The following is a 72,089-nucleotide window of genomic DNA, read 5'->3' on the forward strand; positions in this document are numbered from 1 at the left end:
TCAACACGGGACGCCCAGACGGTACCTGACAAAGTGTGTAAAGAGCACAGGTTCTGGAAGGACCAGCATGCGTCCGAGAACCAGCTGTGCAGTGCACAGGCTGTGTGATGGTCACAGAGACTCTGCCCCATCATCTCTTTGCCTGTGAAGCAGGAATAGAACACTCTTTACAGTGTTGTCATGACGAGTGAATGTGTGAGTTCATGGCCAGAGCAATGTATGTTAATACATGTTTACAAATAACATAAAATACAAGGACTGGAAGCCAACACCCACTGTGCTAAGATGCAAATGCTAACAGTAGCTGGAGAGTGTCTGTCAGGGGCTGGGAGGGGGCGAGGAGTGACTGCTTGGTGGGTGCAGGGGTTCCTTTGGGTGAAGAGAATGCCCTGGAGCTAGACAGAGGTCGTAAAAAAATGTGAGTGTACTAAATGCCACTGACTTGTTCACGACAAAATGGATAATAGCTAATCTTATGTGAATTTTACTCCAGTGGAAGGAAAGAAAGAAGGAAGGGAGGGAGGGGAGGAAGGAAGGAAGGAAGGAAGGAAGGAAGGAAGGAAGGAAGGAAGGAAGGAAGGAAGGAAGGAAGGGAGGAAAAAGAAAAGTAAGGAGCTAATGGTAGGGTAGCTATTGGGCCTAAATGGACCAAGAAATGCTGAGCTTATGAAAAGACCCCAACACTTAAGATTAACCCTAAGCTGACCTAAGGGTCAAAGCCTGTGGTCCAGCCACTGTTGGGTGGTCCTTGGCCTTTGCCGGTCAATGGCTGGAGGGAGTCTTGCCAGGTCAAGCCAGTGCTTCTCCGCTGCAGCCCTGTAGGGTCCCCTCAGAACCCTGAAATACTCCATCTAAGGAACGCCATTCACAGCCCTGTTCTCTCTGCTTTGGGCAGGACTCAGGAGCAGGACACATAGGTCCTGGGGCTCCTCCCTCAGAGGGGGAAGAACAGGATTCCTACGGGTTCTTTCCTCTGGGAGCATCTTCTTCCTGGTCTCATCAAGTGACGCGGAGCTCCATCTTGTGCCCTCAGAAAACAGGAAGAGCTGTCACCCATCTGGCGCAGAAGCAATGGAGGCCCCGCCCCCTGAGCCTGCCACCAGATCCTGGTGTGTCAGGAGGGACAGAGAGCTCCCAGGTCCTTGTGTAGGGCCCCGATCCAACAGTGGCATTCCTCAGATGGAGTATTTCAGGGTTCTGAGGGGACCCTACAGGGCTGCAGCAGAGAAGCACTGGCTTGGCCTGGCAAGACTCCCTCTAGCCATTGACTGGCAAAGGCCAAGGGCCACCTAATAGTGGCTGGACCACAGGCTTTGACCCTTAGGTCAGCTTAGGGTTAATCTTAAGTATTGGGGTCTTTTCATAAGCTCAGCATTTCTTGGTCCATTTAGGCCCAATAGCTACCCTACCATTAGCTCCTTACTTTTCTTTTTCCTTCCTTCCTTCCTTCCTTCTTTCCTTCCTTCCTTCCTTCCTTGCTCCCTTCCTTCCTTCCTTCCCTCCCTTTCTTCCTTCTTTCTTTCCTTCCACTGGAGTAAAATTCACATAAGATTAGCTTGCTGACCCTTCTCTGTAGCAGAACGGAGTCGTAAATTAGCCTCCTTTCCTCCTCTCCCCCTGCCCTTCTTCTGAGCGCTTTCCCTCTCTCCTTATTTTCTTTTTATTCCAGGAAGATCTCAGCCCATGGAAAGGAGGAATAAAGCTCAACGACGAGAAAATCACTTACCCATCCCAGAATGCATCCTTTCCGGGCTCGTGTCATATCGGTGGTCACCTCTACTGGAAATCACGTTAGGAAACCCCTTTCCTATGTATTCTCTTCCTAACATATCTCAAGACTGTGAGACCCCACCTGTCCCGATGCCTGCACCCAGATGAGTTCAGAGCCACCCTCCTCAGTAGCCTGAGGCAGCATTGTGATTACTGTGTCCCACTGTGTCACAAATAACTATTTTTGTATAGCTCCTCCCCTCCAAACCAGTTAATGACTACTCTGCATTTATATTCATGTTCTAAGCTGAGCATGTTGGTGACTGCTGTGTTTGTTAAATCAGTGAATGTGCTAACGACAGGACCACCTACATCTGAACAGGATTTCAAAAAGAGACTGTCTCTGGGCTATGGAGGTGCCCGCTCGTTCACTCCTAGCTTGGTCCAGCTATGGGGGCAGCCGTGCCCGACCTGGCATGGCTGCAGGATGGTCACCGAACAGGCGATTCTGTGGAGTCGGCTGAAAGGCACGTTGCTGAGGGCTCAGCGGCCGGCTCACGGCTGTAGAGGGCCCGGGCAGGCTCTCTCACTGCTGGTGGCCTGTCAGAGGTGACACTGTGGTAAGCGTTAGCAGGACACACAGGGACAGAAAAATTAACTTGAAGAATCTAACCAGGTGATTGTTTCAGGTCAGTCAACAGCCAAGACGTTGGGAGCGAGGGAGATCAAGAGAGAAATCGACTGTGACTCACACGATCACCTCCCTCCAAGATGTGTCTTCTTAGCCAATTGTGCAACCACACAAAGTTTCTAGAAAGTGATTTATCCTAAGCAGCAAAGCCACCAGGGTGATAGGGCATCTAAAACAAAGCCACACAGCATGATACTTGAGAGAGCTGATGTGTTTGGGAGGAGAAGACACCCAGGAAAGAACAGCGGCCAACTACAAACCTCTGCCAAAAAAACTTGGAATAAATATTGAACCCCAAAGATCATGGGAGCGAATGTCTCCTGGCCGACTAAGCTCTATGTTCAGCAGAGGTGATCAAAGAGAGGCCAAAGGACATCCACCTTAGAAGGGAGTTCTGCTTTATGGGACATTGAACTCCAGCTAGAAGATCATTTTTAATTCTTAACAAGAAAGTTTATAGCCTCAGTCTTCACCAGAAGTAAAAGGCTAGAACCAAACGCAGCTTTTCAGATGATGGAGACTGCTCCTTTCTGAAGGTGAGTCTCGGGGAAGCCACGGGTCGGAAGGGAGTCCCCACGGCCCTAAAGGCACTCCTTGATGAATGTGGGTGTCTGCCCCTACTTTCATTAAAAGTCCGTTAAGGTTTGGAAACCCCTCAAACATGCCAGTTGGGTTAAGACTGTCTCTCCTCCACCTCCAAATTTCTACTGAGCCATCACTCAAATGGACATCCCACCCCAGCTGCCCACTTAGCTCTCTGGGAAAAATTCCCTGGCTCGGCTAAAATGTCACACAGACCGCACCCCATGGAAGATGTTCTCACTTTCGGGGGGAACAATCATCTCTAAGGAAAGTAATGCTGTTCCTAGGAAATCTATAAACTCAAAACAGGGACACAGAATGAGTGGTTGCCAATAACTTTAACTTCATTTATCTATATTTGGCAGAAATTGGGCCGCAGCTGGAGAGGAGATGCTCAGTTCAATAACTGCAGGGACGTGAGCTTCGAAACAGTAATTACTGGCTGCACTGCCTTGTGGAAGATCTCACTCTTATTTATTGTACTTAAAGCCATGCTCTCGCTCTGCACAGGGCAGACAGCACTGTCTGCTCAAGTGACGGCCACTCACAAGGGAACCTCCGCCTCCCGCTGGTCCACAGAGGTGCCGTCAGACCTCACACGTGGCTGCGGGAGCACAGCGAGGAGGTAGCCCTGGCCGCCAAATGTAGCTCTCTTTCTGTCCATAACTGGAAGAAACTATTCTTGTGTTATACTCAGACTTGGCTTATCACATCCTGTGTACAACTCTGACGATGCCTCTTTTTTTTTTATCAGTGGAGATATTGATAATTATAACTGGCAGCCTGAGGATGAGGGCTATAAATAGCTCATCAGCTGCCACAGGAAAGTGGGGGGGGGGGGTTGGTAGGGGGAGGCTGAAGGATTTGGTGGCAATCTGCACCCCTGAGAGGGGCTGACGGAGGAAGATGGATCCTTGTGGCCACTGCCCACCAGCCAACTTTTGTTTCCTGTGGCGGGCGATGAATTTTCACAGAACCATAGAAATCAGAAATGATGAAAACCCAGTGGGCCATGTAGTACAGCTCTCTGCACTGTGGAGTGGCTCCTCTAACCAGAAGGACTAACCCTGTCCTCATGAAAGGCTCTGGTAGGATAGTCACTGATGGCTTCCCCATGGAAGATGACCTTAAGTGGACTCCAGAGGTAAAGGAGTTGAAAAATTATTAAAAATTTAACTCGGTGCAACAATAGCCTTTTATATGTTTATAAAACATGGTGAGATGGAATGTCAGCAATTTATAGAGCCTCATACCAATTCCACCAGGAATGTTCAAACTCAGTTCAGTGGAAACTTGGAATAGAAAGAAAGAAAGAAAGAAAGAAAGAAAGAAAGAAAGAAAGAAAGAAAGAAAGAAAGAAAGAAAGAAAGAAAGGAGGAAAGAAGGAAGGAAGGAAGGAAGGAAGGAAGGAAGGAAGGAAAGAAAGAAAGAAAAAAAGAAAGAAAGAAAGAAAGAAAGAAAGGAAAGGAAAGAAAGAAAGAAAGAAAGAAAGAAAGAAAGAAAGAAAGAAAGAAAGAAAGAGCTGGTCAAGAAGTTATCAAAGTTATGTTTTAATCTTGTTCTAAAAGTACTTCCCAAAGTTCAGCTCCTTGGGATTAACCGCATCGTGTGTGTGTGTGTGTGTGTGTGTGAACGTCATTCCATTTTCCCTGTGTAACAACAACATAGCTCATTGTTTGACTCACTAACTAAATTAACTTCTATTTTTTGAAGCAAATTTTCTGTCTGCTTTTGCTTTCTGCAACTCTACCTGCAAATGTTTGCCTGTGCTCCCCCGCCCCGCACCCCTATCAGCACTGCTAGGAAAGACATCTGGCCTTGTGTTGACTCTGTTTTGAACACAAATTCAATGCTTTCTCTTCTTGGGTAGAAAGTTTCCTTCCCCAAGTCTCTAGCCTACAACCTATTCTAATCTTTCTTGCTAATAGGAGGTGATATGATTCCCAAGAGTGGATACGGTTTTAGAAGTGCTGAATTTTTAGGGGTGGTATTCACAATCACCTCTTTGATGATTCGGATGGGTTCTGCATCCCATTTTGCAAAGCTTCGCATGGGGACTTAGTTCTCACAAGCTATGTGGCCGTCCAAAAACCATTCTGGTCAGGGCTGCGCACCATCGTCCTTTCTCGGTTGGGCAGAAACTGTGGTGTGTTCTGCTGATGGTGGGCTGGTGCTTTGGGGTGGCCTTGGTAACATGCCCTCAATCCAGAAAACTGAGAAGCCCTGTCGGCTGCTTCTAAGGGATTATGTGAAAGGTGCTGCGTCATTCATCTTCCGAAGGGATTTGCCAACCGAAATCCATTTGTCCCAACGTGATTTCCAGCTGGGAGATTGTATGTAGCCCACATGCAGGCTGGCCTCTGAACTGGTGGGTGTGAGGATGAAGTGCTTTTCTGCTTTCCTTCCCCCGCAGAGCATGTGGGCCTCATGCAGAATTCGGGAGCGTGCCCTCGCAACCAACATGCTCTTGTTTATCTCCCACCGTGCTGGCAGGCGACTAGCACTTCCGGGCTCTTTCCATGGAGTTTCCTCACCCTTGATTTCCAGGATGGAAACATGACTTACTCGCCTATTAATGACAAACTATTGCAGGACTGCCAAACAGTGTAGGACAAGCAGAACTGGACCCTGGCTGAGGTTTGTGGAGTCGCTGCACTAACGCCACAAAGACAAGAGCCTGAAATTGGGCTATGTGTCCACTGCCACCGATGGTTATTTCGCTCTTTTCCTCCCCTCCACTTGCTTCTTGTGTTGATGCTATGTTGACAGTTGGCTTTGAGTTTCACAAAGACAAGAGACGTGGCTGATTCCTCTTCCAGCATCTCTGACGTTCTGGAAAACGCAACTAGCCAGCAACTAGCACTGTTCTGGAAAACGCCCATGGCATACTTGAAGGTGATTTTGCCTGGACCCAGCTGAGCACTCACCATTGATCTTTTGGGTTGTGGGAGTGAGCAAAGCAGCCCACTCTGCCAGGGGCAGATGGGCGCCTAGCATCCATCGGAACTGAACCTACGACCTTCATCTCATTAGCACCACTCTCTGAACAACAGAGAAGACCAGCCAGACCAATGAACAGACCACAGCTGAAAACACGTGCAAACCCAGGGAATTCGCAGTATTGTTATGTTTCTTAGACTCTAAAGAGTTGGATGATCATTATCTGAAAAGCTATACTACTTGGCTATTGGGGGCAAATCACTGAACACAACAAGGTCTCAGTATCTTCACTCTGTAATGATCACGTTCTTGTCCACAATCATTAAACATTGATTGATCAACTTGGACAAGCTGCAAAGCAGAGGTCGGCAGTTTCATTCATTTCTATAAACATATATGCCATGCAAAACACCAGGCTGGTGTGTGAGGGTCTCTGAGACCAGGGCAGTGATTTTGTCTCCGGAGAACTGGGAGTCCCTCTCTGGATGATATCATAAAATTATCTTAAAATTCAGTAGAAGATGTGGGCCAGGGTAAAAGTCTTTTTTTACACAATTAGGTCAATATTTTCTCACAACAACATGAGTCATGCATGTTTGCGATGAGTTTGTCACATAGGAGCTTTGCTGAGATGGGACAAGTCTCACTTCTATCATCTAACTTACTCCTCTTCCCTGCTCCCAGGACACAGAGACCTTCTGCAGGATGCCAGGCGTGTGGCTGCGTCCTCTGTGCCCAACAGGGGCCTCACGCGGGCTCTGTCCTCTTTCCGGAAGCTTCCTGCCTCTGCTTCGCCCAGAAGTACTGTGGGCCCACAGAGCCTCCACTGCCTTCCTGGCCTCCCGTCTGCTCTGGTCCTTCTCTGCTCTGCGCCCCCATCGCCCGGGCACTGACCTCCGCTCCAGCAAGGTCATGCCGTTGAAACAGATTTTCAGGTGAAAGTTCCCCCCTTAGCCTCTGCGTTTCCCAAGGACAGGAGCTGCCTTTCCAACGCAGCTGAGCCTGTGCCAACCTTGCTGCAGATGGGCACATATACCAGGTAGGAAAATGTTCGCCATGTGCCTGACCCATGGCCAAGAACTACGGATTTCTCTGCAGCTTTGCCTTGCCTTTTATAACCCCACAACTGAATAAGGGTCAACTTCCCTGTGCCAAAACCAGTCTCACATTTGGGAGGCTGACATAACCTTAGACTCATCCCTTCTGACAACACTAGAAGGACCTAAATAAAGAGACAAGGTGTCCGACAGTGATATGCACGCAGCCAGCCCACTGTGAACACTCTTGCTGGTCTCTGTCTCTCTCCTCCGTGTATTACAACTGTCATGTGCATGCCTGTTGCTCCCATTGGAAGATCCTCTTTCCGAGGACAAGGCTGTGCCTTCCTCAGCCCCCTGTTCCACCCCACACTGACATCTCTCAGAGTGCAGACCACATTAGTTAGAACCGGGTTTAGCATAATTGCTAACATGTCAACTGCTTACTCCGTGCCAAGTCTCACTCTGTAAGCCTCACACGTAATAACTCTCTCAGTTCTCAAAACAACCCAGGGAGATGTGCAGTAGTGTAGTAACCAGGCTTCTCCAGAGAAACAGAACTAACAAGGTCCATATATTTATCATATAAATGATTATATACATACATCAGATACAAAGAGAGAGGTATTGCAAGGCATTGGCTCATGCCATTCTGCAGGGGTAGGAGGGGCAAATTAAAAATCTGCAGCATGGGCCAGTAGACTGGAGACCCAGGGAGGAACTGATGTGGCCTGTTGAGTCCAAAGGCAGTCTGCTGGCAGAATTTCCTTTCCCTCGGGGACTTTCATCTTTTCTATTCAGGCCTTCAACTGATTGGATGAGGCCCACCCCCATGATGGAGTATAATCTGCTTTACTCCTCATAAACTCTATGGATGTAAATGATCACCCCACCTAGAAAACACATTTACAGCAACATCCAGACTGATGTTTGACCAGATATCCAGGTCATGCAGCCTAACCAAGGTAATGCATGCAGTTAACCACCACAGGAAGTTACTGTGTGACTCTCATTGTACAGAAGAGGACTCAGGTGCAGCTTGTTTATGTAACCAACCCTAAGTCACGTGGGGATACGTAGCACAGTTCAGCTCAGAACTGGATAGCTGTCCCAAGGAATTGTGCTCTTAAGCCCTGAGTGAGGCCCCCTTCCTGTGAATCACACCATGGTACCCAGTCTCATGCAGTGAGGCTATAGAAGGGGAACAGCTGGAACAAGCATCCTCTTTTTCCTATTGCCAGAGGGGGGATGCCACGAGATAAATGTAGCAGTGAGCAATTCATACACAATTTAATTCCAGACACGGAATCCAAGAAAATGACTACAGAATTTGGTCACATGATTACAGCTCCAGCCTCAACCTGAACTAATTCACGGGTTCTGTGTGCACGACAGGAAGGTACCGGCCCCCGGAGGCTCCTGGCGCATCTACTTGTCTTTGTTTTGGCTTTAGGTTTCCCTGGGGACATGGATGACGGATTTCCCAAGTTCACCCTCTATAACTGCTTCCTGCTGCACAGGACCAACGCCTGCCTTTATCCCAAGTCTCCAAAATAGTGTCAAGTGGTTGTAACCGTGAAGAGCACTGGCTCAGTATTCAAAGAACCCGGGGTTCGCATCCCGCCTCTGTTGCTTATTACTTAAATAGTCTTGGACAAGCTATTAATCTCTCCAAGTTCAAGTGAGTGTTAGCCATTATTCTGAGGAATGATGAATGCTTTATCGTTGATATTCCCTCACTAAAATTCTTTTTGATAGAAAAACTAATACTAATAATACTGTCTAACCAAAGCAATCTCCTCATGAAGACCTTCCACAAGCCTCCATGGGCTGCGAATGACTCTCAGGTTTGACCTGGGGCTGGGAACCTGTCTCACTGGGCTTCCCTTGCTCTTGCCACTGCTGACTTTTGGCAGCTGACCTAACCCCAGGCCACCAGCCTAGACAAAATGACCCTTACATCCTCTGTCCATGCAACGGTCTTCCACCTGCTGGAGTTCGTTTTTTACCACGCGGAAGCGTCACCCCGGCTGGCGCCGCCTCCACCGCCTTCCATGGCACGGGAACCCTGCAGAGTGGGACCACGGCGGCCCACCCACCCCCACGCCTGTTCCAGGGAGAAAACGTCATGAATGATCCCCCACGCGGCACTGGCGCTGCTCAGCCTTCTGCAGGCGATTAAGGGACTCTGCCGTCTTGGCTCTGACATCACTCCGAATGTATGAGTCCTGGCCCGGACCTTAATGTCTTTCAGCCCTCAGACGTTCTCGGTTTTTGCCTGGGCTCCAGTCCCTCCACTTAACAGAAAACAGACCCGGGCCAGATGAAAGCAATTTCCCCACGTGGCCCCTTTGGTTCATTATCCCGTCTCTGCGTACAGACCTTACCTCTCACCTCCAACGACCGCGAGACGTGGAGAATCTAGCCACGTGCACAGACCTCCCAGGAAATGATGTCCATTCCCCTGATTTTGCAGGAGGAGGGGGCCTCCCCATCTCTGCCCCACACTGTGCAGATGCAGGACAGGACTGGGGGAGCCCCAGCAAGGGACGGGTGTAGGCTATTAAATGTGTCTGCGTTGCCGGGGGTCAGACACCCTGGACATCCAACAGATTAAAGTTGGGTACCTACGACGTTGTCAGAAAATGGGTGAGTGCTGGGTGTACAGCTGCGAACAGGACACCTTGAGCTGTCCCCCATGGGTCGTCCATTTTGGGGGTGTAGGCAGTACCTGTACTTGCACCTGTGGCACATGAACTGAGGAGAAGGGCATGGTGGGAGAGAACGTAAGAGAGGGGGCTGGACGCGGTCAGTAAGGGCTGCCCTCGAAAGGGAGATTTTAGTTGGAATCTGAAACATGAGTAGGTTGGGCAGAAAAAACTGCAGTGGACGCACATTGTACTCTGGGAACTAATGGGAGTACGTGTGGCCAGAGTGCACCAGGCGAGGAGATAAACATGTGCACGGGGTGGGCAGAAACCAGAACTCACCGGGCCTTGTAGACTGTGTGAATGATTTTTAAAATTTTCCTCCTAGGCCAGGAAGCCACTGATGGTTTAAGGAAGAGGGAGAGGAAGTCAGATTTATTTTCTTTTTTTTTTTTTTTTTTCATTTTTCTGAAGCTGGAAACGGGAAGAGACAGTCAGACAGACTCCCGCATGCGCCCGACCGGGATCCACCCGGCACGCCCACCAGGGGCGATGCTCTGCCTACCAGGGTGCGATGCTCTGCCCATCCTGGGCATCGCCATATTGTGACCAGAGCCACTCTAACGCCTGGGGCAGAGGCCAAGGAGCCATCCCCAGCACCCGGGCCATCTCCGCTCCAATGGAGCCTTGGCTGCGAGAGGGGAAGAGAGAGACAGAGAGGAAAGCGCGGCGGAGGGGTGGAGAAGCAAATGGGTGCTTCTTCTGTGTGCCCTGGCCGGGAATCGAACCCTGGTCCTCTGCTCGCTAGGCCAACGCTCTACCGCTGAGCCAACCGGCCAGGGCCAGATTTATTTTCTAAAAGACGACCTTGTCCACAAAGAGAACGAAATAGTGGAAGGGAAGAGCGTGGATGCAATTCCAACAGAAATGTGTGCACTGATGAGCAGGCAGCTGATTCCTAGTAGCCAACAGGCGACGAGAACCCCAGGTCCATCAACCTGTGGATGGACAAACAAAGCGGGACGGACATCCCTCCCCAAACCCGTACAATAAACTGTCATTCAGGAGCCAGAATGAAGTGTGGACACAGGCTATGACGCAGGTGGGTCTGGATATCATCATGTCCGGCGGAAGAAGCCAGACCCAAAAGGCCACACGTTATGTGATTCCTCTTCCATGAAACACCCAGAACAGACACACCCACAGAGACAGAGAACCATCATCATCGTGGGCCAGGGAGAGGCAGGAGAGGGGAGTGGCTCCCTAACAGGTAGGTATGGGTCTTCCATTTGGGGTAACGAGAAATTGTGGAGTTGGACAATGACAGTGGTTGTAGACACTGAAAGCTCTTAACACCACCACCTTCTGCGCTCCTCCAGTGGTTGCTCAACTCTCCCCAAGACAACACCATCAACACCAGCCATGGGGAGGCGGGGTGGATCTGTTCCCTCACTTTCATGGCTCCATCTCACCCCCGCCCTTGGACATCCAGCGTAGTTATGGCGGTGTTGTCGACATTGTTATGACAACAGCCTCCTAGTGAATACAGCACTTGAACATTGACAGACCATGCTCACGTCTGTTGCTGCTGCTTCTGCTTGGCGGTCCTTCACGTGGGTGTCCTTCACTCCCTCATCCAGATGAGCTGATTGGGTGTGGAGAGGTTCATTCGCTTGCTTCAGATCTTGCCATGAGCAAACATCTCACCAGGAATCAAAATGCAAGACTTTGGCCCACAAGGGTGGTCTTCTTTGCACAAGATTACTGGCTCCATCCTAGAAAAACAGATCACTGCATCTCTGCTCCATAACCACCCCAATAAATAACCTGAAGATTCTGTCTCCCTTCCATCAGAGGGACAAAGTAAGTAGCCCAAATTATTCTTACAAACACACACACATACAACTGTGCTTTTCACTGACAAATCACTCAGCATGTGACTGTATGCTCCACTGGGTATTTAGCTGGGAAGCATCACAGGTATTTCCCATTTATTTCCTTTGCAAGTTCTCCAAGCTAGAAGGAAGCTCCTTGAGTTCATAAGAGATCAGATGTGTTTGTGTGTGTGTGTGGGGAGGGGTGTCTGAGTGTATATTCTGGTCCCTTTAATCCCCCAAACATCTGTCCTGTTGATAAACACAAGTCTGTGATTCATGCGTGTTCAAGTGAAAGTCAAAGTAATATGAATTCACATAAATTGCACAGATGAAACTTGCATGGGCCGTGTAACACTTTGGAGAGAGTCCAATATCCTCAATCCAGAATGAATGAATGTAAGCAAGCCACCATCCTCAGGAAGTGCTGTGAGTCACTCAGGAAGATGTCGCCCTCCACCCCAGACAACACTCAGTTCATCTGAGACCAGTCCTACCAGGAGCAAGGCAGTTGAACCATTCCCCAAGACCCCCATATCTTGTCTCTAGGGACCTGGCTCTCCTGGACAGGCCTGCTCTACCCCTGCCACTGTGACAGAGGGTTGTCTCAACAGGGGCCACAGTCGGAGAGCGGGGAGGACAAAGGTGCGTGAACAGAAAGACAGCGAGGACAGGCGTGATTGAGAGAAAGCAATCTGAAGACCCCACATGCGGACAAGCTCAGGCCAGGGCGTGTCTGCAGAGAGGAGCCCCAGAGCACGCGGGGAAGCTCTTCCTGTTCTGCGGCAGGTGGGGCTCTCCAGGCCAAGGTCACACCACTGACCTCTGTGGGGAGAAGAGCAGATGGACATGGTTGGGGATGTCCACTCTGTTCCATTAATAATGACCTGCATGGCATTGAGTCAGTCATTTGGGTTCTGTGACTCAGTTCTCTCACCTGCATAGTGGAAATAAAGGGTCCCCTGTGCATCTTATAGAGGCTAAATAAGAAGAGACACGAGTGTTTAGACTGTTAATTGAATAAGGACATGGGTGTGGCTGGAAGAGGTGTGCTTTATCAGGTGGGAGTCATGGTAATTACAGTGTTTGAACACTTTTCTGCATGCGCGGCTTATGGGAAGAGCTCTCACACATATTATCCACTTGGTTCTTTACGTAATCACTCTGTGAGAAAGGAATGATTATTATTTCTCTTTCAGAGGCAAAAGATGACTGACAGAGAAATTCAATAGCACACCAAGTGCCACAGCTAAAGAGTCCTGGGTAGGCAGTTCCAGCAGAGGCAGCGGCACTGAAGTCACGTGGTTAACCATATACTAGTAGGGCGGAAGAGGAAGATGTAAGCCTCACAGGTGTCCTGTCCGGCCCCCACGACAACCCTCTCGGGTAAGGATTGTCATAGCTCATGTCACAGATGAGAGCATGGATGGAAGGAAAGGTTGATGAACTTGCGTTCAAGGCATGGAGGAGGAAAAGACAGTGGGTATTGGGGAAACCACATGTGGTTTGCTTTGCCTGTTTGGAAAATGGCACAGGGGGACAGACAAGAAAATGGACCTTCGAGCCAGACTTGCTGGGTTCAAATCCTGGTTTGTCCCTTACATGCTGTGCAGCCTCAGGCACATGTCACTTCACTATCCTACGCCTCAGTCTCCTCGTCTGAACCACAGGGACAGCCACAACACCAGCCTCAGAAGTTGTCACAGGGGTGGGATAACCTTACATGGGCGGGGTGCCTGGTCCTCCGTGTGTGCCTTGTGCGACCCCTATAGCTCATCAGAAAAGCAGAGGGGGTCCTGGCCGGTTGGCTCAGTGGTAGAGCATCGGCCTGGCGTGCGGAAGTCCCGGGTTCGATTCCCGGCCAGGGCACACAGGAGAGGCGCCCATCTGCTTCTCCACCCCTCCCCCTCTCCTTCCTCTCTGTCTCTCTCTTCCCCTCCCGCAGCCGAAGCTCCATTGGAGCAAAAGATGGCCCGGGCGCTGGGGATGGCTCCTTGGCCTCTGCCCCAGGCGACACAGTGACACCCCGGATGGGCAGAGCATCGCCCCCTGGTGGGCATGCAGGGTGGATCCCGGTCGGGCGCATGCGAGAGTCTGTCTGACTGCCTCCCCGTTTCCAGCTTCAGAAAAATACAAAAAAAAAAGAAAGAAAGAAAGAAGAAAAGCGGAGGTTCGGGGCCACGGCCAGCCCTGCATCAGAGCCTGACCCCAGCTGACTCACCAGCACATGGACTGATGATGAGAAAAGCCTCGAGTGATACAGGGTAAGGGCTATGTCAGTATCTCTAACGATGTCTTTAGTATCACTATAGCTAATAACTCAGGGCAGAGCGGGTCCCCGCTGGCACAGGGGCTGGCACAGGTGGGCAAGGAGCCTGGTGTAGTTACGTCGGGGTAAATGACAAAGGTGAGCAGCCAGGGGATGAGGTGCTGCTGTCCTAAAGAGAACAGAGGGATGGCAGAGGCCCTGAAGGCCTGGCAGTGGGGACACGGTCAACATTTTCTTTTAGAATCCCCTTCCCAAGGAAGCCAACCCAACCAATGACCAAGCATGACATCAGAAGTACTGCGATATAGTCTGGCTGCAGACCAAATGCAGGGCCCAGGGCATCCTTGGGCCTTCACCTGGGTATGGGGACAGAGCCTTTGCACAGTCCTGTGTCCCGAGTGTGGCTCGATGAGGGACCTCACGCAAATGCAGATTCTCCTCTTGATTCCTTCCCAGGAGCATCTCAGGACCTGAAATTCAACAAACGAGACAATTCATGTCACAGTGGGCTATACGCTGGAAAGCACCTTACAAACCCGAGGACTTCTCACTGGAAAAGCTGTCACCTTCTAAACGGGAAAAGCATCAGACCCACCGTAAGGAAACCTGGGCCCTGGACTTGGAACTCGTCCCAAGAAGCATCTGTGAGATTCTGAGATTCAATAAAACCGGGGGGACGGAGAGGAGAGTTGTGGCTAGGAAGAGTCCAAAAGTTCATTTTCTTAGAAAACAGCCCCAGGTTATTCCCATGGGAACAAATGATTTAGAGCAGTGTATCTCAAACTGGGGTTTGCAACAGACTCTCCTGGTGGGTTGTTCAGAGAGAGTGGGCCTCACCCTTCAAGGTGCTGACTCCGTAGATCTGAGTGGGGCCGACTGCCAAAGCACCGCCCACAGAGTGTCTCACACAGCAGAAATTCACTGTCCTGGTTCTAGAAGACAGAGTCCAGGATCCAGGTGTCGGCAGGGTTAGCGCCTTCTGACGCTGTGTGGCCTCCCTTCTGACCACTGCAGGAATTGTTCCCTGGCTTCTAGAAGCATCACCCTCATCTTTATCTTCATCGTCACCGTTCTCCCTGCATGCGCGTGTGTCCAAATTCCCCTTTATAAGGACCCCATCCACATTGGATTAGCGGCTCGCCCTACTCTGGTATGACTTCCTCTTAACTAATTACAACTGTAATGACCCTATTTCTAAATAAGCTCCCATTCTGAGGACCTAGGGCATAGCACCACAACATGTGACTTTTGTAGGGACACGATTCAACCCCTAAGAACCCTCCTCACGCTACACATACCTCCAAGCCCCCAGAACGCATTGAAGCCAGAGAGATCACTGGGGCCACAAACAGTCCACAGCACACAACGTCCTTCCTTCTGGCCCTACTCCGCTCCCTCTGAATCTATATTCTCTGCCCTTGTATCTTCCTTCCTGGACACTCAGGTACGTTCTCTGGACAGAAAGCCCCGGGCCTGGGCAGCAGGCCTTCTGAGAGTCTCGGTCTGTCCACGCCCACATGGTGAAGGCAGTGTTCACCAACGCAGTGGCACTGTGTCCTTCCAAGGACCCCAGCGATCCCCAGAGAGCAGCCACCTCCCCCGATGCATCTACTGAGAGCTGGAGATGCGTGGTTGCCATGGCTCATATTCCCGGCTTAACTGACACCACCACCAACCGAACCACGGCCTCTGGAGGGCCACGCACTGCATTCATTGGATCCCGTTGCATCAGGCCATGGCATCAAGCCACACGGTTTCTCCTGCTTATAGAAAGAAGAAAAGAACGGGGGAAGGAAAGAAGAGAGAGAGAGAGAAGGCAGTCATCAACACAGCGCTCTGTTGACACATGAGACGTGGCAGCTCCCAGGTGAAATCCTTCTCGACGGACCGGAATGTTGTCCCAGCTCCGGCCCCATAGGGAGAGGTGTGATGTCAAGTGAGAAATCTTCATTTCAGTGGCACAGCCACGTGGAATGGGAGCGAGGAATCCAAACTAGCCGCATCCCGAAGACAAACTGCTCGCCTGTTTCCCATGCTGTCAGCGAGCACTCAGAACCGGAACCGGAGCTGGCTCTGTAAGTGTCCCATCTCCCGCCCGGCCTCCGCCCTGGGAACTTAGGGGGGTTCCTCCTGGAGAAAACAATACAGACTGCATCAGGGGTGGGACAAAACCCTTGGGTTTCTAGCTCAGGTTTCAATTTTCCATCCTGACAATGTTTTGTTTGGTTTTCCTTTAAGCTGGAAATGCACCAGTTTTGTTCTCTGGGATCCTGTTGGGCCATTCTCTTTCCTTTCTCACTTACCTCACCACCAATCTTGGGATGTGCTAATATCAGGCTGTGTCTCTGGGCAAGCAATGTTATTCATCATAACAAAGAAAATGCAAAAAGAAAAAAGAAAGAGGCAGGGTATTTTGGGTTTGTTTTCATTTTCTTTTGGGGGCATTCCAGTGTTTAATAGTAAAACTATTCTGGTTTTAGCATTTAGATGGGGAATTTTAAGACTTCAAACCCTGAGTGTGAATGTCCTGGACCTGCATGGACAAGTGCCAAGGTGAAGAAGATCCCCTGGATGGAGTAGTGTCACCTTCGAAGTCCTCCTCCCCCTCTAAAGGAGCCCTTCCCTGCACATGCGAATAACAAAGCCTCTCCTGAAGCCTCTTCACTTCCTGCCTCAGGGTAACCTGCCCTTCCTCTCTTCCCAGCATCTCTCCTTACCCTCTGTCTGCTTCCTTATGCACCCCTTCTCCCCCACCCGCTGCCCTCAAGGTCAGAAAACCTCTCCTCCCTAGTGGGGCCACTGCTGCTCCCGCTGCGGATTCTGCATCAGGCTACGTCCCTGAAACCACGTTGACTTCATCCTAAGACAGTTCACAACATTACAATGCTCTCCCCTTCCCCAAAGGCGGAGTCTCCCAATTTGCAGTGCACAGACCACAGCCGCTGCTGTTGGGTGCCTCCATCTCTCTCCGGTTCACCACAGGCCTCACCACTCCCTATCGCCCCCTGACACTTGACTGCTTGCTTCTTAGACTAAGATAGCTTCCAGGTCCTGAAGGCCTGGGTGCCCATGTGCGGGTCCCTCCTGCCTGCTGCATGCAGCACACTTGAACTCGTCTGTCTGGACAGTGGGCCGTGCTGCACCTGACCCGTTCTCTTCCAGCAAGATGACTCCCCAAGGCTGGGCTTCCCATGCCCCCACTTCAGACCCGGAAGCACATTCCTGGGCGTCCCCTCTCAGGGGCTACTTCCCACCTCCCTTTCCCTCTCTCAGCTCAATCACACTCCAACTTCAGCCAAGTCCCCGTTCCCTTTGTGACTCCCATACCCATTTGGTCCACGTGGCCGTGGCAGCCCACATCCTGCTGCCTGGGAAAGGCTGGGCCAGCCTTGCTCGGTGGGAAGCTTCCTATTGGCAGGCTGCAGTGGCTGTCCTGCTCGGTGCCCACCACTGAACACACGGTCAGCATGGTACCAGGGAGTGTTTCCACGTGGCCCATCTGAGCAGTGAAGCAACAGAGGCGACATACTCTGTTCCAAAGCTGCCTCCCAGCACACACACAATTGCTGTTCCCCATTGGGTCCAGGACTCTGCGTTCCATGGTGGGCGCTCTCAGTCCAGGGGCCACCAGAAGTTTTCCCTAGACACCACCCAAGCAAGGGCTGGGAAACGAATGGGTCACTGATTCCCCAGGACCCCCTAGGCAGGTGCATCTGTGGCACCAGGTCAGGGTAAAGTCCAAGAGGACACAGTACTCTTCCTTCCAAATTCAACCCACCCCAACCGAGGCTCCACTCCAGCAGGCTCTGTTCCATTCCCCAAACGCCCTCACCCTAACCCTCCTTCGCCCAAACCTCATGACCCCTCCCACCACATGCTTTTCACTGGAATGCCCTTACTGCACCTGACAAGACCCAGTTCAACCGCCCGCCTCCTCCAAGAAGCCTTCCGCAGAGCCCCCTCACCCTCATCCTTCCAGCCCCTGGAGGCCTTCGGACCTGTCGGTCTTTGCTGCTGGCCCCTCTGATCGCTGCAGCTGAGAGTCCCCACTTCCTTCCTAAGGATTCCCCTGTCCTCCAGAGCCACCAACCCCTTCGCCCCTGAGTTTCTCACGTACCCAACCTGAGTATTCGGTGGGGATCCGAAATCAATATGGGAACCTGCTGGGTCCCTGAAATCATCCACCCCTCTGACGTAAACAGTCACCAGTTGAACATTGCTGAGCACCAGATCTAAAGACAGGAGGTGTTTGCAAAATGCTAATTATTCTTTTTCTCTTTGATTGCAGGAAATAGACACTCTCATGTGATGGCTTCCCAAGTATTTTATAATCGTAATAAAATATTTCCAGCCAAAGTACGTAGATATGTCCATGTGTTTGAGTCTCTGAGATCAATCTTCGTTGGCGGTTGGTGCCGGGAAAGCCAGGGGACCTGACTGTGGACACTCCGGGCTTCTCCTGTGAGTTCCCTGGTGAACTCGGCGGGCGGCCGAGCCCCTACAGGAGGCAGAGGCATGGCTCTGGTTGCGTTTTGGACATCCTCCCTCTCCATCCAAAAGTCTACATATGGGCCTGGAGCATCACAGTTCCGGTCCCCATCCAACAGGCTGGTTGCCCCACAATACGCCATCAGGTGGGCGCTGTCCACAACATGGAGAGCAGGGACTGTGGGCGGGGCAGGAGACAGTCAATGATTGAGCCAAGTCCACTTCAGCCACCCAGGAGGGGTTCCCAGAATGGTGGGAAGACCCCCTGCTGGGCCTGCTACCCCTCATCTCTATGCCTGGAGAGTCCAGCTGGCCTTTCCTCACCTGGTCTGACATGGGAGACACGTCTGTCTGAGCTCGCTCTTGAACTGGGTTCCACAGACAATGCGGTCCCGTGTTCTAACTCATCCCTTTCTTCTTACTCACATGTTACCATGTTGTATTACTGAGCATATGTGCATGCACGCACATGCACACACACATGCACAGACACAACTCTATCATCTCCATCTCAGCAGAAATGCTCTTTTAAGGACTAAATACAGGCTTGACCCATTTCAACCCTTAAGATAGTTATTTCAAGGGAAATTGATGTAGAGCTGTTATTATCTAAGTAACTTCAAAAAATAATGTTGACTCCACCAGAAAGACAAATAGTCCAATCAAAAAATGGGCAAAAGAAATAAATAGACACTTCTCCAAAGAGGACATACAGATGGCCAATAGGCATATGAAAAAATGCTCAACATCACTAATCATTAGAGAAATGCAAATTAAAACCACAATGAGATATCATCTCACACTGGTCAGAACGGCGCTCATCAACAAAACAACACAGAATAAGTGCTGGCGAGGATGTGGAGAAAGGGGAACCCTCCTGCACTGCTGGTTGGAATGCAGACTGGTACAGCCACTGTGGAAAACAGTATGGAGATTCCTCAAAAAATTGAAAATCAAACTGCCTTTTGACCCAGCCATACCACTTTTAGGAATATACCCCAAGGACACCATAGAACGGTTCCAGAAGGAGAAAAGCAGCATTGTTCACAATAGTGAAGATCTGGAAACAGCCCAAGTGTCCATCAGAGGACGAGTAGATTAAAAAGCTTTGGTACATATATACTATGGAATACTACTCAGCCATAAGAAATGATGACATCGGATCATTTACAATAACATGGATGGACCTTGATAACATTATACGGAGTGAAATAAGTAAATCAGAAAAAACTAAGAACTATATGAACCCATACATAGATGGGACATAAAAATGAGACTTAGAGACATGGACAAGAATGTGATGGTAACAAAGGGAGGGGTGGAGGGGTGAGGAGGGGGCGAGGAAGGAGAGGGAGGGGGTAGGGGAAGGGGAGGGGCACAAAGAAAACCAGATAGAATGTGACAAAAGACAATTTGACTTTGGGTGAGGGGTATGCAGCATAATCAAATGTCAAAATAATCTGGAGATGTTTTCTCAGAACATATGTACCCTGATTTATCAATGTCACTGCATTAAAATTAATAAAAATAAGATAATAATAATAATAATAATGTTGACTCATCAGGCCAGGTTTTATCCAAACCCATTTAATTGACTTTGATTTCTTAAAAACTTATTTATATATGTGCTACTTCCAAAAACAACGTGTCGCAATGGAATGCGAGTGTAACACCTGCACAGTAACATCAACTTGTCACTTTCCATCAACTGGGTTGCTGTGGGTAATTTTGTCAACCTACCTGTCATAGACAATTCTCTATTATCCATTCATATAGGTGCCATGGCCAATGTTTTACTTTCTAGATCCTCACTCTGGGCATTTTCAATATCTACTCTGTGTAGACTAAAGAATTTAATTAATTGTTTTATTTAAAGTTAAAATTTAAGGTAATATTCAGTTTACATTACCTATTATCTATAAGTCATTGCCTACATTACCTAAAAGGCATGATTTATAATGCATTATAAAGGTGAATTATTACTACCTGGCAGGTATTGTTTAATAAGCTACTTCTTCGGTCAAATTTTCATGCTGGGGAAGGCAATGAGCCCAGAGCCAGGTTCTGTGTGATCCCAGCCCTCCTGCCTTGACCCTGTGCTCTTTCTCAGTAGTGGGCATCAGGATGAAGTGGGCATTGGGACCTACCTAGTGGTTCCGGATGTTGTGCCAGCACAACAGTCCCTTCCAGGCATTCCCCTTGGTCTCTATTCCTGTGCATTCCTGCGCATTCATTGAGAGGCACAGGAGACAGTGAGCATGCTGAGAAAGGTGGGCGGCAGGCTTTGCTGTTTAAGGGACCCTCCCAGCTTGTGCCTGGAAGTGCCCACTCTTAGGCTTTCTGTGTTCACCCCGGGGAGGCCAGGGGCTACTTCACTAGGTCCTGTGGCTGCGTTGGGCTGTCAGGCAGGTAGCTAGGCGCTCGCATTCACCCTCCCGTCCTTCTCCACCTGGGTAATGGACAATGCAAGGATACTCACTGAGTGCCTTCAATAAATAAATAAATAAATAAATAAATAAATAAAATAGAAGAACTTTAGAGTTTCCAGGACACCAAATTTTGCATAACCCTCGATTCCCCTGGTCCAGTTTCTCTGGGAGGAACTATTCTCCTGAACTCTTCATGCTTCTTCCTCTCAGCAAGTGCCCCCCATCCCTACACTCTTGTTAAGGATTTTATGGTTTCTCCAGGAAAAAAATCATGTAAACAGATTTTAAATAAACAGAATTCTTTCGGGTTAGCCATTTCGTATCTTAGCCCAGAGGTGGGTAAGTAATTCATGAAGCCACAAAACAACCACCATGGGGGGGGGGGGGGGGGTGGAAAGCAATGCTTACTCCCGTTCTTTCCCACCTCGCAGGTCCTTCCAAAGCAGCAGTTCTCAACCTGTGGGTCGCGACCCCGGCGGGGGTCGAATGACCAAAACAGAGGGGTCGATGGTTTTAGGCGACCCCTCTGTTTTGGTCGTTCGACCCCGGCCGGGGTCGCGACCCACAGGTTGAGAACCGCTGTTCTAGAGTCTTGTGGGGGTGCCCTGAGCTCACAAAAGCCGCCTCATTGGTTTCTTGACCTTAGGCTTTTCTTCTTGTTGGCCAAGACTACCAAATGCACAAACAGTTGCATTTAAGAATAGAGCAAAATTCTTGTCCTGGGTCTGACATACTAAACCACTGACAGAGATGTATTCCCAGGACAGTTTTTTTAAAGTCTGTCTACAAACAGCACCCGGATTAAATGCATCTGTGGAGCCTGAACCCGGGATGGGACAGGCCTGGAGGATCCCAGCCAGGGCTGCACACATGTCAGGAGGTCTAGACAGCTGCCCTTCTAATTCTGGAAGTGCAGGCAGCAAGTAAACCAACACAAGGCATCCTGGTAGACTGTCTATTGTGGATGCATTAGGTAAGTGTGATATATTTACGAATCCAAAACGGCTTAGTCATTCCGTAAAACCAGAGTTAAAAAGCCACATGAGACTTATTCACATTGTTTCCGCCTTTTACACAAAGGAAGGTTGATATCATGTCCATGAATGAAATATGTCTTTACCAAGTGAGAAGAGATTCTCTGCATTTAATTAGCAAATGGCAATGCCGCTGTTCAATCATCTACACAGACAGATGTGACCTAATTGCATCCTTGCCCTCATGGCGGATGCTCAGTGTTCCCTGCTCTTGTTGGTAATCCCAGGGCATGTTCACTAGGATACAGGAACCTTCTCTCTGGGCCTGGCATTCAATCCTAACTGTATTATGTTTGTGATTTAAAAACAGTTAAGGAGGGTACAGGCATTTCTTCCCACACTTGTGCTTATGGTGACAGCACATATGTTAACTCTTTCTAGTTTTGGACGAGAGTGGGTGAGGATGATACTTATTGCTGGCCAGATTCTGTGGGGTTTTTGTGTTTCTATTTTTTTTGTAATTGATATAACATATATCTTCTTATAAAAGGGTAACAGCCTACAATTTTATACTGGGAGGGGATTTTTGCACACACACACACACACACACACACACAAATTGTGGATATAGAATGGAATACCATACCGCCAATACATGAGGTTTATGAAAGGAGGTACATAAATATATTTTTAAGTAAAAAATCTCTTATAAAGAATATGCTGTAAATATACATAGTTGAGATTATGTCATATATAAATAATTGTATAATCTTATACATGATTAATCTTATACATTTATATGGGTGTATATCTACCTAGCTATCTACATATATAAGCAATGATTATGTCCAGTGGGAAGACTGGGGTGACTTTTACTTTTAAACAGATTTTAAAAATAAATTCGTATATACTAACATATGTTCTTATAGTTTCTGAATTTTTATAGGGACACCTTATTTTTTTAAGCAAAAATATTTGTTAAGTATCATATTTCAAATAAAACATATGTATTTGTGCAGTCCCCATTAGCCATAAACAAAGGGAAATTGCCCACTTCTCTCATTCTGAGGACATTTTTACCTTCCAGTTATTCAAAAACACAACCCTCATTAAAAGAGAAGTGAGAGAGATTTCCCAAGAGGCTTAGGAAACCCTTTCTTCCTTGTGACTTAAGATGTTAAAATCAGACTATGAAACACAGCCCAGGGGGGAGCATGGGGGCTCCGTCACTGTGAATGTTTTTCCTTTTCCACATTCGACCACATTTTGGCATATTATAAGCAGCCATTAGAAATAAATTGAGTCTCTATGTTCTTGTTGCCACCACAGTTCACTGAGAAGTAAGAGGCTAGGTCAATCCAACGTGCTGGCAAAGCACAGATGCGACGAGGCAAAGGTAGGGACCCGCCCGGTGGTCTACGGGCCAATAGGTTGCATGGCATCACTTCTGCTTCTCCTTTAGAAGGTACATACTACTCCCTAGGGACCCCACCAAATGAGCTGGTGGTACGGGTGCACGTTTCCTGACTCAACAGGAAAAGCTCACACAGCCTCCTTGCTCTGTCCACAGAGAGCAACGCAAATTCAACAGACCACAATCCTTGGCCAGAGTGTGTGTATGTGTGTGTGTGTGTGCGTGCATGTGCGTGCGCGAATGTGCGTGTGTGTTGCTTTGTTGCTTTACAGCGGTGTTTCCCAACGTGGGGCCCACGCCCCACAGGGGGGCAATTCGATAGTTAAGGGGGGCAATTTGAAAATGCACTCGACACGACATTAACTCTTTCGCCCCGGGCCATTTAAATGCAATGCTAGATATCAGTGCCAAATTTAACAAAAAATGCAATTCTTAAATAATTGCAGTAAAAAATTATTAAGTATAATTTCATTTGACGAGACCAAAATATCAACTGGGTGATTGGCGTCGTCAGGTAAACTTCGTCCTGGGTTCACCGCGGAGTGTGCCGTCTGCCGCGGGGAACCCTAGACGTTTTAAAAACTCGCTAAACAATGCAGTTATTCTCACCTAATTGGCCCACCGCAACTTCTGTAGTGTTTCACATCATTCAGTTGGTGTTAATTTGAAATAAGTGTCAGTCAAAACTGTTGTAAAAGCTCGTTGATTTAATAAATATACATATATATATTGCATAGATATAATTGATAAGTATTTGCTTTTATTTTTATCAATATTAAACTCTTTATTAAGTACTTCTTGCATCGGGGCTAGAAAGCACTAATATTTTATAAATATTATTAGGGCTATAATAGTGCATGCACGACAATTTTAATTTTAGAAGCATAACTTTTCAGAAAATTTTGTCAAGTGGAAAAAATATAGATACCTTTTGATTTGCGGTGGTAGTGTAGCAAATGTGTTATATACATTTAAATAAATATGAATTTTTAGTATACGTTTACTCTATGTCACATTGAATATATTTTAACACATATTTTAATATTAGTTTTTAATTGATCTTATTTTTATTTCTTATAGCCCATAGTAAAATGAGTGGTGCAAGCAAGAAAAAAACTCGTCAATATTCGGAGGAATATTTAAAATTTGGGTTCATACCCACTGTTCACGATGAGCGGATTCCTTTTTGTCTTTTATGCCAGCAATGCTTGACCAACAAATCAATGAAACGAGGTCGTCTTGAGGCGCATTTGAAGGCGAAACATAGTGCTCATATTAATCCAGATTTGAGTTACTTTAAAACTTTAAAGAAAAATGTTGAAAAAAGAACAACATTAAAGTCTCTATTTACTGCTCATACTTCAACTAATAATCGTGTTCTTGAGGCTAGTTATCAAATTTCTTTATTCATCGCTAAAACTGGAGAAAATCACACTATAGGAGAGAATTTAATAAAACCGTCAATATCAGCATTTCTTAAAAAGGTTCTTGAAAAAGATGACAAAGATGTAAAAGCTATGCCACTCAGTAACAATTCTGTTAGCAGAAGAATAGACAAAATGAGTGAGGATATTGAAAAACAACTTATTGAAAAGCTGAAAACAAGAAAATTCTCCTTGCAGATGGAAGAATCAACTTTGAGAGACAGTGAGGCAGTATTGATAACTTACATGATAAAGGACATTTTGCTGAAGAAATGTTGTTCTGTAAAAGATTAGAAAGCACCACTACCTCCAAAGATATATATAATAAGCTAAAAAAACTACTTAGATGTCAATGATATACCAATGAAAAAATATAACATCTTGTGCTGCAGATGGTGCTCCCAATATGATGGGCAAGAAAAATGGCTGCTTAAAATTGATGAAAGATGCGAATCCAGAAATGATTCTTGTGCATTGTGTTATTCATAGGGAAAACTTGGTAGCTAAAAACATCTCGCCTGTTCTGAATGAAGTATTACATACAGTAATAAAGTGTGTTAATGCTATTAAAGCTAGTGCCAAATGTGAGCGTCTTTTCAAGCTATTTTGTGAAGAACAAAATGAAGACCATGTGAGACTTTTACTTCATACTGAAGTAAGATGGCTATCTAAAGGAAACTGTTTGAAAAGATTTATGGAACTGTTTGATACTCTTAGTGATTTTTTAAGCGACAAACCTGAAATGAAGTATCTGTTAACAATAGATGGTAAAGCATTTGTGAGTTATTTAGCCCATATCTTTGAAAAACTAAATATATTAAATAAGCAACTTCAAGGAACAAATAAAACTCTTGTCGATGCAAAAGCAAAGATATTTGGTTTCATTACCAATATTGAGTTATGTCAGAAACATATTAACAACAAAAACTTTAAACAGTTTCATTGGCTCCAAAAATGTGAAGTAACTGATACCGCTTTACTTGTTATTGTCAATCATTTGAATATTCTATCGGTTGATTTAAAAGAAAGATTTTCTGATTTAAAACAAATTGATTTCCCAACATGGATGATGCAGCCAATGTTAGTGGGTTTGTCTGATATATCAAATATGCAGTATCAAGAAGAACTCGCAGAATTGCAAAATGATGAGTCAGTTAAAGCTTTATTTAATATCAAAGGAGCGATGGCATGGCTTTGTGAGGAAACAGAAATCAAATACCCAAATTCAACCAAATGTGCAAGAAAACTATTGCTACCGTTTCCATCTTCATTTTTAGCTGAATGTGGATTTAGTGCTGTAAATGATTTACTGGTAAAAAAAAGAAATCGGCTGGATATAACACAACGTGGAGACTTGAGACTAAAGCTAACCAAATTGGAACCTAATATAAAATCTCTGTGCAGCAAGCATCAAGCGCAAGGATCACACTAAATTAAAATAATAAATTAATATAGAAAAATCTGTATTAAAATTATTTGGAATTTAAATTTCTGTTTTTCATTATATGTTTTGAAATTTTACTTACTGTGTTTTGTTAACAATTTCATAGTGATTTCTTCCTAGAACCTATCATTTATGTTTATTAAGTGAACAAATCAATTTTTTAATGTTAAAAATTATGTATGTTACATAGGGGGGGACATAAAAATTTTAGAAAGGTTAAGGTGGGGCATGGCACAAAAAAGGTTGGAAAACACTGGTCTAGAAGCATCTTTGTCATTCTCTTGAATAGAATATAAACTATCTGGGGCTTTGTAAAAAGTATTAAAAAATTTCTCAGTTCATAGGGATTCCTGGAAGACATTAGACTTCCTGGCTCTTTACTGTGTGGATGTTTCTGAAAGAGCTTGACCTCTAGGGACACATGTGCAGGGCCTGGCCTGGCCCTTACCTTAGTTCTGGGTCCTCTACCTACGACTACATTTCACTCTGACCCTGTGAGCACGAACGTGGATTTTTGTTTGTTTGTTGGTTAATCTCAGCCCTCTCCAGGGTATGTATCAGAGCCCTCCCCCCCTCTTTTTAGCAATGGGTATCCATTTCTACTTTGGAATGACAGGGGAATGGAAAAAAAAAGAGAGGAAAGGAAGCAGGAAGGAAAGAAGGAAGGGAAGGAGGAAGGGAGGGAGGGAAGAAGGAAGAAAGGAAGGGAGAGTGAGAAGGAGGGAGAAAGAGAGGAATGAGGGAGGGAGAGGCAGAGAGACAGACAGAGGGAGGGAGAGATTTTTAGCCAGTAGGTTCTTTCCAGCAAATGGCTGTTAAAAAAATAAAAGCTCCAAAGGGTAGATATTGATTATTTACCAGCTGAGACCATCCGTGGAACATTATTTCCATTCTGTGATTACCTCTAAGCGACTCGTGCCAGCGTAGTTGGGTTCTGAGCCCCCGAGTAGATGAGCGTGTCCCGAAATTATTTTGAGTAACTTAATTCCCACCTTCCTGCACATCTCTTCTTTACACACTGTGCAGAGGGAAACACGGAAGAGAAACAACAACAAAAAATTGAACAAGGTCTGTGCCAGCTGTTAGAGGAGAAGGCATTGTTTGCCTGCATTTAAGGAGAAAAGGGCACCAGTTGGCAGCCCGGGGTGCCACCATGTCGCCGAAGCTAATGATCATCCTGAGAATTGAAGAATTGAGCTGTAGGGCGAGGTGCCCATTGACCGACCCTGGCCGCTCTGGCTGACAGGTGCTAATGGGAGGCGGCAGGACACAGCTGCCTTAACAGGAATGCCATTATCCTTGGCCGGGTATTGATTCACCCTGTGGGATGTTTCCTTTCCGGCTGTGTTAATTTTCAGAGTGCACATTTGCCTCGTTTTGGGCGCAGCCAGAGGTGCTGGGGCCAGCGTAACGGGCACTGCCTTCCGCATGCAGAGGTTGGTTCTGTTGGCGGAGGGCGGGGGCACACTCTAATTATAGTGCTCGCTCGGGGACAGGTCTTCAAGAATAGCTTTGCCACGAATATAATTGTCCACGGTGCATGGCGAATTAATGACATGAGGCGCATTTTGGAAGGTTTCTTTTTTTCTCTCCCTATTATATAAAAAGGTAGTTCTCATTTCAAAACTTGATAAGAGAAAACCAAAGGAAGGGAACCAACAGTTGGGATGTTGGCTAACCTACTTAACTTAAATATTTGAATCTCTTTGTTTACAATTAGGTCTTCTAAAAAAAAAATCTTTTAGAGATCAGAGAGAGGTGATCTTTGCCTTCGGCTATACTCAGTGGGTTGTGTTGAAGGGCAGTAAATATGTAGGTGAGTTGGGTTTATTCTAGTTGAACTGATGGAATATAACATTTAAAGATTCATCACTGCAGCCCTGGCTGATTGGCTCAGCAGTAGAACGTCGGCCTGGTGTGTGGAAGTCCCAGTTTGATTCCTGGCCAGGGCACACAGGAGAAGTACCCATCTGCTTCTCCACCCTTCTTCCTCTCTCTATCTCTCTCTTCCCCTCCCACAGCCAAGGCTCCATTGGAGCAAAGTTGGCCTGGGTGCTGAGGATGGCCTCTACCTCAGGTGCTAGAATGGCCCCAGTTGCAACTGAGCAATGCCCCAGATGGGCAGAGCATCGCCTCCTGGTGGGCATGCCGGGTGGATCCCAGTTGGGCACATGCGGGAGTCTGTCTCTCTGCCTCCCTGCTTCTAACTTCAGAAAAATACAAACAAACAAACAAACAAATGATACATCACTGCATAGGTAAGTCAAAGCAGGTTGTACTTTGAAATCATATATGCTATAGACCCAACTCTGGGAGGTAGAGGGCATTTAATGGTCATCTCATTGGACTCTGTTGCGCAACATCCAGTCTGTGATATTTACTGCATCGTGACCTGTTAGGGTTTTTCTTACAGGGAACAAAAACCTGTTTTTCTGTATACTTTATGCAAGGGCCACTTAGGTGTACGTTTTGTATGTCAGGACAGAGGCACTTTAGGTACGTGTAAATCCTTGTACATTTTAGTTTACAATTTGCAACATTTTTTTGCCAGTTGCTGTGTCTGTGTTTTCTCACAACAGCTGCACGAGACCTTCCTTACCTTGGAGGGGACATGAGTCACACACATGTCACTCCTGGTGCTCAGCCTCTATCTAGCCCTATCCCTGCGAGCTACCGCACCCTCAGCACTTCATGCACACTTCTGAGGCACGCAGGCTTTCAGCATTTCCGGTTCCTTTGCAGTCCCTTTCTCCAGAGAGTGAGCCTGAGCATGGAGGGACCTGGGCTCCACACTGGGATAGGAGGCTGCTCTGCTCACCCCCCCTCCACCTCAGTGGTGAGTGCTGCTCTACAGAAATTGATCTCTGTTCCCATTTGTGGTGCTTCTGTCCAGCAAGGAGAATCCCTTTCAGACCTTAAACTTAGCGAATGGCAGAAAGTGGGCTAGGGATGGCCAGTTGGTCTGAGGAGGTCAGGATGGTTCTCCTAAGGATGGTGTGATCTGTCCCCCATCACAAGTTCAGTGTCTTCTACATTCCCCATTTCACGTGGTCATGGGAGAGCTCAGGCTCCCTGCTTCCAGCACTACAGCCCATGGGAGAGAATGGGGACTGAGGGATTGGAGCACGGCCGCCCGGGACCTGCAGAAGAACCCACGCCTGTCTTGGGCAGAAACATGTCACGTCTCTTTGAGACTAGAAGCTGCAGCCCGTTTTTAATGCATTGCGTTTTTTTGTGGTTATACAAGTCATTATGTCGCTTTTGTAGGGAATTAAAAAATATATGAAACATATGACAATCAGCCCTAATTTTGCTATTCAGAGATAATAACCATCATTACTATTTTGATAATTTCTGTCCATTTCTAATTAAACAATTTTTTGTGTCTTTTTTATCATTTGCTGTTTTGCCAAAAAAAACATTTCCTCGCAGTACTAGAAGCTCCTTAGGCATGTACTCACCGAAGGCAGGGTAATATTCAGGGCAGGAAGGGAGAGAGGAGGTTGTCCATCTGCACAAACCTGGAGTCCAGTGGACAGAGGGACACATTGGACAAAGGGAGGCATTCCCCACAGCAGGTGGGAGACACTGATGGACAATGTCTGTGTGGCCTTTATGAGAGACCTACCACTCTGTTTGGCTCAATGAAATGGAGAGTAGGAGTTTCAGAGTGATCACATCTCTGAAGGGAACAGGTCGATTGGTCTAGAACCGTGATGGCAAACCTATGACACACGTGTCAGCACTGACACGCGTAGCCATTTTTGATGACACACGGCTGCATATGGCTGTATACCAGAGAAGTATGGGGCCACATGCCAAGAAGGACATTTTATCCTCGGCTCCTGCACGGCCAGGTGCAGTAGCCAAGGATAAAACATTTGCTGTAGTGTAGACACTCTGTGCCGGAGGTCTGTAGGTCAAAACAACAAAACTCCAGCACAGAATGTCTAGTTCTGGGACTTCCGGTTAGGCCGCTAGGGGATCTTTGACTTCACTTCCGGCTGGTGGAGCAGGGAGCAGCGGAATGCCATGGGGGACGCATCTCTGGGGGCCTTGTGATCGCCATTACCAGCAACCACATAACCATAACAATCATCATCCAATCTGCTGTTCTGGGGTGTCGTGGATTTCTAATTGACCATCATTATTGAGATAAGTGAGGGGGAGGCTGGGGAGGCAAGGGCCTGTGCTATGGGTGCCATTTCCCGCCACTAGAAATAGCGGCAGCCATCTTAATTTACATAAGATGCAACTTGCAAAATTTCAAGACAGCATCTGGGCTCAGGTGTTTGTCAACTTGAAGTCAAAGCTTGAGAATCTGGAAAGGTGCCGCTTGGAGAATCAAGAGGAGTGCCACTATGAACAGGAAATTTGGAGCGCCTATAACCGATTACCAGACACTTTTAGCACCCTGAAAAATATAGCAATGGCTTTACTCACAATTTTTCCCTCTACATACTTTTGTGAGACCTTATTCTCAGTGTTAAATAATATCAAAACCAACAAAAGACAGATTGATAGATAAGTTAGTAGTGCTTGCTTGGGCTTAAAGTGTACAAAATACCAACCTTTAATTGAAGAATTAGCCAATGAATTTCAGCAACAAAAAAGTCACTTATAGGCAGGTTAGTTAAAGAATTCCCCCTCTCTCTCACTTAGTTTACGGTACCCCACACAGGTTAAATAATATCAAGACCAACAAAAGAAACCGAATGACAGGTGAACAAAGAAGTCACTAAGCAGGTAAGTTAAATAATTAGATTTATTAAATACAGTTATATATTACAATTATACATTTTTGTTATTTAAACTATAAATATCGCAAAATTATGTTTTTTTTTCTTGAAGTGACACACCACCTGAATTATGCTCAGTTTTTTGACGAATTTTGACACACCAAGCTCAAAGGATTGCCCAGCACTGATCTAGAAGGAAGGGTGGGGAACACTGCTGCCCTGTAGACACTGGTCCTGGAGCACTCAAGAGGAGGAAGCTGAAACAACCTTCCACAGGACACAGCAGAGCCCTCAGACCTCTGCTGGAGAGTGCGGAGGAAGTGCTCAGAGGTAATGCCCTCATATTCTGATCCCCAGCTACCCACACTCAGCCCTCTGTCCATGCCATCAGAAGGCACGTGCCCTTTGCAGATTCACTCCAAACACAAGTGGAGAGTTAGAACACGAAAAGCAAAAGGCATACAGCGAATACATACCAGAAACGATGATACCACAAAGGTAGGGAAAGGGATAAGCAAATAGCTCATCATGGAGTCAAACATACTATAATATCCAAAATATGACCTCTTAAGAGGAAAACTCACAAGAGAAATGTAGGACCTCAAAGTAGAGATCATAAAAGAAAGAAAATAATCAAAATCATTATGGAAACAAAACTCATTAAAAGAAAGAAAGAAACAAACAAACTATATACATATATATATATGTATATGTATATGGCAAAAGACACATTCTGGGACTGAAAATATAAGTTGAGAAAACCAGCAAAATAAAGTACCAAAGAAACAAATTACAGAGGGTTAGAGGTAGAGGTTATTAGTAGTGAAGACAAAGGAATTCCAAATAAGTATAGTTGTGCCTGGAAAAGAAAAGGAAAATTGTAAGGCAAAAATTTAATATTATATTTTAAAATTTATGACTCTTTTTTAGAAATTGTAATTCCCAGATTGACAGAGTACATCATATCCCTGGAAGAACACGTTTAGAACCGAAGTACCCTCACCTGTTTTACTGGAGGTAACAGAGGTAGTTCTATGCACACAGGAAAGTTCAGGTTATTGATAAGCCATAAAAAGGCAGGGTATCCCTGGACCTTCTTATAGAATTCAAATGTGAAAGGTAGTGGGACAATGTTTACAAAGTTCTTAGAAATGAAACTGTGACTCAGATGTTTACATGCCCACTCGTTATTCAGATATAAAGACAACAGAGATGATATCTCAAGCATTCAAGAACTCAAGTTATAACTCCCAACAGTCCTTCTAAAAACAAAAATCTGTAAGGGAATGAGTTGTAGGCAAACAGATGATTAGAGATCTTAACATGAAAGAGGAGAAGGAGGAACGAGGAGAGAGAGAGGGAGAAAAAGAGGGTGGGAGAAAGGAAAGGAAAACTGGTGGCAGCCTTGAGTTCTCTGAAATGAGACATGAAGTTGGATGACTACGGAGAGTATGATTAGACAATAGAGTGTAAATATTATAAAATAGTTTAAAAATAAGCTAACAAAACATTGAGTTTGGGGAGAGGAAAAGATGGAGATATTTAAGGAATATATACAAATAAAGACATATAAAAAGAATTAGTTATCTTTCATCATTGTTAACTTTTCTATGTATAAAAGTTCTTTGGCTATTATTTTTACTTGTGACTTTTCTTTTTCTATAGGATCTGTAGTGATATCTCCTTTCATTTCTAGTATTGATATTTTGCATATTTGCTCTTTTTTTCTGTTCAGTTTGGCTAGTGATTTATCAATTTTATTGATATTTTTATAAACCAATTTTTAGTTTCATTGGTTTTCTATTTTCAATTTTTTTGATTTCTGCTTTAAAAAGTCACTTCCTTTAAGATTTCAGTATAATTTGCTCTTTGTTTTCTAGTTTACAGGGTTAGAAAATAAAATTATTTATTTTACTTAAGACCTTTCTTCTTTTCTAATATAAGCATTTAATGCTATAAAATTATTTCTAAATATTGTTTTACTTATAAGCTGCAATCCAGAAATTTTAATGTTGGTTTTCAATTTTCATTCAGTTTAAAGTATTTTCTAATTTCTGTTTAATTTTTTCTTTGCTGGGTCATTCATAACTGTTTGATATGATTTTCAAGTATTTGAAGATCTTCTGAATGTCTTTGTTATTAATTTATAGTTTAATTCCATTGTGTTCATAAAAGATACTTTGTACAATTTCAATTCTCTTGAAAATTTTGAGACGTATTTTCTGGCTCATCATATAATCTATTTTTGAATTTCCATGTTGTTGAATGGAGTGGTCTATGAATATTAATTAGGTCAATTTGACTGATAGTTTTGATCAGGTCTTCTGTGTGCTTATTATTATTATTATTATTATTTTTACAGAGACAGTGAGAGTCAGAGAGAGGAATAGATAGGGACAGACAGGCAGGAACGAAGAGAGATGAGAAGCATCAATCATCAGTTTTTTGTTGTGACACCTTAGTTGTTCATTGATTGCCTTCTTATATGTGCTTTGACCACGGGGCTTCAGCAGACTGAGTAATGCCTTGCTCAAGCCAGCGACCTTGGGTCCAAGCTGATGAGCCCTGCTCAAACCAGATAAGCCTGCGCTCAAGCTGGCAACCTCGGGGTCTAGAACCTGGGTCTTCCGCATTCCAGTCTGATGCGCTATCCACTGCGCCACCACCTGATCAGTCTGCTTATTGATTTTTTAGGTTGGTCTATCATTACTGAGTTGTTAAAGTCTCCAAGTATAATTATGGGTTTATTTATTTCACCTTTTAGTTCTATAAGTTTTGCTTTACACATTAAATTTTTATTGTATATCTACACATGTAGGATTTCTGTAGGCTACTTATTATTATTGTATATCCCTATGATAGTAATCTTTGTTTTGAATTACTGCCTTGGTGTTAACATAGCCACCCTCTCTCTATTTTATTTTATTGGAGTTGCATTTTTACTTTTACTTTTAATTTTTGATTTTATATTTAATTTAGATAAGATATCATATATGGTTGAGCCTTGTTTTTATTTAATCCAATCTAACAATAACTGCATTTAATCAGGGAGTTTTGCCCATCCACCTTTAGTGCAGTATTGAATATTTTTGAGATTAAGATTAAATCTCCTTTCTTGCTATTCATTATCTAGTTTTCATCTGTTTCTTACGTTTGTTACTACTCTTTGTTTGCTTGTTGCCTTTTGTGAATTAACTGAATTTTCTGTATAAATCTATTTTAGCGATAATTTGGATTAATAGTTGTTTCTCTTCTAATTTTTATTAGTGCTCTACAGTTCACATTATATGATTTTAATTTATTATAGTTTATATTCAAATAATACTTTACTACTAGTTTTAGCATAAGAATCTTATTACAATATACTTCCAATAACATCTTTATTTCTCTTGTGATATTATTTTCATACATTTATTTCTACATATGCCATAACCTTTATGATACACCACTGTGATCATATTGTTATTATTACTTTAGATAATCAATTATCATCTTTACCATTTTCAGCACTCACATACTATCTTACATGGCTATTCATTTGATGTTATTTTTTTCTTCTTTTTGAAGGAACACCTTTTAAACTTCTTGAAGAGCAGGTCTGATGGTAGTGAATCATCTCATATATTGGCTCAAAAATGTCTTCATTCTGTCTTCACCTTTGAAATACATTGCAGTTTTTGCTGGATAAAGAATTCTAGGTTGACAATTTTTCAAGATTTTAAATGTGTCTCTTCATTGTTTTTTGGCTTGCATAGTCTCTGTTGTGATAGCTGCTGTAATTTGTTTGGCTTGCATAATCTCTGTTGTGTTTTTTACTGTAATTGGTAACCCTGGCACTTCTTAAAATTGATCTTTTAAAATTGATTTTAGAGAGAGAAAGAGAGAACATCGAGACATTCCTGTTTCTTAGAATGAAAAAATCATTTTAATGGGAATCTGCACCTGTTAGTACCTCTTTCCTGGACCTCTGTTTAGAGAGACTTTGGGGGCCTCTGTTTATCTGTATCTGTTGGCATGTCTATGTGGATGACCTCCCAGCTCCAAGTCTGGGAAGCAGGAGGTGATGGAGGTACCCATGGGGCTCCTTGCAGTGTTAGACTCTGGGTCCCCAGCTTCCTAGCTTGTCTGCCTTTTTCTCTTCACTTTCAGAGCTCTCTTGTTTGTTTTCTATATCAAGTGCAGGGTTTTAGTTGTACTTGGTGGGAGAAATAGGAAGGAGAATGTGTACTCCATCTCCTTGGAAACAAAAGTCTCAGGAAGCTTATTTTTAAACTCTTTTAAAGCTGAATACAAGCATATTATAGTCTGGGGTTAGTTTAGTCCCGTGACTTGTGTCTTATCCTCCTGACGTTTGTACTTAATAACCTGTGAATTATAGCATCTTTCTATTTTGGCTGATGGGGACAAAAACTCTTTCCCCTAACACCTGGATTTGTTAATAATCTTGTTTAAGAATATCTTTGCTTTAATTTGATTTTTTTTATTAGTAGTATTTTTGGAGATTTTTCTTTCCAAAACTAAGTCTCTGCCCTATAATGCCTGTAACTTCACACAAGGTTTGGGTTTTGTGGCCCTTATGTGGTTTCTACAATATCTGTGGGAATCTTGAGGCTGCCTGGGGAGGTCTACATCTCCCCCGAGCTCCTCTTGCCCCGTGTTCCTGCTTCCCCTGGATTTTCACTGCTCACTTAGTGTGTCACTCCTGTGTTTGTGAGGTTTCCAGCATTTCACATATAGGTGGGGGACACTCCCAACATGGAGCACTACCGACTCAATGACAGGAAGCAGCAAATGATTCTAAAATTTGGGAAGAGCGAGGAGGAAGTTATAGCAGAGTAACGGCAGCTCATAGCAAGGCAGCCAGCAGTTTAAAATGTATCAGACTCCCCTACTCTCAACCACCTCCTGGCTGGTCCCAGCATTGGGGGGTTGTCTCTAATCCACCCTTGAATATGAGCTCAAGCGTTCCACCATGATGGTCAGCCCTCTCTTCCCAACTTCTCAGTCTCTCTTTCCTTCAATTTCTTCCTCCCAATTCCCTTTCATTTCCCAGGAGCCACACCTGGGCTCCATCACCCCAAGGTCACCCCTGCCCAGGGAACAGCCCCATCTTTCTCACTAACCATCTTCCAAAGACACTGACTGCTTCCTGGAAAGTATTTTTTTTCAGTCTTCTGGCTTGTCCATTGCAAACTCCAGGGGGTACCTCTCACATTTTCTCAGAAGATAGACTCTGAGCAAGTCCTGGATTTGACTGGTGTCTTTGTGTAGACATGAGCTCTTCGACTGTTAACATATGCCTTAAAAACATGCTTTTTGGTTTGCCATTTGTCTTAAAAATGTTTGTTGTTTCACCCTATACAATAGTCGTATACATAAAACTTGTATTTGAAGTTGTGTATTGATTTCTTGGACTTATTTAGAAAATCCTTCTCTGTCTAAAAGGTTGTAAACTATCACTTACCTTTCCTCCCAGTGCCTTTATTTTGTTGTCTTATTTTTATTATTTTTTAAATCTATGATCCTGTTGGAAACATTCTGGAGAAAGGAGGTGAGAACCTGCTTTCCTCGCTCACTTGCCAAGCAACTCGTCTGACACCATTTCCTGCTTCGAGAATCATTCTCTGTTGAGTTGAAATGCCACTTTTTTCCCCACATACTAAATTGCTATTTATATCTGAGTCTTGATCTGGATTCCAATTCAATATCACATTTTTTATCGGAACAACCCCTCCCCCAGTCCTGGGTCTTGAATGTGCTGATGGTGCCCATTAATACCTTAACATCAACGTCCTTCATAACATCTGCATGTTGAAAAATGAGATGCTCTATGCTCCCTACCCCAGTGGTCAGGTCATTTTGTCTCAGTAATTCTAAAGATACTGTCTTGGAGTTCAAGGTCCTCGACCACCGTACCGATACGGGATCTGAGCGTCCCCTGGGTCTGGCCCAGGCGTGTCATTGGTGGAGAAACTGAGGATATCACAAGGACAGATGAGGAGTCAGCATCAGGGCCAGAATTCAAGCCAAGTTCGTGCACCTTTCAAATGCACTCTGCTTTTCCTCGTCATCATCACGTCTGTGGTGTCACACGTCGCTGTTTTTTTTTATTGTTTTCCTTAGCTAGCTGGGCTGGCCACCTCTTCTCCACCCCGGTGCATGCTGCACACACCTCCCAGAATGACCTTGGCAGAGTGGAAACTGCAAGACAGAGGAGAGGATGGCCTGTTGCCTGTGTGAAGTCCAGTGTGTTGCTGCCACATGGCTCTTTCCTGAGCTATTAGATGAGTAAGAAGACTGTGAGCTCAGGGCCACCTGGGAGCCCAGGCCGCCTCGCTCCAAGGGCGCACTGACCCAATGTGAATTGAGGTAGGGTGGGGTGTTCTCCCGTTCCTGATGCAGGACCCCGGCGACCCCAGCTGGCTCAGACCCAGTGGGCAGAATGGTGTGGCAGCACCGGGCCCAGGAAGCAATGGCTAATGCTGAGGATGGTGGAGATAGGGCAGATAACAGCCCTGCAAGTGGTTCCTGGGGGACAAACACACTGGCTTCCTGTGCCAACGATGAGGTTAGAAGCTCAAGGTGTGCGAGCAGGTGAGCAAGGATGCACATGTGTGTCGTGTGATATGCTTCAGAGATGAGAGTTATCGGCAGTCTGGCAAGCAGGGGTCCCTGTAACTGCTAAGGGGGAGACCCACAGGAGGAGTGAGACCTGCCAGATGGGTCGTGTGGGCCCTTCCTAGCAGTGGGGCTGTGTCCTGCTCTTCTGGGAGATGCTGCTCCTAGCTCTGTATGTAAGGGATTTCTGAATTCCCCATGGGTCCTGGCACCTGGTCCCTGGCTGAGATGGACTTCGGGGCTCGGTGGCCCTGGACAGAGACTGGAATGTGCTGTTCTACACACTTTTCTAGTAGGTGTGAGCAGCTTTATCTTAAAGCTTGTTTGTTATGGGACCAGAAGGCCAAGGTGGCTAACACCTATGGGTATGGCAATGTTTAAAAAGCTCATGTAGGACCCACTGAGCAATTCCAGGAATAATGCAGAGATCTCTTCTGGGGATATAATTTGTGGAGTAGGGACAATAGCCCGAACATTACAAAGTTTGCTGAGAATGTCACCCCGTTAATAGCATGTTAAGGTGGCCCGAGGATCCCTGGCTTATGTGCCCTTTCCCACGTTGGCCAGGAGCCTTGGACAACAGTGGTGTGTTACTGGAGCTGTGACTGTACCAATATTAGCACTATTCCAAATATGCTGCCTTTGCCCCCCAAGAATGTGCCTGCACCTTTTCAGGCCCAAGGCTGTGGGAACAGCAGCAGAGGAGAGCTGTGGACAGAGAGTTCTGCAGCCCTGGCCCTCGGTCAAGTCCCGGTGAGTTTCTGTCCAGCTGGTAATAAAAACAACGAACAAATATTTAGAATGCTCACATTCTGAAATGTATGACAATATGAAAATCTCAGCCTCTCTGTTTTAAGAGTAGATGGGATGATGGCTAAAAGTAGGCACTTGTACAGTGGCTGCCAAGAGGAGCCGTGGAACCCCTGACCCCTGCCTCCACCACCACCGCCCTTGCAATGGAAGAAGCAGAAACTCGCCCCTCTCTGGTGCTTAGAGGGACAAGATGTCTGTCACTCTTGGCTGGCTTACCTTTCTTTTTGTCCAATCTTCTCATCTCCTTTTGTCTGTGACTTCCAATGACTAGGTCACGAATCAGTGATATTGGCAGGAAGCCGTCGTCAGGGTGGGTTCAGGCAGCAGCTTGAGAAATACTAGCTGTTTCGTCTACACTGGGACCAGAGAAGCCCCACAGAAGCAGGTTGTTAATGAACTAAAGGTTTGTCCTACCACCCCGCCCCTTGATGTGTACATTGAAGCCCTGCCCCCAATGCGATGGTGGTGGGCCTTTGGGAGGTGATTGGGTCTAGATGAAACCATCAGGGTTGAACACAAGTGTCTTTATATGAAGAGGAGGGGTGCCAGAGCCTCCTCTGTGCCATGTGAAGACAGAGCAAGAAGGCCACCACCTGTGTGCCAGGAAAGAGCTCTCACCGAATCCCAGCCTGCCAACATCTTGGTCCTGAACTTCCCACCTTCCAGAACTGTGAGAAAAAAAATGCCTGTGAGGTAAACACCTGGTCTAAGGTATTTGTCATAACAGCCTGAATAGACTAAGATGGACAGATGTCCAAAAGACTTGGGCCCCAGATAGGGAGTCCCTACCTAGCTAACTGGTTGACTTTGGACCTCTCTGAAGGCCCATCTTCCCATCACTAAAATAGAGTTAATAATACCTGTATGGTAGGACCACAGTTCCTGCGAAAACACACATGCACAACCATTCACTTCCACTGTCTCTCCGCCAGTGTCTAATGCATCCAGCCCAGTATAACTGGTACATAACTGACCCCCAATATATAATTCTCATTATTTATTGGTTCACAAAAACCGAAAGCTCTTCTGGAAGCTGCCATCTGTGGTGTGTTTTAAAGCAGTGTTCCCCAACCTTTTTTGGGCCACGGACCGGTTTAATGTCAGAAAATATTTTCACGGACCGGCCTTTAGGGTGGGATGAATAAATGTATCACGTGAGCGAGACAAGCGTCAAGAGTGAGTCTTAGACGGATGTAACAGAGGGAATCTAGTCATTTTTTTAAAATGAAACATTGTTCAGACTTAAATATAAATAAAACGGAAATAATGTAAGTTATTTATTATTTCTCTGCGGACCGGTACCTGTCCGCAGTCCGGGGGTTGGGGACCACTGTTTTAAAGGACACATTTGGAAATTGGACTCCAGTGTGCAGGTGCCAACTAGATTTTCAAGGCACTCAATTTGGAGGTACTCAAATTTTATTTTATTTTTTTAGGATCTTTGAAAATGGAAGCTACAAAGGTAGACGCCTACTCAACACTAGAGGCACACCCCGAAGAGTGAATGGCGAGAGTAGAGAGAAATTGCTGCCTACAGCTTTTCTGTTCTTTTGATTCATAGGGTCTGAGACCACTGTCACGGCATTTAGTAAATTATAATGCTCCCATTAAATTACAGTCCTGTGTAGCAAATAGTTGTGAATTCAATTATGCAGCATAGCTTCTAGTGCTCCTGCATATTCCATCAAAAGCTGATTTGCCCGTGGTGGTAACAGCACCACATTTCCACAAGGGAAAGGGCATGTTAGGTAGCACTTGGGTGGAAAGCCAACCAGCTAATGAGAGGCTCATCAAAGCACTCCATCAGCCCGGTCACTGCTGTCACGTCCCCCTGACCCGGGCTACTCTGAGATTTTCAGGGATGGTCTTTCTAGCGATTTCCTCCACTTAGACCCACCATCCAGCTGACCTCAGAGAAGAGGAATGGGTGCTTTCCCTCCACACCCAGGTGGGTTGGTTTGCAGCAAATGTACTTTGCTTTCTCAGGAACTCACATTTACATTTGAAATCTTCTAAAACTTTTAAGCACTTCACTCCATTTTCTTTGATAAAAATGTACTTGAGGAAATGCACTTTGATTTTTAAGGGGTTTCTTCTGATATAAGACCTTAATACTGTGTTGCTGTCTTAAGTGGTCCATTTGAAATTTCTTTATTGCTCCTGAATAGATAAAAGAAGTTTTGGAAAAGAAAAAAAAAATAAAACAGTTCACAACAGGTATGTAGAGTTTTGTTGAAAATAGATATTTTTAAAAAATCCCTGGGTTTTCTCAAGTACTACCTGCTTTAATTTTTTCACACATGCATGGATTCTTCTGTTTGTTTAACACACAGTTGTCGCATATTCAGGGTGTTGGAGGCCCTGGACGCCCTACGTCATTTGGTGGCCCTTGAAATATGGATCATGTTCTCCACTACACTCGTGTGCTTGGGGGGGGGGGGTGAATTACACTGTAGAACCATTTGTCACAATATTACTGCTGGTGTGTTATAAAAATTACAGTGCAGTCATTGTCCCCTCTCCCTGCACTGACTTCCCTCCTTCCAGTTGATGGTGGCTTACCACAGATGCTCAGAGAGGAGGGCAGGATGACAACCTGGGCTGTCGCAGCCCCAGACAGGGAGGGCCTGGTCAGTCTCCCAGACGTGGCTGGGCTATTTCCTATTGTGCACTTTGCACTGAGAACACTCTCCCAAGACTGTAAAGCAGTGTTTCCCAACCTTTTTTGTGCCATGCCCCACCTTAACCTTTCTAAAATTTTTATGTCCCCCCCTATGTAACATACATAATTTTTAACATTAAAAAATTGATTTGTTCACTTAATAAACATAAATGATAGGTTCTAGGAAGAAATCACTATGAAATTGTTAACAAAACACAGTAAGTAAAATTTCAAAACATATAATGAAAAACAGAAATTTAAATTCCAAATAATTTTAATACAGATTTTTCTATATTAATTTATTATTTTAATTTAGTGTGATCCTTGCGCTTGATGCTTGCTGCACAGAGATTTTATATTAGGTTCCAATTTGGTTAGCTTTAGTCTCAAGTCTCCACGTTGTGTTATATCCAGCCGATTTCTTTTTTTTACCAGTAAATCATTTACAGCACTAAATCCACATTCAGCTAAAAATGAAGATGGAAACGGTAGCAATAGTTTTCTTGCACATTTGGTTGAATTTGGGTATTTGATTTCTGTTTCCTCACAAAGCCATGCCATCGCTCCTTTGATATTAAATAAAGCTTTAACTGACTCATCATTTTGCAATTCTGCGAGTTCTTCTTGATACTGCATATTTGATATATCAGACAAACCCACTAACATTGGCTGCATCATCCATGTTGGGAAATCAATTTGTTTTAAATCAGAAAATCTTTCTTTTAAATCAACCGATAGAATATTCAAATGATTGACAATAACAAGTAAAGCGGTATCAGTTACTTCACATTTTTGGAGCCAATGAAACTGTTTAAAGTTTTTGTTGTTAATATGTTTCTGACATAACTCAATATTGGTAATGAAACCAAATATCTTTGCTTTTGCATCGACAAGAGTTTTATTTGTTCCTTGAAGTTGCTTATTTAATATATTTAGTTTTTCAAAGATATGGGCTAAATAACTCACAAATGCTTTACCATCTATTGTTAACAGATACTTCATTTCAGGTTTGTCGCTTAAAAAATCACTAAGAGTATCAAACAGTTCCATAAATCTTTTCAAACAGTTTCCTTTAGATAGCCATCTTACTTCAGTATGAAGTAAAAGTCTCACATGGTCTTCATTTTGTTCTTCACAAAATAGCTTGAAAAGACGCTCACATTTGGCACTAGCTTTAATAGCATTAACACACTTTATTACTGTATGTAATACTTCATTCAGAACAGGCGAGATGTTTTTAGCTACCAAGTTTTCCCTATGAATAACACAATGCACAAGAATCATTTCTGGATTCGCATCTTTCATCAATTTTAAGCAGCCATTTTTCTTGCCCATCATATTGGGAGCACCATCTGCAGCACAAGATGTTATATTTTTTCATTGGTATATCATTGACATCTAAGTAGTTTTTTTAGCTTATTATATATATCTTTGGAGGTAGTGGTGCTTTCTAATCTTTTACAGAACAACATTTCTTCAGCAAAATGTCCTTTATCATGTAAGTTATCAATACTGCCTCACTGTCTCTCAAAGTTGATTCTTCCATCTGCAAGGAGAATTTTCTTGTTTTCAGCTTTTCAAATAAGTTGTTTTTCAATATCCTCACTCATTTTGTCTATTCTTCTGCTAACAGAATTGTTACTGAGTGGCATAGCTTTTACATCTTTGTCATCTTTTTCAAGAACCTTTTTAAGAAATGCTGATATTGACGGTTTTATTAAATTCTCTCCTATAGTGTGATTTTCTCCAGTTTTAGCGATGAATAAAGAAATTTGATAACTAGCCTCAAGAACACGATTATTAGTTGAAGTATGAGCAGTAAATAGAGACTTTAATGTTGTTCTTTTTTCAACATTTTTCTTTAAAGTTTTAAAGTAACTCAAATCTGGATTAATATGAGCACTATGTTTCGCCTTCAAATGCGCCTCAAGACGACCTCGTTTCATTGATTCGTTGGTCAAGCATTGCTGGCATAAAAGACAAAAAGGAATCCGCTCATCGTGAACAGTGGGTATGAACCCAAATTTTAAATATTCCTCCGAATATTGACGAGTTTTTTTCTTGCTTGCACCACTCATTTTACTATGGGCTATAAGAAATAAAAATAAGATCAATTAAAAACTAATATTAAAATATGTGTTAAAATATATTCAATGTGACATAGAGTAAACGTATACTAAAAATTCATATTTATTTAAATGTATATAACACATTTGCTACACTACCACCGCAAATCAAAAGGTATCTATATTTTTTCCACTTGACAAAATTTTCTGAAAAGTTATGCTTCTAAAATTAAAATTGTCATGCATGCACTATTATAGCCCCAATAATATTTATAAAATATTAGTGCTTTCTAGCCCCGATGCAAGAAGTACTTAATAAAGAGTTTAATATTGATAAAAATAAAAGCAAATACTTACCAATTATATCTATACAATATATATATGTATATTTATTAAATCAACGAGCTTTTACAACAGTTTTGACTGACACTTATTTCAAATTAACACCAACTGAATGATGTGAAACACTACAGAAGTTGTGGTGGACCAATTAGGTGAGAATAACTGCATTGTTTAGCGAGTTTTTAAAACGTCCGGGGTTCCCTGTGGCAGACGGCACACTCCGCAGTGAACCCAGGACAAAGTTTATCTGACGACGTCAATCACCCAGTTGATATTTTGGTCTCATCAAATGAAATTATACTTAATAATTATTTACCGCAATTATTTAAGAATTGCATTTTTTGTTAAATTTGGCACTGATATCTAGCATTGCATTTAAATGGCCCAGGGCGACAGAGTTAAAGTTGTGTCGAGTCCATTTTCAAATTGCCCCCCTTAACTATCGAATTGCCCCCCTGTGGGGAGTGGGCCCCACGTTGGGAAACACTGTTCTAGACCGATTCAGCAGAATCAAGTCAATGGTGTCGCTGTCCCTTTCAACAGACTGGACTTACTTAGCCTTATGTGGACATGGGCTTAAAATTTAGCCCCATGCTATTCTCGGGACAAACCAAGTCATCTGGTGATTGCGAGGCAAAAGTGAAGTTCCAGAATGTGCTACATGGAAATGCTTTCATTATTATCTCCTTTGTGTTTTCACTCATTCTATCCTTCCCGAGAGCTACTGAGCACCTGCTGAATAGCAGTGCTAGCACACAGCTCACTTGGGGCCGAGAGCTACTGAGCACCTGCTGAATAGCAGTGTTAGCACACAACTCACTTGGGGCCGAGAGCTACTGAGCACCTGCTGAATAGCAGTGCTAGCACACAGCTCACTTCAGGCCGAGAGCTACTGAGCACCTGCTGAATAGCAGTGCTAGCACACAGCTCACTTCAGGCCGAGAGCTACTGAGCACCTGCTGAATAGCAGTGCTAGCACACAGCTCACTTCGGGCCAAGAGATACTGAGCACCTGCTGAATAGCAGTGCTAGTACACAGCTCACTTCGGGCCAAGAGATACTGAGCACCTGCTGAATAGCAGTGCTAGCACACAGCTCACTTGGGGCCGAGAGCTACTGAGCACCTGCTGAATAGCAGTGCTAGCACACAGCTCACTTCGGGCCAAGAGATGCTGAGCACCTGCTGAATAGCAGTGCTAGCACACAGCTCACTTCGGGCTGAGAGCTACTGAGCACCTGCTGAATAGCAGTGCTAGCACACAGCTCACTTGGGGCTGAGAGCTACTGAGCACCTGCTGAATAGCAGTGCTAGCACACAGCTCGCTCGGGGGGGGGGTTCCTTGGGGAAGAAAAGAGAGGTACTTCCACCAAATCCGGTAATTTCTAAAGAACTCCAGAGACCAGAGACAGGAGACCTTCAAAGCTCCTGATGACCGCAGAGAGGCGCTCCAAGCACCAGCTCCGCACGGGAAGATCCTGGCTTCTGCAGCACCTACAGTTGTTTCTCTTCCTCTCGCTGAGCAAAAAGTAAGCACATTCATTCTAGAAAATATAAATAAGAAAAAAATGTTAATTTTTAAACTCCTTAGGATTACCATTTAGAACTTTCAGTAATTATCTTCCATGTGTGCGTGTGTGTTACTTCTGTCTGTAGGCACGTGTACATGTGTGTATATGTGTGTACTGTGCTTTCTCTTACATCTTGAACCATCTGAAATGGCTGATCTCAAAGCATTTGGAAATACCAAACGTGGTAATTTCATCGGGCTCAACCTAATAATTGTTGAAAGATTTAAGAAAATGGGCCGTCACATACGTACTATTTGTATCTCAACTTTTTCTCATTAAACTGTGTGATGTAATCGAATCTAAACCTCAGACGTGAAACAATTTAATAGTTTAAAACAACTAAAGTTTAAACTAAAGAAAATAACTTCAAATGTCTCACCGCCTTCCCTTAGCTGGAGGTAAGATACACGCTTAGTTACTTACACCAGACAGTTTAACAAAAAGTTTGCTTTCCGACATTTTAACATCGCTGTAAAAAACACCCCACGTTCGAGCCCCACTCCGGTCATGTCCCTGATGTTGAAGTCCATCTTGAAGGCAAAGAACAAATATGCCCACTTAGTATTTTGTAAATTAAGCTTGTTTCTTTTTATTTTAATAATGCCAATAAATAAAAGACTGCTAGTATGTGCACTTGACCCTGATCGCCCATAGAATGAGTTCTTGCAATCAATAGTGTATACTACCTAAATATTTACTTTCCACCATCACGGAGACACATGCTGCCATCTATTTGATGGAGTGCGCTTCCTGCTTTAATAATAATACCCTTCCAGCCGGGGGACGCTGCCTCTGCCACAGACCCAGCGGGAGGGGTGCTCTGCCCAATGGCATCACTGAATGCAGAAGCTAAGCAATCCCCTCCAACCCTGTGAAGGAGACCAAGAGAAAGGAGATGGGGCCACACAAAGACAAACAAAAAGAAGAAAACATCTATTTAGAAAATATGGTTGGGATGATTAATTTGAGAACCTGAAATAAAGCTAATGCTTCTGTGGAAAGCAGGAGCACCAACTGGATGCTGTACTAACACCCTCCCCAGGAAACCTTACCTCAGGACCAACCACCAGCCCTCCATAGACTTGGCCACATTGCACCAAGCACCGGACAGAAAGCAACTTAGAAAACCCCCACAGTCATGCCAGCTCTGAAGATGGTGGAGATGGCAGTGCCAATGAGAGCTTTCTTTTTTTTTTATTTGTGTTTTGACTGCAATATAGAGTTTTAAACGGCTAAACCCAAACATAAAAACTATTTTAAACAACTTTAATTCTAAGAAACTATAGAGAATAAAGATTCTGAAAATGGTCTTGCTTAGACAGATCTCCAGGTCCCCAAGCACGGAAAAGGGTTTCTTGGCTGAGTTAAATTCACCCTACCCTTGGAGAGGTTTCAGCCAAAAAGCTTGAGATGTGTTTAGCAGGTGTAACCGGCATCTCCTTACCCTCTGAAAGTGGCACTCCGATTTTCCACGTGCCAGGGGACTCGTGTTTCCTTTAGTACGTTTTGGGCTGTTTTGCGGGCTTAGTCTATGCCCCATCTAGAAGTGGAAGGGAGCAAGAGGCTCAGCTGTCTGTCAGTAAATACGCACACTGATAACAGCTGCATGTGAGATGTCAAAGAGCTTCACAAACTTACAAGTAACATTGCCCTCATTGTTCCTGAAAGGGAAACTAGGGCACAATCACCCAAGGCAGGGAGTTAAGCTACAAAGCCAGTGGTCAAATAGGTGAGTCCCAAGGCTCCTTCATGAGCGTCCCATAAGTCACCAAGCACAGAAAACGTGTCATGGGGGCCGACCGCTGGCTGGCAAGGCAGGCAGCTCGCACCTAAACCCTGTGAGCACATGGAAACCATTGCTGGCACTGGGGAAAGTCTTTTGTTGTCCACGGGATGATTGATCGCGTGTTCACAGCTGGAGATTAAACAGACCCAAGGATGGAGTGGTCTCCACCTCTTTCCGTTGCTCCAACGTGTAATGAGCCAGGGACCCCAGGAACCCCTCCTGCCCGTGCCCAGCCAGCTGCTTCTCTGACCCGCCCCCCTGCTGAATGCTCACTACTAATTACATTTTAAAATGTCAAATGCTATTTATTTTGACATTAAAGAAAAAAGATGTTTTCTGAGTGCCAAAATAGGGTCTTTAAAGATGAATGATCCTCAGAGTCCATTTACAGTTTTGAAAGGCAACAACATGCATGTCTTCTTTCATTCTGCTGGTGGATTTTGAAGCCTTCTGCAGAAGTGAGAAGTTACAGGGGTTTCAGAGGGGATGATACTTCGATACAGTAACCAGAACTTCAACCAGCCCTCACATGGGACCTTGTCTACTCCTGGGCATTCATACAGACATACATGGTCCCATGCACATCATAGAAAATCAGTGTATGCTGCTGAAGCCATTTCCTATTTTTTCAACAAATATAACAAATTACTGTATTTTTTGCTCCATAAGACACACTTTTTTCCCCCAAAAGTGGAGGGGAAAATGCCCGTGTGTTGTATGGAGCGAAAAATATGGTAAACACAATGTCAGTTGGGACTGTAGAATTAGTTTTATTCTTTGGGACAACTTCATTCTGCTGCCTGTATTCGGAAATAAAGGTTGATTGATACACCCCTTCACTTACAGACTGTTGCTGGGCTACCTTTACACTATGACATCAAAACTGAGTAAGCAAGATGAAGACCTTATGGCCAACAACGCAGCTCGAAATTTGCTATCCAGACCTTCGCAGAAAAAATTTCAACAACCCCTGGTTTAGTCTGTGAAATGAATTAGCCATAGAACATCCTAGAAAATCACAGAGAACAGGCACCCATTCCCAGCAGATTCAGGAGAGGTGAGCTGACTGAAAACGCTGTCATCGCCGGCGTCTACTCCCATACTTCAGTGACCACTGAATCACACAAGTGGTGAGCACCTGCGACTAGGGGTCCCTTTCCGAAACACGTACAATCTTGGAAACGAGACTGGAAAGCAGTGGCCAGAGGTCGACTGACCAGACCTTCTGTGCTGTGAAGGCATCACACCCACAGAAGCTGCGTGGCATCGCCATGGAAACTCTGCTGGAGCAATACCTCCTGCATCCCAATTCATCCAGGACAATTCTACGTGTTAGCTTCCTGAATATGGAGCAGGACTCTGCTTCCCTGTAACTTCCACCAACATAGTATTGATAGTTTGGCAGCTGTTGGAAAACAGCTATCGTGACCCTTGAAAAAGCCCCACACCCCCAGGTCTTTTCTCTCTCAGGCTAAGTAGCCCAGGTCCATCTTGACATTGTGCACTCCTTGTGACTTCTTCCAGCCACAGTCCCAGTTGCCTTTCCTGCATTGTCAGAGCCTCTCTCTCTCTCTCCTTGTTCCTTTCCACGATTAGCACACAAACGCATCCAAGTCCTCCCCCAAAGTAGGCATTCCAACAGGGAGAAACAAGAAGTTCAAGTATGTCCTATTGCTGCGGCCATCACAACTTCTCATAGCCACAGCTCATGTGGGGCCCTGAGCTCACTCACTACAGAAGTGAGATCTGGTTGTCCCGACTCCAGGCGATCAGCCCTAGACAAGAACAGTAGTTCGCGTCTGTAAAGCATGTAGCCAGGGCCACCATCACAGCAGCCTGGTCCATGCAGGTTCGCATTAGATTCAGACAGACAGTAATGAAACAATGGAGCCAAGAACTGGTGGGCCATCCTCTTTAATCCTAGCTTGCACCCGGCAGGCAAGTAAAACACACACTGGGCTCCAAAACCCACTCATTCAGCGCTCACAAAGCTACTGACTTATCCAAGTTTCCTAGAATCAAAGGTTTCTAGCTCACCAGACTTATTCTCCTTTGTTCCCCATCCCCAAACTCTGCACTAACTGGCTTCTCTTTCAGCACTCCACCATCTTAACTGCCTCTTCTCTCCTCCACGTGGCCTTACTCTGCTCTCCAACCTGCTCTCTGCTCTAATGCTAATCTCAGGAACTGAGAGAGCAAGCTCCCGGTCTGCCCCACTTTATAGTGCAGAAATCAAAACCTTTAATCCAATATACAAAATAGGGAAGTCTCTGATACAAAGTCCACCCCACATCAAAAAGGGTGGGAAAGGCTTAGTCCTAAAACCAAGCCCCAGGCTACAAGGATCCTGCCTGCCCACTGTAAGGTCGGTGGATAATGGGGATGGTCACATGGGTAGCCCAGACCCCGGAACTTTGGCTGGGACCACCCACAATCAAGCCCGCCAAAGGAAGCTTCCCAGGAACCATTTGGAAAGAAGCGATCATCTGCCAGCCAGTGAAATTTCACCACATCATAGTAGCTCCACTTCCCTAGAGGGACCCTTTAAATATCTCCCATGCGGTTTAATCCGTGCAACTTCCCTAGCCTCCATCTTTCTTTCCTCGGGGCCAGGGGACCTTGCCGGGCAGGATGCACGCTCTGTACTCAATAAAGCCGTTTACTTATTCCACACTTTGCGGCTCCGGCCCTTTTCCTTCCTTCTCAGCAGGGAAAAATACCTTACACCCACAGCCCACCCCCAGCACACATTAATATAATTACACCCATTCCAAGCATAAGGGCAACTGATATCATCACCTGGGAGACAGGCTTCCATGTGGGCAGCACCATCTTTAACACAGTGAGCAATATATTTTATCTGCCCAACAGTGACCTAGGGTTGATGAGCTCAGAGAACTCGTCCAATCTAACATGGGTCCCAGTTTCTTCATCTATAAAATTTCCTCGTTGAGAAAGTACAGTAGTTCTTCCCTTTTGGGGGCTGGAGGTCACTTTGACACTGACAATTTCTTCAGTCCCTTTCCCTTAAACAGAAGGTCCGTGCATATTGTGTGGAGTGAGACAACAGGGACAGAAGAGGCAGAGGGGTTCCGCATCCTTGAAACCATCCCACAGAGTCTATCAAGCACTTTGTACTTTGTTCTAAAGACGAGATAGCCATTAAAGATTTTTGAAACCAGACAGTGGCATTATCATGTATTTTGCTTTCTTAAATGAGAAGCGAGTTGTGAGCATGGGGAAGAGCCGTGTAGGGTGGCGGTCGGGGAGGGGCAGAGGAGGGTGAAAAGGCAGAGGCCGAGGGACCTGAGAGAGGGTATTATCACTCGTTGGGACCTTCCCATCAAGGTGTGGCCCAGGAATCAGCAGCAGTATCGCCTCGGGGCTTGTCAGAAATGCAGAAGTTCAAGCCCCACCACTGACACCTTATCAAGATTTCCTGGTGATTTGCACTTGGAGAAAAAAAAAATGCTGGGCTCTATTTTTGGTTAACAGGTTATATAGAGAGACTAAGGACAGAACCAAAATTATGGCAGTGCAAATAGAAAAGAGATGGTCAACCTGAGAATTGGGTACAAGGAAGGTTGGAGCAAGTTTACTAGCACTGGATGGGGGAAATGCAATAGAAAAAAGATCCGGAGAGACCCACCCACGATTCTAGCTTATAGTGAAAGTAGGTGGTCCTGCCGTTCACTGGAAATAGGGAATGCAAGGGGAAGAGCCATTTCGAAGACATTAGCAAGCTCCCTCTGTGACATGTTACCCCAAGTGCCTATGAAGCTTTGCTAAGGGATTGTCCCACGAGCATTTGCAGGCACAGGTTCAGAGCTCAGGCCACAGGTCCTCAAGTGAGAACAAAATTTGGAAATCAAAATGCAGGGGTGGTCATCGAATCAGGGAGAAGATGTGATGTTACCCAGAAAGAACGTACAAGTAGAGAGGATCACGTAAAAGGAAATGGGAGAAGAGAGAAGGGAAAAGTGTGGGTAGGAGTCCTAAGACACACCCCGAGTACCATGGATATTGGGGGAGAAAAGAGGAAGTGGACTCACTCAAGAAGGTTTCGCATGAGTGGGGCAGGAGCTGCCTGCTGACCTCCATACCCACGTGCCCAGTCCGTCTCTCTGTGTTTCTCGCGCACCCTGGCTATAGCTCAGCTCGTGGCTGCCCGGTTACAGCTGAGGCCAAGTGAGCTGAGGACTGAAAGTCTCCTCATTCAGGAAATGAGCAGCTAACAGCAGGCAGCGAGGCAACAGCTGAAGAGAACAAACGGTGAGAAAAGAAAGCTAAGTGTACAAAGGTTCTCCAGGTTTTGGCAAGAAAGACAACGGAGAGGAGGGCTGTACCTTGAGGAGGAGGCCAGTCAAAAGAAAGATTTGGGCTCTGGCCAGTGGTGCAGTGGGTGGAGAATCGTCCCAGAATGCTGAGGTCATCAGTTTGATCCCAAGGACACCGCTCGACCCTGAGGTCTCCAGTTCAAGCCTGGGTCAGGCTTTGAGAACCCATCAATGGCTTTACAACTGAAAGTGGAACACTGAGTTGATGCTTCTCTCTCTCTCTTTCTCTCTCTCTCTCTCTCTCAAAAAGAAAAAAAAAAGACACCAGCAAAAAGAAAATTTCTATTTGACTTAAGATGAGTAAGGTGTGTTTCTATCCCGTGTATTTTCATGCTGAGAGGAAGAAGTCAGGAAAGCACAGGTGAGGGTTGGAAGAGCTGAAGAGGTGCCCCAGGGACAAATGGCTGAGCAGGAGCCCACAGGCGGGCACAGCAGGATGAAGACAACAGGAGAGCCTGACCAGGTGATGGCACAGTGGATAGAGCATCGGACTGGGATGCAGAGGACCCAGGATCAAGACCCTGAGGTTGCCAGCTTGACTGTGGGCTCATCTGGTTTGAGCCAGGCTCACCAGCTTGGACCCAAGGTCACTGGCTCGAGCAAGGGGTTACTCGGTCTGCTGAAGGCCTGCGGTCAAGGCACATATGAGAAAGCAATCAATGAACAATTAAGGTGTCGTAACAAAAAACTGATGATTGAGGCTTTTCATCTCTCTCCGTTCCTGTCTGTCTGTCCCTGTCTATCCCTGTCTCTGACTCTGACTCTCTCTCTCTCTCTCTCTCTCTCTGTTCCTGTTAAAAAAAAAAAAAAAAAAAAAAAAAAAAAGACAACAGGGGAGAGGCTGGCCTTGTCCCTGGTGGCCATGGGCTTCTCAGTCCTGGGGGTCTCGTGATGGACCATAAATCTCAAGGCAAGTTCAATGGTGGCAAGGCCATCCCCACGCAGCTGAGCGACTCATGCAGTTAGCCAATGGGCCAGCAGTAAGATGTTACCTGAAATGACAGTTGAGTGCCCAGTTCCCCTGAATGATGCTCCAGAGACCTGCAGCCTTTCCTTGGCATTCTGCTTCCTGCAGGGGACCTCAGTCTCAGGCCACCAGCAGCACCTGAGAACCTTGACCTGTCTTTCAGGAAGTACTGTATCTATTTGCAAAACACACACACACACACACACACACTCAGCTCCTTATTAGACTTTAGCTTTTGGCTTTCTAAAGCTGTCTGGTGTTTTCACAGCCGTATTTAGACAAGACGTAGAGAAAACATTGTATTTCGTCAACAGCGAAGAGACTGGAAAACCAAGAGAATGATGAAACTGGCCGAGGAGGAAACACTTGGGTGGGTGGACACGGCTTCCCTGTTTACAACAGGAAGCCTTCAACGAACACAGAAAACAAAATCAAGAAATTATTTTGTCAGAATGTGCAAATTTTACTTCCAGATGTTTGGGGCGGTGGGCAGACAGGGTGGCGACAGGAGCCGTTCTATGATTACAAGCCACGCGGAGGTTCTGCATTCTTGGCAGTGACAAGACTGTACAAACGGAAAAGTACATAGTGACGGTTGGTGGCAGAAATCCTTGAGCAAACAAAGCCCGCCAGGTAACAACCCATGCATGGCAAGATCATCACAAAGGCACGGGTGACTCTCATTTCCCATTATGACTCCAGGCCAGACCAGTTTGACAGCATAGGGTTTGGGAGAGGTGTTATGCTCGTGGCTGGCGTCACACATGGGTCCTCTTGGGTGACACTGAGCAACTTTATCTCTGGAATCCGTAAATTGCTTGACAGATGAAATCTATTGTTACTGTAATCATAAAGGCAACCTGGTTCTTCCTACTACGTCCTGTGCGCTCCTAAAATCCTCACTCAGCCCACTGTCCCATGTCACCTCAGGTCTGAGCTGTTCGTGCGAACGTGTTGAATTGGATTTTGCTGCTTCAATCTCCCCGTCCCATAAACCTTCAATGAAAGCAGCATTCCCTGATGGATTTTTTTTATCACAAACGTGTGAGTCTTGCTATCATGGAGAGCGAGACTCCTATAACTGAAAGTCTAAACTTTGCTGCTCCCGGAGAATGACAGGCAATGATGGGAGAAGGAGGCGCAGTCACGCTGACTGCAGGCCTCTGTGGTGGCGGAAACGCCCTTTCAATGCACGTGTTATTTTACGACAAAGAGATAAAAGCTGATCACTCTGCGGCTCACTTGGTTTTTTTACTCCGGCCCTTGGCTTTCATCACGCAGGTGTTTCCAGAGAAGAGAAAATCCTTCTCTGGCCACATCCACCGCGTTTATCTCTTTGGTCAATTTTTCTCTCTCTGGGAGTAGCTCTGCCCGGATGACACTACTTTCCATTTCTCTTTGCCAATCCTTCTTGAATTGTATCTCTATTATGTTTGTTTTTTTTGGTTTTTCTGTGGGGTTTTTTTGTTGTTGTTGTTTTCTTTTTTGACTAACGCAGAAATGCTGTCCTGTAGGAGTTTTTGGAACCGTGTCACTTTGGTGGGGTATGGTACAACTCTTATTTTTAAAAAGCCAAGAGTTGCTATTTTGAGACCTGATTGTATGACAGTGAATGGCTCATTGCTCATTTGTTTTCACGAGAGCGTCCTGACACCCAGGCTTCTGGGTTAGGACACACCTGTGTGGAAACATCCTGTTCCAGCCAAAAGTGTGCACGAGAGAGAAAAGGGGGGAAAGCATGCAATGTAGGGAAGCAGGGCTCCCCCTCAGCCCCCCCACCCCTGATCGTGGGTGCAGGCTCATACCATAACACAGGGAATCCATGTGCCACAAAAATCACTTTAAAAAATAAAAACAAGTTTGGGGAAGAATAATACTAAGGGGTGGATGAGAATCTCACTGAGAAACCCAACAGAGATTAGCTTTGAACAGGGTGACGCATTTGAGGAACCACAGAATTTCACCCACAGGGACCCTCAAATGAAACAACCGATGACTTTTCTCAACCTTGCACCCACTCCCCCCAAAAAAGCCACTGACGGACAAAACATTTGGAAGCTCCTAAATAGGAACAACTAGAAGGTCTCTTCCTCTGGGGGAAAAGTGCTTATTAACAACTGCACTTGTTTATAATCAAAGTAAAGCTCCTATCAGGGTAGGTTTGGTTTTTAACTCCTCTCTGGAAAAAAATAAAATATTGTAGGAAAAGTTGTATTTTTAAGCCAGAAAATAAAAATGTTGGCAATTTTTTAATTACATAGGGAGGGCTTATTCCATAAATACTGGGTTCAAAAGACAAGAATCAAATAAACTGATAATACAATTTTATCATAATTGATTTACACACACATGCGTGCACGCGCACACACACACATATTCCTTACTATCTTCCTCCTCAGAAGACCAGTAGAGATAAATAAACTGAAATATTTATTATGCTTGCCCCTTCAAGATACAATTACAGATTTTCTTTTTCTTGTATTCCTTCTTAGAACTTTCCACACTTTCTTCCATAGACATATATTACTGTTCAAATACTTTTATTACAAAAAGTAAAAGAAAAAGAAACAAGCAGGAAAAAAAATAACAGCCAAAAGAATAATTGCTCCCCGAAAGCTTGTTAAAAAAAAGGTTGAGCAATCCCATCTGTCCATGTGCTCCGCACCACCTCCGTCCCCACAACTGAAAGTCTCTGACAGCGTTAAATTGATGGGAACCCCATGCACAATAGTATAAGAAAGTTCCTGTATCAACTTGGTAAACTCTGGTCCTGGCCAGTTGGCTCAGAGCATCAACCTGGCATGTGGATGTCCCAGGTTCAATTCCCAGTTGGGGTGCACAGGAGAAGCAACCATCTGCTTCTCTACCCTTCCCCCTCTTGCTTCTGTGTGTGTGTGTGTGCATGTGTGTGTCTCTCTCTCCCACTCTCTCTCTCTCTCTCTCTCTTCCCCTCCTACAGCCATGGCTTCATTGGAGCAAGTTGGCCTTGGTTTCTGAGGATGGCTTCATGGCCTCCACCTCCAGCACTAAGAAGAGTTTGGTTGCTGAGCAATGCCCCAGATGGACAGAGCATCACCCACTAATGGGCTTGCTGGGTGGATCCCGGTTGGGGCACATGTGGGAGTCTGTCTCTGCCTCCCTTTCTCTCACTTAATTTTAAAAAGAAAAAAGACTTGTCAAACTCTATCAGTCCTGCAAAGACAGATGGTGTCTAACAGTACAAGGTAGATGAAGCTACCAGGTGTGGTTCCAACGGAGCTCAGCTCGTTTGCACTGGCTTACACTCTGTCAGCAACTATTGGAGGTGCTGCATTCTCATGCGAAGCCTGCAGATGTACCATCTTGTCCCCTGCCCACACCCAAGCCCATCACCTACGTCCTCCTGGGGAGAGTGCTTGACATTCTGGGCACATTCCTAGAGGACTGAAGTTCAGAGCCACCTCCTCTCCCCAGATACAGGAAACGTGCACTGTTTTCAGAGACGTGCATGAAGTCTTCATACTAAGCGGAGACATGGTGTCAAAACAGCCATCACGGCTCCCCAAGTGCTCTATACATCTAGGGATTCAGGCTCTGCCTGGACTGGCAGGTTCTCCCAAGTCGAGAGGCATGTTCCCCCGGCTAGGTGCCCCTGGCCGAATTCCTCTGTGTCCACAGAACAGTGGAGTTTCTCAAGAGTCCCAGGAAGCAGTGAGCGGAAGGGGTCCTATCTCCTGCCCCTGCCCCCACTTGTGTTTTAATGATAGATGTGTCAGACAGAAGGCAAAGTGATGATGGAGGCGTCTTTGTGGAAGGAGGGAATAGCCACAATAATGTCACTGGCCTCCTGGTGTTCGTGAATCTCATTAGTGTGAGCAGGTGCATGACCTCTGACTCCTAAGGTTTTGATGGGCAGAGGTCCTGGAGGGGGGTAATGCATTTACTAAAAGAGGTGCCCTAATCCTTCATGATCCTCCTGCATTCCTATCGGAGTCACTGTTAAGGAAAAGCCACTGATCTAACAAGGTGCTACTTTTCCTCACCCAGCCCCGCTCTGCCTGAGCACACTGGAAGAATGAAGACAGAGAGTGAACTCCACAGGAGTGCTCTTCCAAAGATGATTGGTTCTATTGGCTGAAATTGAAATCATCAGGCTGAGTCAGGTGGACCAGTTACACTGCCCACATGTCAGAGATCAATAACCAGCAGGTCATGAGACCAAAATTGCCAGCAAGAAAGAGGAGATTAAACCTTCATTCCTCAAGATGTTCTTGGTGCCAGCTGGGTTGCTAGCTTTATAAAGAAACAGAAAACCACTGCCCAGGCAGTGGTGCAGTGGATAGAGTGTTGGACTGGGACACAGAGGACCCAGGTGTGAAACCCCAAGGTCTCAAGGTCTCTGGCTTGAGCACGGGCTCATTAACTTGAGTACAGGGTCACTGGCTCGAGCATAGGATCATAGACATGACCCCATGGTTGCTGGCTTGAGCCCAAAGTCACTGGCTTGAGCAAGGGTCATTCACTCTGCTGGAGCCCCCCAGTCAAAGCACATATGAGAAAGCTATCAATGAATAATTAAGGTGCTGCAACAAAGAATTGATGCTTCTCATCTCTCTCCCTTTCTGTCTGTCTGTCCCTTTCTGTTCCTCTCTCTATCTCTCTCTGTCTCTGTCACACACACACACACACACACACACAAATAGTCAACAAAACTCTTCTGTACAACAGACGTGTCCTCTGTCCTCTTACTGGACACTTGTCATGTACATTGTTTGACCCTTTCGTTGTGTTACCTGAGCACACATCTGTTGCGAGAGATTAAGACCGACCTGCTCAATCTTGTGTTTGTTCTGTGCCCTCATAACAAAGGCAACAGAAACATTTGCACACTGAATTCTTACATTAAATCTCACATGAACATGAGAAGAATAAATGAAACTAGTAAGCAGCTTGGCCTAACAGAGAGATCACACCTTTGGAGCCTTGAAAAGACCTAGAACGCACAACTCCCATCACAGCTTAGTACATCTATCACTCCAAGTGGGACTTGGGTATTTTTTATTATCTTTAAAGTGGGATACCAATGCACATCGTGAAGGACATCGAGGTTGTCGGAGGTAAGGAGTACACGGCACCGCAACTGGAGTCTGTGGCCGTCATCCACTTTCCCCGCTAGAAATGAAGCTTGTTTTCCTGGGGTAGCACTTCCCATCACTGACACCTCACCACTGAGTTCTCCTTCTCACTCGGTTTGCTAATTCGGTCACTGTTGTGTTGTTATCACTATTATTATTTTTAAACACTAAAATCCATGTTTCCTAAGGCCCGTCTGGCTGGGGTTCTGTGGGACACGGACCCAAAGAAGTGTCTGCCTTCTAGGATCTCAGAACCTCCCCGGAGAACCTAGTCCCAGGCCACACAGAAGAGGTCCACAACAACACCACCACGCTGATATGTCCCTGCCCAAGGGACGCCTTCCCCAGATGCCTGCCTATGGAGTTGCAGGAAGCCAGGTGACAAAGTGGTACTAGACGGCGGGCACATGGGGCTGCCCACGACCAGAAGAGAGCAGGTGGGGTTCATTGTGCTAACAGCATCATGTAACGCAGACCACTGGCTTTGCAAGATGTGCTGGCAGCCAGAGCCTGTGGATAAATGATAGAACGACATGGGGTGCTTGCTCAGTGGGTCTCGAGCAGGAATCGGGGGCCTCCGTGAAAGGCAACCAGAAGGAACATCATTTTCAGAAAAAAAGAATTTGGGATTCTGAAATGTATATTTTGCTTGTTTTTCCAAGGGCCGGTGGTCAGTGCAATTTTACTTATTTCATCCCTGGATAGCATGCAGGGGGCTCTTCCTGGTCAGCTGAGTTTGTTCAGAATGGTCTCCCAGGGAGGTAAGATGCCCATGGGCCTACATGGGCCCCTCCTGGCACAGAATGCCTGGCAGCAACAAGAAATCCAGCCCCAGAGCTGCAGGTCCTGGTGCCTCAGCTGAGCATGGACACTGCCTAAAAAGTGGCACCAGTGATGTGGGAGCTGCCAGGCGTCTGGATGGACACGGGCCTGGGAGACCGGGAATCTGGCCACCTTTCTACTGTCACCCACTCCCTGCCCCGGGTCCCGGGGCTGCTCCTGGACCTGACATCTCTGACCTGCACCCAGGACTGCTCCTGGACCTGACATCTCTGACCTGCACCCAGGGCTGCTCCTGGACCTGACATCTCTGACCTGCACCCAGGGCTGCTCCTGGACCTGACATCTCTGACCTGCACCCAGGACTGCTCCTGGACCTGACATCTCTGACCTGCACCCAGGGCTGCTCCTGGACCTGACATCTCTGACCTGCACCCAGGGCTGCTCCTGGACCTGACATCTCTGACCTGTACCCAGGGCTGCTCCTGGACCTGACATCTCTGACCTGCACCCAGGGCTGCTCCTGGACCTGACATCTCTGACCTGTACCCAGGGCTGCTCCTGGACCTGACATCTCTGACCTGCACCCAGGGCTGCTCCTGGACCTGACATCTCTGACCTGCACCACATGGCCACGCAGCTGCTCCAGTGGGCGCGTTCTCCGAGGACGCAGCCTGAGGCCCCGGCATTCGAGCTGGGAGGGGAACGAGAGCAGCCGCCGCTGCCTGGCTCTCTGCCCTCCTGCTAGTGCAAGACCCTCAGAGGTCCCCCAGCCCTCTGGCTCCCCGGCGACAGGCTCAGAACTACTGGTCGGCCGGCCAGCCAGGACCGTGAGACGGACCGGATGGGGGCAGCAGGGGTAGCACTGTCTGCATGGCTGGCAGACGCTGCCTCCTCACCAGGCTCCTAGGAAATCATCAGATGTTATATTTAATGTTGTCACCCTCAGGCCTGCAGCCGGCACACCAGACAGGGCTGGGTTACCAGCTCGATTCGGATCCTGCTTTAGGTCACCTCCCTGCCTGCAAGCCCCAGACATAAGGAGCCGTGACTCTGCAGAAACAGCCCAGGCTACTGCCGTTGAAGGGGAAGCAGATCTGTGTGGGAGCTATGGGCCCCGCACGTTGCACCCAAAAATTGGGTGAGGTCGAAAAGGAAACTAAATTAATAAAGAACCCAAACTGGCACTCGGTTCTGGCAAGGGCCATTGCCCGGGAGTGTTTTACTTGGTCTCGTCCAATCCTCCTCACTGCAATTTGCCCTGCAGCTCCCTTTACTGGAATCCATTACCCATGAGACACCACAGTTTCCATGTATGCCAGATTACCTGCCTGTCTCCGGTTACGTGGGTTTTGTTGTTGTTGGTGGTGGTGGTGGTGATGGTGGTGGTGGTGTGTGTGTGTGTGTGTGAGAGAGAGAGAGAGAGAGAGAGACAAGGACAGAGAGAGGAACAGACAGAGAAAGGGAGAGAGATGAGAAGCATCAATTTTTCGTTGTGGCACCTTAGTTGTTCATTGATTGCTTCTCATATGTTCCTTGACGGGGGGCTACAGCAGACTAAGTGACCCCTTGCTCAAGCCAGCGACCTTGGGCTCAAGCTGGTGAGCCTTGCTCAAACCAGATGAGCCCGCGCTCAAGCTGGTAACCTCGAGGACTCAAATCTGGGTCCCTGCGTCCCAGTCTGATGCTCTATTCATTGTGCCACTGCCTGGTCAAGCTCTGGTTACTTCTTATGCCCTGTGGGCCCAGGCACGTTCTGTTCAGTCTTATTTGTCTGGCCCCAAAGCACCTTCACGATCTGACCGACACACGTGGACCTGGGAGTGGTCGGTGCGCAGGTGGAGGGAGGGGGTGCATCATGAACCCCTATCTGGGCGGTGGGAAGAGTACCGGGACTTGGCGGCGTGTCCGGCTTCTGTTGCTCAGACTGAACCAGGGTGCACAGAAGAGGGGATTCATAGGCAGAGGGACGAGTATTAGGAGAGATAAAGACCCCGCGTGACCTGGTGGCTCACGGAACCTCTCCGTGCCCTGTGGTCACTCACGCTCTCTGCGGTTTATAATAAGAGAGCATGAGCACAGCCGCTCTGCCCACGGGTCAGCAAGAAAGAGAGGGCAGGGCAGGAACGCCCACGCCACATCGAGTCCCATTGTTGCCGTCCCACCTCCCACACACATGGTCCCGCATGGGGCTCTCTGTCCCCCCTCCACCTCTGTCCAAATCCTGCCTGCTCATCAGGACTGGTCCACACGCTGCTTCTTCCCAGCAGTGTCCCTGTTGTCTGTCGGCTGGATTCAGTTCCCCTGTTTGCCAAGTGGACCATTAATCCTTGAAGGAAAGGACCCCTCGTTCCCCCTCTGTGGCTCCCAAGGCACCATCCCACTCAGTGGGACACATAACAGAAGAAAAGATGTCTGCAGAGTGTCAACAAGCTGAAGCCCTAGGAATGTACATAACCAGCGACGCATGGAAGGAAAGAATGAATGGAAGATCACCTGAGAAACGGGGCGTGGACCACATGGGAGGGAGAGCAGTGGTTTTAACCAAAGCCCTGTGTTGCAGGGGAGGTATGCGTGGGGACAAAGTGACTGATGTGGGCACTCCAGAGACCAGGGGGACAGTCCGAGTCCACCCCTTCCCACCTGGCCACAAAATGGAAATAATAAAATTACCATTTTCAGATAATTTCATGAGGATTGAATGAGATAAATACCTCATACGAGCACCCAACACATACAACATGGCTCTGTACACGCTGATATAAAACCTGGAGAAGTGGAAGTGGCCACCGAGAGTCCTAGAATCATTCATTCCTCCTCCTCTCCGCTGGTGTCAGCTCGTTGATGACTGGAGCTACAAATGATGCTGACTGTGCACACACAGTTGGCTTGGTTAAATGCTGAAGTGCGACTCTGGGCTGGCACTTCCTAGGGACGGAGAGAGACAGACACTTGGGGCCGGCAGGGGAACGGGAAAGGGTGCCATGCTGGCCCTATTATGGCATGGCCAGTCTATCCTCTGTGCTCCTGTCCCTTTTCTTAAACAAAGGTCTTGGGTTTGATGGCATTCAAGACTGTTGCCAAAACACAACTCCACTATTCCAAATTCTACAGTCTCTAAGACCGGGCCCTGGGTCTCCGGGCCCATGGTCTTGTGACATTTCTCTGCTCTCTGATCCATTCAACATTCCCAAGACCAATGGTGCATGCCTATCCCCTGCATGTCACTTTCTCGCGTGTTCGACATCAATGTACACCATTCTGTCCTTCCTTCCCACCCTATGTCCCACTCCAGGGTAGCAACGATTTCGGTTTTGCTCCTTCCTAGAATTGCTGCGAAAAAAATTCCAGAACAGGGACAGGCCGCCCAGTCGGAGGGTGGTGCGGGGAGGCAGGCTGCCCTGCAGGGAAGGGCTAAGGGGCACCCAGAGGAAGGCTGGCGTGTCATAAAACACTCCGAGTCCTCACAAGGAAATGCTCCCTGCTGGGGACCTGAGATAAGGAAATGGCTTGTGTTCAAGCCAAACTTCTGAGTCACAGAGGACCCTTATTTTACCCACTTAAATTCCTATTGTGGTTTGGACAAAAATTCCAGGATGTCACAGCCGGGGGTGGAGGGAAGCTGAAAGGAACCCCACAGAGGACGTCACCTGGCCCTGTGGGCTTCCTTACCCTGCCTCCCTTTGAGGCACTCTTAGGTGATTGGGTCATTGCTAAACTTGACTGACACACGTTTTCCACCACATTAAATCACGTCCAATCAACACACACACACTCCATGCCTCCCGAGTGCCAGGCTCCGTGCTCCACCAGGGAGCTATAGGAAGTAGAGGGGCTTCCTGGAGAGAAAGGGAGCTCACCATGCCCAAGGACTTTAAGTATCAGGTCACGCGAGGATTGTGCCAAAGGTTAGTTAATTCTCCAGTGGGCCATCAGGCTAAGGAAACCTGCTTCAGATGGGAGGACCAGAAAGCGGTCCCTCGGGAAGGGGTCTAGAACTTAAGCTGAACCCACCAACCAGGAGACACCGTGCAGGTGGAGAGAAGAAGATTAGATTCTCTGCAAGGGATCCAGCAGGTATAGCCTCTGCAGACATGAGGAGATGGTGGGGGGAACTCTGAAACCTGCGTCTACCTCACTCGCTTCAATTCTACCTTCTCCACATGGAACAAGGGCCTGGGAGTAGGAGGTGCTGGGAAGATTCTGTTTTCCAGCAAGCTTGGGAGGGGAAGGCACAGAGCAGTGAAAACCGCCCCAGCTTGGGGTCAGGACACAAAGCAGCCATAGCGACCAGTGACCCCAGGAGCTGGCCCTGGCCACACAAATTCTCTGAGTCCTAGTTTTTTCACTGGTGAGCAGGGAGATGATACCCACTTCACGATGCTCTACTTGGCAGAGAGCTAAGTGTGTGATTAACCTGCGTTATTGTTCTTATGACTGTTACTTTTATTGCTGTCGGGAAGGACCAGTTATTTTTAGCACTCAGAAGCCCAAGTAGAAATGCACGTCCTGGCAAGAGAGCTAGGGAAGAGTTGGTGTTAGAATCTGGATTTGAAGAAAGCAGATGGGAGGCAAAATTCCCTCTTCTTTGGAATTGATTGAGGCCCACTCTCACAATAGAGGGTAATCTGCTTTATGCAAAGTCCATGGATTTAAATGTCAGCCTCCCCTGAAATGACCTTCTCAGCAATATCTAGACTGGCATTAGTCTTAACATCAGGGTAAGATGGCCCTGCCAGGTTGACATGTAAGATTACTACCACAGCAGGGCTAGGCCTCTCTTGTGACCATCTGCTGCCATCTGCACAGAGGGCCTGACACTTAGCAGGTGCTCAATAAATACTTGTCAAGTGAATGTGTGAACAAGAGGACCAGTAGTCCCACAGAGTCACTTAGAAGCTAGTGTATGTCACCATCGTCCTTCAAAACTCCCTATCTGGTTTATGGCATGAAACAAATGAACCTTTGGGGAAAAGTACTTGCTGTTCTCTTCTGAGTCTTTCCCTGTGGACCCCAGAGGCCGACAGCATCCAGGCATCCAGGACGCAGCCACCTGTCCCCCCCCCCCCCCCGCCCTGGTTCACACCCATTACAAAGAAGGGCACTGTCTGGAGAACAGAATAGGAAAGGGCGGGGCCACCAACTCCTGCCAAGAAACCAGCCCAGGTTCTTCTGCCTCAGGAAACAGCCAGGGCCAAGAGGAAACCACTGGGCAGGTGTCTGTTCCAGGTGCCTTTGTGTTTACAAGGATCCCCACAAATGGGGGCAGGGAGGGGACAAGGTGCAAACCAGAGGGCTAGCCTGTGTTTACAAGTTGCTCAGAAAAATAGTTTAAAATGTATGATCACTGTCACCTGGGCAGGCATCCAATTAAGAGTGACCCCGACTCTGCCGGGTCCAGCACGGGTTCAGTCAGCCTCTTGATCCCCCTAGGACATCCTACACATCCTATGGGATAAGGGCTTGGGATCACTGAGGCTTATTGTCCAGATAATTGTACTTTTGCTCAAGGAGAGGGTTCAGATCAGAGCGTCACAAGATGTCTGAACTGGAAGGAGCCTTGACACAGCCAAAGCCCGGAAGCAGGGAGGGAGGCGGGGTGCTCAGCCTCTCGGGGCCCGGTAGTCCCAGACCTGGACCAGAACCGGGGGCGGCTCTGCCCAGCCCTGGGCTGCAGACCGGCACCATGCCTGTTTTGTCATCATGTAGAGAGGTGATGATCACCGGCAAACTAATAAAAATAACCAGCCAGACTGTGATTTGCAAGACTATAAAAATGCGATCTCCTCTAAAATTTGACTCACGGATTAGGTCAGAGATAAATCCCATGATTTTCCTCTTGGCCAAACCCAGTACTTAAGGCATTTGCGTGAGCCACAAATTACCAGTTTGAAGCAAAAATAAAAAATGTTCTTTCCACATGGTCACAAACATATCATCCATCCCCTCAATACTCCATCACCATAATAAAATATATAGAAAATTAGCTTACTAGATTTGGAATGATTTGATCAATGTCTAATATAACCCAAGTATGTGACTCTTAATTACATTGGGTTGATTCAAATAAGTTCAAATCAACAGTCACTTCAGAATAAGTACTGGCCACATGCATGTTTATTTTATAAACATAAAATGAACGCCGGCCTATGTGTATGCTTATTTTATACATGTATGGGGCAAGGATGCTATTCTACACGTGTTGTAAAATTGCACTTATCTATTATAAACTTTCCATCATATTCAGCTTTATAGAGATGATGAAAATCATTGGGATAAAAAGTAACAAAAAGAAAATAATCTGCTTCAGGGCTCCATTCATCCAACTCACTGAGACCTGGTTTAAAAGATTCTCAGTTTCACACACTCAGATTTCTGAGATACAAAAGTCATACTAATGCTGCTGGTGATCAGAACACCTTCTGGGGTCTGTCCAGTACACGAGCATCTAACTGTGATCCACCTGGAGCTGTATTAGGATAGGTCATGTGGGAATCCTTAGAAAGGCAACTTTTCTCTTAACTCAGGGAGGCCACATCCATGGACTATTTTCTGCACCCTTCAGGACACTCGGGTCTGTGCGGGAAGAGGCAGAGAGTCAGCCCAGGGGATCGCCTCCACTGCTTGGGGAGGGGTCCTCAGTGCAGGCTTGCACGCACACATCCCTTTCGTCTTCTGTGCTGGGAGGACGCTGTACGGATAGCGGAGGGGTGGACGTGAGGCTAGGGCCGCCCCTTCACAGTCCCGGTCGCCTCACCAAAGTGCAAAATCCTTCTCTCTTCAACTACAACCTCTGCAAGAGAGATTCTGCTAGAGGCTTCCCCTGTTCAGCCCATTCTTCTTGGTCTCATTGATTTGCTAGACCTTTGTATCTCTCTGCTCAACCTTCTTGATTGTTATATATATATATATATATATATATATATATATATATATATATATTTAATTTGGTTAAGCACAAAAAAAAAACACAGGGATTTCACACTTAGTTGCTTTGGTATCCATAAGATAGCATAATTCCTATTGCCACAACCCCAGCTGAGGCACAAAAGCACCATCGCACTGCTCCACGAATACCTTCCCATGACTGCAGCCTGGGAAGAGAGAGACCCAGCGATGACATCACTCAACCAAAGATAACGATCCGTGTTTTCGTGTGAAAATTTCTTCCCTGCTTTTCTCGGGAAATGTACGTTCTTCTGAATCCCAGTCCTCCGAAAAAATCAATTGTGGGAGCAGGAAAACAGAAATGATTATTATAGCTTTCCTACAAGAAATAGAGTTAACAGGCAAGACGTCATCAGTTCGATTGAAGCCACTGATGCAGGTCAAAACAAGAGCAGGAAAGTCCATGGGTGGCGTCCAAGCTGAAGATCTGTTTCTCAGAACCAGAACAGGAGCAGGGAGCAGAACCGTGTCACCGTTGAATCGATTGGGGTCGCTTGCCACTGTTACCATGCTATTAGAGCAGAGGTGGGGAACCTTTTTGGCTGAGAGAGCCATGAACACCACATATTTTAAAATGTAATTCCATGAGAGCCGTACAACGATCCGTGTATGTTACACATTATCCAATAAAAATTTGGTGTTGTCCCAGAGGACAGCTGTGATTGGCTCCAGACACCCGCAACCATGAACATGAGCGGTAGGAAATGAATTGTAATGCATGAGAACGTTTTCTATTTTTAATGTTATTATTTTTTTTATTAAAGATTTGTCTGTGACCCAGATATAGTCATCAAAAGAGCTACATCTGGCTCATGAGCCATAGGTTCCTGACCCCTGACTGCTGCTAAAAATGAACCATTAATGCAAAAAAACACCCCACAAATATTAATGTGTTTATATGCAAATCATACTTTACACAAATTCTATGAGTGCTGTTCCAAGAAATAGCAAGTTTGGGAAGCAAAATAAATGCTTAAATTGGCAATATTAGTGCTATTAACGCTGCTGGGAGACTTATGCTACACTGTTCAAATTGTATCTGATAATATTCTCTTGTATTGGAGTACTTGTTCTAGGCTGCACTTCTCTGTAAATATTTTAACAAAAAAAATGCAAAAAGAAAATGTCAATGCTATGAAATGTTATATAAAATCAGAAACCGATCAGCATAGGTAATAATGATTTCAAACAGCAAAACCAAATTCAAAGCAATTAGACAAAACCATTTGTTAAAAAAAAAAAGAGTGATACATGCCCTCACACCCAAATTGTAGGTGCTTTCAGACACAGAATAATAAGACCAACTCAATGAAGTTGTCTGCATCTGGACTATTTGTTACAAAACAGAGATCGAGACTATCACATACAATAATCCATGCTTTGGGTGTTTTAAAGTATTGTTACTTCTAAGCTGGCAACTATTCAATATTAAATAGTTGGGGCATCTTTACATTTTTAAATTATTTTAATTTGGTGTATATTTTGTATTAAATTTCTCTTCTTTTAACGTTTTCTATTATCAAATATTTCTACCAGGAAGAGATCACTTTTATACGTTATCAAAAAATGTAATGTTTTCACAATTTATCAGTTCATAAGAATATGCCACAAAGTTATTATAGCTTTTGTTTACAAAGAGCTTCTGAAACTTTTAGTATAACTTCATTACAATAAAATTATTCATTATTTATTATTATGGTTACTCATTATTAATGTAAAATACATATATAAAACATTATATACATGCCTATTCTTTGACATGAAAAATATAGACTAACATCTTTTCAGGAATTTCCTAGAATTCTCAAGAACTCTAATGTCTCACTCTCAGATCCCAAATACTAATATTTGGTGGGAGTTTGGAAACACTAAAGCCAATGAATGGCTAAGGAGAAAAGGATGTAGGGTCTGTAATGTAGATTTTGGAAGGCACGAAGTAGAATTGTTTTGCCAAATAACTATACACCATTGGTAAAAGTTAGTATGACAAGGCATCCCAAAGAAGCCTCATTAAAGAAGAACAAAGTTTAAATAAACAAAAGCTGCATTGCTTTGATGATGCAGTAATGCAAAGGTAAGGAGTCTCTTCCAATTTATAGCACCTGCTTAGAGCACACTTTATTTCACTTAGAAATATTTGCAAGTTTGGTCTCTCTAAATCATCATTATTACACTGGGGAACAATTTTTTTTCATTTTCTGTTGCATGAGGTTTTAGAATTGTTTCTATATATGTCAGTATCGCTGATTCCAAATCTGAAATCCATTTCCTGGTGCATGCTCTAGTTTTTATGCAATTATAATTTTTTTTGTTACAGTTAATGGCATGCATTGGTTTTTAAATTGGAGTTAAAGGGCAACAACTCTTGGATTAAACATAACCACAAGGCAATTAATGTTTTACAAACATCACTTTTACATAATTATAGTTGTTTTTAAATGTAAAAAATATTATCTGATAAAAACACCCTCTTATTTTGTTTTAAGATTGAATCATGGCTTCTTTGAGTAGGCGTAAATGTAAGAATAGTCCTGACACCTTCTGTTATATATGTGGCTGTTACACACTTGAACGTCAAAGGCACAATATTTCATCATTTGTGACATGTGCATATATTGCCTATTTTCAAGTTCCCCTTGGTGATCAAGACAAGAATTGGGCTACTCATATTGTGTGTCATAATTGTGAAGAAATGCTTCGTGACTGGACAAAAATAAAATGCAAAGGAATGCGTTTTGGTATTCCCATAATTTGGCATGAACCTAAGGACTACAGCAGTGACTGTTATTTCTGTCTGACCTATACAAAGGGCATTGGTGAGAAAAAACAGCATATGATCACATATCCTAATATTCCTTCAGCAATACAATCTATCCCACACTCTGAGACACTCCCAGTTCCAGTTTTCAATGTTTTTATTTCTTCTAAGGATGAAGAAAGTGAACATGGTGATCTAGTGTATTTTGATAAGATGCATGAGAAAATGGTTGCAGAATCTGAAGGGTCTTCTTCTGATGCCAAGTAGTCATTAACCGCTCAGCAGTTTAGCCAATCCAAATTGAATAACTTAGTAAGAGATTTGGGCCTATCAAAGAAAGCAGCTGAGTTATTAGCCTCCAGGCTTCAAGAAAAGAATGTACTTCACCAGTCAGCTAAAGTATCCCATTTCAGGAAGCATGAACAAATTTTTGTGGATGTTTTTTCTGAGACAAACACTTTGTTTACTGTCATAATATCAGTAGTCTTCTCAGCCAGCTAGGTGTTACCACTTACAGTCCAACAGAATGGCGGCTATTTCTTGACAGCTCTAAACTGAGTCTGAAATGTGTTGTCCTACACAACAGTAATGTTTATGCAGCGGTTCCAATTGGTTATTCAACTCATCTGCGAGAAGATTATAATGACATAAAAATTGTCCTTGACTTTCTGAAGTATGAGGAGCATAACTGGATCATTTGTGTGGATCTTAAAATGGTAAGTTTCCTGCTAGGACAACAGAGAGGTTTCATGAAATATCCTTGCTTTCTGTGTTTGTGGGACAGCTGAGCTCTGGAGAAACCCTGGACACAGAAGGAGTGGCTGAGACGTGAAGCTCTGGAAGTAGGGATGCAAAATATTGTGAATGAACCTGTAGTTAATCAAGACAGGATCATTTTTCCCCCACTTCACATCAAACTTGGCTTAATGAAGCAATTTGTTCGGGTTTTGAATAGAGAAAGTGAATGCTTTCAACATATTATTTCTGCTTCTCCTGCCTTGTCTTTTGAGAAAATAAAAGCAGGTGTATTCAGTGGACCACAAATTCGAACCCTCAGACGTGACAAAGAATTTGCCAGGAAGATGAATAAGGAGGAGAAAGCAGCATGGCTGTCTTTTGTGGCAGTTACAAAGAACTTCCTTGGCAACAAAAAAGTAGAAAACTATGAACTTCTGGTTCAAAGGATGCTGTTGGATTTCCATGACATTGGATGTAACATGAGCATTAAGATTCACTTCCTGAACAGTCACCTTAATAAGTTTCCCGAAAATCTTGGAGCTGTTAGTGATGAGCAGACTATTGCTGGAGCATCAAACGAGATTGTCCTCAACAAGTACACAAATGCAAGAGGTACAAACACAAATTTTTGCCTGAATAGAATTTAAATAAGTTCTGCGCAAATTTTATGATTAAAATCAGTGTTTTAATATGTTCTATTTCAAAATTGTAGACAAATTCTGATGCAATCATCTTTTAGTGTATTAGTGTATTTACTGCATTATATAAATTATTATATTTTCGCAAATATGATGCCCAAGAAGACATTCTACTTCATTATGTTAAACTAAATGTTGAAAATTTTACAATAAGATTAAAATCTAAAATTTTGAATTGCAAAAAAACTGTAGCTTACAGAGAAAAACTAATGTCAGATTTGAGATCAGCATATTTGAATTAGGTAAGAACAAGTGTGTTTGTGGATGCAATAAAAATTTTGTTCCCCAGTGTAATGAGTTACCCTTTAATAATTACTTACAATAATTATTATTAAGTAAAACAAAATCAGTTGAATTTTAAGTTCTGAACTTACAAAATGCATTCTTTTGCCTCAAATCATTTTGCAGGCCTTATCCTTGGACATTGGTGGGTATAAAGAGGAAATAAAACTAAGAAATAGAAAGAGAAGCAATTCTTCTATCATGTCATGGGGAAATGGACTTTCTTGAACATTGCATTTGTGAACGAAGCTTGGGACCCAATACACTCGGCGTCCTCTAGGCAAGTCCTCGTTCTTCTTCACGTGGTAGTGGCGACGATGGGCTTCTTCAAGAGGCAGGCGCTGGGATGGAGTTGAGAGTTCATGAGGTTTACTGGGGAGTGACATTGACTAAGAAAGAAGGGGTGGGAGGAACAGGACTGGGCAGAGGAGAGGGCAGGCTGTAATGACAGGTGACATGGTAGTCCCCCCAGGGAGCTCCAAGTCAAAGACTGCCTTCTGCGTTGAGCAGAAACGGACGAGCCCTTCTTCCACCACTTGCTTGGACATCGCTGGGGCTCACCCATGACAGCATGCTCATCAGTAGGAAATAGAGGCAGATCTGGAGGAAACTGAGGCTGTCAGCCTAACACCCTGATTGCGTGGGAAGCTGGTCCGCTTTCTGAAGGGCCTCTGAGTGGTGCGGCTGAGTCACTGTAGAGCAAATATGACCAAAAGGGCAAAAACCAAAACTCAAAAAATGAAGGTCAAATCTCCCCAAAGTTTCCACTGAATTTTAACAGAGTAATCTTATGCAAAGCAGTAACTTGTATCCTAGAGGGAGTAGGCATCTGTGACTTGGACTCGGGGACAAGTTAAAAAATACACCCCTGTATTAAGTTAGTTACTCAAAGGGCCAAGTGGGGTCTTCTCTTCCTCGCTCAAGGCAGTAGAACTCCATATTCACCCTCGGAAGTTTCTTTGACCACAACCATATGCACATGGAAACCTTTTAGGAATTAGAACCACTTTGATCGTGGGTTATAATGGCTTAGCAAAACTAGATTAAAATGGTAAGTGATATTATAAGGCATTGACTGATTCGAATATGGCTTATGTATCTTGGTAGAATGAAGAGTGTAGGAATGTTGGCTAGATTACTGACCTTAATCTGGGTGTACCAAATAAAACTATATGTTTTCCCCATCTGCTGTTGGGGTCATCTTATGTTTGCAAAGGCTCACCATGCGATAATAGGCTAGATCTGTAAAGGTGACTCTCCGTTTGAGCCCAGGCAATTAAAGAGAAACAGAAAAACTGTTCCCACAATTGCCTAATTGCCGGAGTAATCAGTAGTGAGCAGGTGCAATTCACCAGGACCTGTTGTTCTGCGGCTGCGATGGCGGACTGGCCAATTACTCAGTAGCAGACACAATGATTTTCACGTGTAATTTTATATTCAAAATGATTCGCGATCCCTGAAACTGATAAATAATGGGAGAGCCTCGTGAAATTTGGTCCCAAGCTAATTGTCATCACAAAATAAGAGACTGATTTTATTCCAGGCCCTAATTGTGAGGTGAGGTCAACCAAGAGGTTGACCAATCCCTGGCTAAACCCAAATTCCCTTACAGCTGTGTAAAGAAGGAGACAGTCAGGATTGCCTTCAACTTTATAAGGCCACTCCTGGCCTTAAGCAGACCTCTCCCATTCATCTCACCAAAACTCAGGCCATTGAGATTCATCTAAAACTCACCACGCACGCATCATTTATCCAACAGCGAGTGTTAAGAGCAGCAAATATGTCCGGGACTGAGGTATGAAAGTGAACAGGATGTGATCCCTGCTGAGGAGCCCATATGTTCCCAAGACATATAGGTATTTGGAAATGAGCAGATGCAGTATGCTGGGATACTGGTAGAGCGCTGAGAATGTGAGTGGAAGACAGAGCCTCCTCACTTACCTATAGGAGACGGCGAGGCCCTCGTTGGGTGACATGGAGCAATGGCTAGGTTTTGAAGCAAAATGATGTGTGTTCATGTGAGAATATAACCAAGCTGCCTGTCATCGAGGGTGAGAAACCATCTAATAATGGTGCATCTCACTCAGCAAGTGGCATTAAAAAGAATAACTACTTTTTTCTCTTTCTAATATTATTCTCCTATACCAGTTAGGTTAAACTCACTGTGTTAATAAATAAACCTAAACACATATACACCTGCTTGAATGCCACATTATATATATATATATATATATATATATTATATATATAATATATATAAACACATCCATATATATATAAACACACCCATATATATAATATATCCATATATATAATATATCCATATATATAGTATATATATATATATGTGTGTGTATATATATATATATAATATAATAATATATTTAAAGCCAAGTAATAGTTTTTAAAATATAGACTAAAAGTAAAATACAAAGATTTTCAGGCTGAATTTACAAAAAAGAAAGTTCAACTCTGTGTGTGTGTGTGTGTGTGTGTGTATACATGTATATATAAGTATACATGTTACCTATAGGAGACACATCTAAAATATAAGGATGCACAAAGTTTAAAAGTGAACAGATGGAAATATATACCATAAAAACACTAATAAAAAAAGCCATTCTGATCATATGAATAATAGGAGATATACAGAGGTGTACTGTATTAGGATAAGAGGATCAATTGAACAAGAAGATATAACAACCCTAGATTTGAATTCACCTAACAATATAACCTCAAAATATATAAGTTTTTAAAAGTCACAGACCTAAAGGCAAATAAAAGGGCAGGTCCGTGGGACAGCCACAGAGCGTCACACACCCCTTCAGTGACTGGAAGAACAAGCCGCCTTCAAGAGATGCTGAAGTTCTGAGCCATACAAACAACAGATGTCTCATTAGCACCCCGAGAGCACTGCCCCCCACAAGGGAAAGTCCACACACAAGGGC

This window comes from Saccopteryx bilineata, chromosome 6, assembly GCF_036850765.1.
Source record: "Saccopteryx bilineata isolate mSacBil1 chromosome 6, mSacBil1_pri_phased_curated, whole genome shotgun sequence".
NCBI classification, from domain to species: Eukaryota; Metazoa; Chordata; class Mammalia; order Chiroptera; family Emballonuridae; genus Saccopteryx; species Saccopteryx bilineata.